This window comes from Euphorbia lathyris, chromosome 1, assembly GCF_963576675.1.
Source record: "Euphorbia lathyris chromosome 1, ddEupLath1.1, whole genome shotgun sequence".
Lineage (NCBI taxonomy): Eukaryota > Viridiplantae > Streptophyta > Magnoliopsida > Malpighiales > Euphorbiaceae > Euphorbia > Euphorbia lathyris.
Genome location: NC_088910.1, coordinates 62,171,039 through 62,243,127, shown reverse-complemented (window position 1 = coordinate 62,243,127; position 72,089 = coordinate 62,171,039). Strand labels below are relative to the sequence as shown.

Below are 72,089 nucleotides of genomic sequence, written 5' to 3'. Positions count from 1 at the left end.
GACAGCGGGTAAGAATATTTGGGACATGCTTTATTAACATCGATAAAGTCTACACACATGCGGTACTTTCTGCTGGCTTTATTTACAAGTACAACATTAGAAAGCCAATCCGGATAGTGAACTTCGCGAATAAATTTTACAGCCAAAAGCTTCTCGATCTCTGCCTTGACAGCTGCCTACTTGTCCCTTGCTTGTACCTGCTTCTTCTGTTTCAGAGGCACGACAGAAGGATCGATATTCAACTTGTGAGTTACCTGCTCAGGTGAAGTGCCAGTGATGTCTTCGGTGCACCAAGCGAACACGTCTGAGTGTTCAGTGAGGACGACCTTTATCTCATCGACCAGCTGGGGTTGCAGCTTAGTCCCGATCTTTAGTGTCTTGCTCTCCCCAATCGGGCAGTCTGCGACCGGCTCAATCGGAGTGGAATTGAACCCCTTTATGATACGGATTAATTTCGGACGTGTTAGTTTTAATCGTAAACTAACAAAGATGTTATTCTCTAGATAAACTAGAAGGAGTGAATCCCAAGTTTCATGGACTAAATCCATAGGAATATGAAATCCCCCATTGTTGAAGGTGACAACCTTAACAAGCTTCTTGAAGAAGTTTAATATTTGATTGATAAAAAGTTCAACAATTACAATGAAAGAGATGAATTTTATATCATCTAAAACCTAAATGCTAAATTACATAAAAGGGTAAAGAGCATAGCTAATCAAAATAATAATATAGGGGTAAATTGGGTTAAATAATAAGGGATGACATGGGTGTAAATATAGGAGTGCTAGAGTTGTAATTAGGGGGTGGCAAAAGTGTGAATAAGGAGTGGCAGGATTGTAAATAAGGAGGAACTGGAGTAAGGAACAAGTTCCTGAAAAGTGAAAGTACGCGGGACGTGCCCAAATCTACGCGGGGCGTGGATTGGCTGATGAGCCCCTCTCTGGATCAGTAGCCATTTTACGCAGGACGTGCCCAGATCTACGCGGGGCGTGGATTGGCTGTTGAGCTCTTCTCCGGATCAGTAGCCATTTTACGCGGGGCGTGCCCAGATCTACGCGGGGCGTGGATTGGCTGATGAACTCTCCTCCGGGTCACCTTCCTTCACACGGAGCGTACTTTTGTCCACGCGGAGCGTGTCTGATCTGCTGGTGTGTTGTGTGGCACTATTTTGGCCTCCTTACTCGCTTGTTGCTCGTGCTTGGGTCTTCCTCCAACTTCCCTCGTCCGGACCGATCCTAGGGAGAGATGCCCCCCATCATACACTCTCTGTTAAAAAAAGAACTTGACCCCAAGTTGCTTGCCACATATTGATGAGACGTGTTCGTTGTGAACGGACCCAAGCCCTCATATCAAACCAAGGTGTTGTTTGAGATGAATTCAAGGAGTCCACTCCAAATATTGCCGGACTCACCTTCTCCTCACGAGCTTTTCCCCATATCTCCACAAGTGCCTCACCCCGGACTTCATTTTACGTGGTACTTATCTCCCAATCTCCACCAACCTCGGATGCTCTACCAACATCGAATGGTATGTCTTGGCGAAGCTTATCAAACCACTTCCCCATAACTGCTTGGATGATCTTCCAACGTCCCTCATTTGGTTGCACGGACCACCCATGGATCCTCTTGATCTCCCCATCACGAGCTTGAGGAGTCAACACAATCTTCTTCCGCTCTTGGCCTACCTCAAATGGAAGGTCCCAGCGACATGTATCAACCCAATTAGGCTCAATCCCATACATGCGCTTCAAAACCCCAATATGGCTTTGAGCCGAATATGCCTGGACCTTTATATACCTCACGCCATCAACCAGGATTCTAGGCTCAACTCCCACTTGCTCATAGCCAAACTCAAATGACATGTCCCGGTGCCATATATCAACCCCAATTGGAGCGATCCTTTGAGTACTCTTCACAACCCAAACATGACTTTGAATTGAATATGCCCAGCCTTTGCTCTCACTCATTCCACTAACCCGGCTATCATGCTCACTCTTTCCTTGCCTATGGCCCACATCAAACGGAATATCCCGGCGACACTTGTCAACCCACTTCATAGTGAACTCAAGCCCACTTAGATTAGCTCCTTCCTCACCTTGGGTTAACAATCCCGGAACTTCAAGACTTTTCACGTTACTATCTTCACCGTTATTTCCCAAGTCTTGAATCCCTTCAATATTCTCAATATACCTCGGGCGGCTATCCCCATTCATCAAAGACTCCAATAAATTCACTCTCTTCACCACAAGATTAGTTCTCATTGACTCCTCATAAGGTGGATGCTTCCTCAACAAGCACAACATATACCCCCACACATACATGTCAATAAGGTATAAGGTAATGAGTTCCGAGTTTACCAAGTCTTCAGTTCCTTTCATCTTCTTTATACTCCCCGGGAAGCCATTCCCCTTCAATAAACAATCACCAAAGCCCACAACAAGATCACCCCTTAAGGGCCCATCATAGGGAGTATTCTCCCCCAACATAAAGCTCACACTCCTCATAACAAGATCCCCACTCATGGGTTCACCATAGGAAATGCTCTTCCTCAACATACACATCCAAGATTCCAACACAAATATCTCAACAAAGCACAAAAAAATAAGTTCAGATTTTACCCAATGAGTGACTCGATTCTTTTGCATGTGGCATGTGCTAGGCATCTCGGTGCTACCAATAGGCTTCCTAGAGCAACCTTCATCCTCCTTTCTAAAGCTCAACTCACCATACGTAGAGCTAGGTGCAATATCTCCCGGATCCCATGCTATGTTATGTGGTAGCTTCCTCAAAGGTGGAAGCCCTTTAGAAAGCTCTTTAGGTGGCTTGTTGAAAGACATGTGCTTGTCACCCTCGGACATCAGCTCAACTTCTTCACTTCCAACTTTGCTCTTTCCCTCCTCACTTGCATTCTCTCCCTTAGTTTTAGCTTTATTAAGAGAAAGGTTAGGTAAATCATCCACCAAACGCAAGTCATTGCGAACCGACATCTCTCCCGTGCTACCAAGGCATCCATTCTCACTCAACTTCCAAGTTGGATAAGCTCTCAAGGTGGTCTTCCTCCTCTCAACCTCATTCTTCTCTTTGGATTTGACTTCATTAGAGGAGTGGCTAGCTAATTCCTCCATGGAACCCAAGTCAAGATGGTTCAATGTCTCAACTATTCCACCAATGCACCCATTCACATTCAACTCCCGAGTTGGACAATCTTCCAAAACGGTCTCCATTCTCTTACTAGGAGAACTCTTCAAAGGTGTAAGGACATATCGGACTCCGCCTTTGTGTATGGTGTAGGTGTTGCTTCTTCCCGCATGTGAGGCATCACAATCAAATTGCCATGGCCTACCAAGTAGCACATCACAAGCACCCATCTCCACAACATCACACATAGCTTCGTCCCCATAAGCTCCAATAGTGAAAGGAACTTTACACTAATGAGTAACTTGAAGCTTCTCCACTTCGTTGACCCAACCAAGGCGGTAAGGTCTAGGATGTGGCTCGGGAACCAACCCAAACTTCCTCACGGCGGACCGACTAATGATATTTACTTGGCTTCCTCTGTCGATCACCATCTCACACTTCTTCCCAAGAACTAAGCATCGAGTTCTAAATAATTGATGACGTTGGCTAGGCTCCTCTTCACTGGGCATTGGCACCCTAGTCACCAAATACACATCATGCTCATTGCCATCATCATCAACTTCATAAGTGTCTTCACCTTGGCTCCACTCAACACCTCTCGCCTCATCCTCATTTTGGAACCGATTTTCTTCACCATCATAAGCATCTTCATTTCGGTCCCACTCTACATTTTCCGTCTCATAGTCATCTCGGAACCGACCTTTATCATACTCATAAGTGTCTTTGTTTCGGTTCCACCCAACATTGCCCGACTCATAGTCATCTCGGAACCGATCTTCATCATCATAAGCTTCTTCACTTCGGTTCCGCTCTACATTTCCCAACTCATCGTCATAATGGAATCTACCTCCATCATACTCATAGATATCTCCATGGTAGTTCCGTTCAACATCCTCCAACTCATCATCACAATAGAATCTACCTTCGTTATCTTTATAAGGAGCCCCGTGTCGATCCCACTCAACACGCCGATGCCCATTCTCATTATAGTAGACCCCATCTTCGTCTTCCTCATGAGTGGCCCCATATTGGTTCCACGCAATGCCTCGACGTTCATCCTCCCCATGGTAAACTCTACCATCTTCATCATAACCATATGCACTATGACAAAGTTCACCATCCTCACATATCTTATCTTCGGAAGCGTGCTCTCTCTCTTCAACCTCATCCTCGAATTCGCCTTCATAATAATCACATTCCTCATTTCTTACTAGCTCATTCTCGGATTGGTTCTCCTCTTCATCAATTTCCTCTTCTAACTCATCTTCTTCATGATCATGTTCAAATTCATTTCCCTCTTCATCCACGATCCGTCTCTTCCCACGACCTCTCGCTTCCTTCCACTTCTCTCTATAGTTCAAGTCGGCTAACCCATTTGAATAGCTACCCGACCCAAACGACATATTACACCTAACTATGGTTGAACCACCAACATCTCTCCCATCTCCATAGCCATCAATCTCCACACATAGGCTAACTTCATCATTCTCCTCAAAGAGATTAATAAGCCTAAAGTCACTCTCTCCTTCCTCAAGAATAATGCCTTCAATTTCCTCAAACTTACAAATAAGGTTATGCTTAAGAGGCATTTCATCAAACGCTTGGGGAGCATCACTTGCGACATGGGCTTTCCCAACATCCTCACCTACAAACACTCCTTCCTCCTCACCCATACATGAACTCGCATTCTCATTCACAATATCATTATCAAATAACACACAATGAGAATCTAAATCCATTTCAACACCACAAACATCCAATCTCTCCCTAGCAATAGGACTATCCATAACTTCAATGTGAGAATTTGAAAGTTTAGGATTTACCTCTGTTGAAACACCTTTCCACATAATTTTGATTTGACAAAATTGTTTAAGTATAAATTAGAATACATATTCTAATCACACTAAGTTTAAATGCGTTGATTTATTCTACTAATGTGTTTGTTCAATGTTGAGTATAAATGTTATAAGTCATAAGGATTCGAAGGCCCAAGCCCAATACGGAAGCCAAGGCCCAAGTCAAACAACTCAGTACACTCGGCCCGCGTATGTCAAGACGTTGTCGTTTTGGACAAAAACGCAACTCAGCAAACGGAAGGATCTAGAAGACCTTCAGGAACAACTTCACAATGAAGCTGCTGAGTAGTCTCGACAAAGCGTACAAGACAGCAGACCGGCAGAGGAAAACTTCCAGACAAAGTGTTTCTTCTTTTAGCAAAGTTCAGACGACACAGTATGCTGTCCAGTTGACTTTACCATAAAAGGAGAGACCATCTGCTGTGCTGACCGAGGACAGAAGATACACGATTGTGATTGGCCAAGAGCTCTGTGCAAGTCAGGATGACAACGACACATAGCCGTTTCCCTCCAACGGTTATTTCGAAATTCGAAATGACCGAATGGCCAGACATCTCTATAAATAGTGCCATCACAAGCTTCACTAAACACAGAACTTGATCAAGCCATTACGCTGTCCAAATCTCTACAAGTTCTGCAAACAAGAAGCAAAGCAAAATTCTTACACTACATTTTCATATCTGTGTAAAAGTCTAGAGTGGTTGTTTTTCAATCATCTAAGGTGTTCTAGCAATTGTTGTTTAGGACAAAAATCTTTATCATTTCTAGAAGTAGAAAGGAGAGGCTGAGTACTCGGTTTTAAGTACTCAGCGGAGAGATTAGGATTGAGTAGAAGTATAGAGGAAGGTACTCTTGTCATACTCAATTGCTGATATTGTAAAAGGTTTGAGGCTCTACATTTAAAGAGCTCAGTAGAGGATTTGAAATCTCGGAAGTGTTCCGGGGACAGGACGTAGGCTTAGAAGAAGCCGAACCTGGATAAATCTGCTGAGTGAAGTATTTCTAAACCTTAACTCCTTATTTACATTGCTTGCTTAAAACAAACTAAAACTGACCAAGTAAAAGAGGTCAAGCTGAGTTGTGCGCTACCAACGAGAAGGTTCAGGAATAGATTCTAAGTGCTATTTCCTGACTTAAGCAACGAAGCTGTCCTAGTCACTAGTTGACTAAGCCAGTGTCTTGCTGAGTGCTAAGCGCCGCTGTTAGATAAACTTTTCTTAAAGAAAAGAAACCTGCATAAATTATTTTAAAAAGGTAAAATAGTTCCTAACCCCCCCCCCCTTGGAACTATATTTGCAACCTTACAAGGGACCAACAAGTGGTATCAGAGCAGAAAAGCTCATTACTAAAGGTCTAACAACCTTGAGTTGATCCATACCATGGGCGAAAACAGCACTCGGTTTCTCCCTGGAAACCAGACAACTCAGATATTACCTGAGGGGCTGTCCATTACCAGGCCTCCCCTATTCTTCGGGTCAAACTATACCTTTTGGAAGAATAGGATGAAAAACTTCATTCAAGCTACAAACATGAGTGCCTAGCTATCTATAGTCCAAGGCCCGTTTGTACCTGTGAAAGTTGTTGCTGGCCAGTCAGTTGTTAAAGCTGAGGTTGAATGGACAGAGAATGATCTTAAGAAGCTTCAAAACCATGCTTCGGCTATCAATATGCTTCACTGTGCGCTCGATGCTGCAGAATATAACAAAATCTCAGGTTGTGAGTCGGCACAAGAGATTTGGAAAAAGCTGGAAGTCACCTACGAGGGAACAAACAAAGTAAAAGAATCCAAGGTGAATCAGCAGATGAGACTGTACGAGCTGTTCGAGATGAACAATGATGAGGGCATTTCAGACATGAACGCAAGGTTCACCAACATCATTAATGAGCTCAAGAGACTTGGGAAAATCTTCACTGAGGAAGAACAAGTCAAAAAGATACTCAGGAGTCTTCCAAAAGACTGGCAAGCAAAGAAGACAGCAGTTGAGGAAGCTCAGGATTTAACCACCTACAAATATGACGAACTCATCGGTTCATTGCTGACCCATGAGATATCAATGAAGAACTTTGAGGTGAAGGAAAAATCTGATGACAAGAAGCAGAAGTCACTTGTCATGAAGGCTGACTCCACTGACGGGAGTTCAACTGATGATGAGGAGATGGCTATGTTCACAAGAAAGATGAAGAGGCTGTTCAGGAAGAACGACAAATATTCCAAAAAGCCTTACAAAAAGTTTGATAAGTATAAGGCTGACTCAAGCGACAGCAAATACAGAAAGGACAGCTCAAAGCCCATTACATGCTTTGAGTGCCACCAAGATGGCCATATTAAGTCAAACTGCCCCACGCTGAGGAAAGACAAGAAAAGTGGGAAGAAGGCAATGGTGGCTACTTAGAGTGACAGTGATGAATCTTCATCAACAGAAACTGAGGCCACCGAGTCAGCGAAGATATGCTTTATGGCTGACGAACTTACTGAGCCATGCATTTCTGAGCATGCTGACCAATCTGATGAGTCAGATAATGAGGAGCAATCTAATGAGGTAATCTCACTCTCTCAACTCAGAAATGAAATGGGTAACACCCTGAGTGATCTCTATACACTTGTTAAAAAGTGTAATAGGAAGATTAAAGCACTCAGCCGGCGTTGTGATGAAGTAGAAGAGGTCAAACTGAGTGACCTCAGATACCTTCTTCAAGACAACTCAGTTTTGCATGAAAATATGAAAATCATTCATGAGTCTGTCTCTGAAGTCCAGTCAGTTTCAAAGAAACTGAGGAAGGATGTCACAACCATTCAGAACCAATTAAAGGTTCCAAACAAAAACAATTTTCCGCTGAGAACTCAGTATCAAGGTACACAGTACCAAGGTACTCAGCAGAGAAGAAATCCCCAGCGAAAAGTCCAATGTGATTTTTGTGGGAAGTTAGGACACACTACTAAAGTGTGCTGGCACGCTCAGCACTGGGGTGCTGACAAGTCAGTAAAAAATCCTAAACAGAAGGTCAGTTGTGACTTCTGTGGAAAGAATGGCCATACTGTCCATGTATGTTGCCATAAAATAAAATATGATGCTTTACCTGTTGAACCTAACAAGTCAGGACCCAAAAAGAATTGGGTACCTAAAGGAAACTGATTACAATGCAGGTAAGCCTGAGATGTGCCGAGAAGTCAAAAATGTGGTATATTGACAGTGCATGCTCAAGGCATATGACGGGTGATGAAACTCAATTCATCACGTTCGAACGTAAACGAGGAGGAAGCGTAAGTTTTGGAGACAACAAAAAGGGTAAAATAGTAGGATCAGGCACCGTTGGAGGTAATCCCACTATTGAATCTGTCTCCCTAGTCAGCGGACTCAAATATAACTTACTCAGCGTAGCTCAGCTATGTGATAATGGAAGAAAAGTTATATTTGACGAAACTGGATGTAAAATATATGAGGGAAAATCAAATGAGTTAATTTTAACTGCCCCTCGGATAGACAATGTCTTTATGCTAAACCTCGAAAAGAAGTTTTCAAAAACTGTATGCTTAGTCACAAAGGAAGAAAATTCCTGGCTATGGCACAGGAGACTTGGTCATGTAAGCATGGACCTCCTGGCCAAATTAGCAAGAAAGCAATTGGTTGAGGGACTGCCTGAACTTAAATTTCAAAGAGATCAATTATGCCATGCCTGCCAAGCTGGAAAACAAACCAAGCAATCTTTTCAAAGTAAAAACATTGTCTCAACTAAACGTCCGTTAGAAATGCTACACTTGGATCTCTTTGGTCCAGTCCAGCCACTGAGTCTGGGTGGAAGAAGGTTTTTCTTGGTTGTTGTAGATGATTTCTCTCGGTACACATGGGTTATCCTGCTGACCAGTAAGGATGAGACTTTTGAGACATTTTCAAACTTGGTTAGAAAAATTGAAAATGAGAAAGACCTAAAATTAGCTCATATCCGTAGTGATAATGGTGGAGAATTCAAGAAACAAAAGTTTGTTGAATTCTGTGAAGCCAGCGGCATTGACCACAATTTCTCTGCTCCTCGAACGCCTCAGCAAAATGGGGTTGTTGAAAGGAAGAACAGAACTCTGGTTGAGATTGCTAGGACAATGCTGGATGAGCATAGGCTTCCAAAGTATTTTTGGGGAGAAGCTGTCAACACAGCATGCTATATTCTGAATAGGGCTTTAGTTAGACCTATACTTAAGAAAACCCCATATGAACTTTGGAAAGGACGAAAGCCCAACATTGGATACTTTCGTGCCTTTGGCTGTAGGTGTTTTATTTTAAATACCAAAGATAGCTTAGCCAAATTTGATTCAAAAGCTGATGAGGCTATCTTTCTAGGCTACTCAACAAACAGCAAAGCATACAGAGTTTTTAATAAGAGAACTCAAGTATTAGAAGAATCTATACATGTGCAATTCGATGAAACTAACCCTGCAGGAAGATACCAGCCGCTGACAGAAGATGAACCAAACTCAGCACCTGCTGATCAAGAACCAGCCACTGAGTCCTTCATAAAACGGCTGACCAAAAGTAAGAGTGAACCTAAAATTACTTTCACTGACCCATCTACTTCTACAGAGAATGTTGAAACACAGATAGATCAAGACACAAGTCTACCAAAGGAGATAAGAGTCCCAAGAGGGCATTCAGAAAATGCAATTCTTGACTCAGCTGGAAATACGCTGATGACAAGAAATCAACTAAGGAAATATCTCGGCAATGTAGCTTTTGTCTCAGTACTTGAGCCGAAGAACTTTGCCGAAGCTGAGGATGACGAATACTGGATGAATGCCATGCAAGAGGAACTCAATCAGTTCAGGAGGAATAATGTATGGGAGCTAGTGCCACATCCTAGAAGCCAAAAGACCATTGGAACAAGATGGGTCTTCAGGAACAAGCTAGATGAGCAAGGAAACGTAGTCAGAAACAAGGCAAGACTTGTAGCTCAGGGCTACAGTCAGCAAGAAGGTATAGACTACGGTGAGACCTTTGCCCCAGTGGCAAGGCTAGAAGCTATTAGGATTTTATGTGCATATGCATCTTACATGAACTTTAAACTGTTTCAAATGGATGTCAAAAGTGCCTTTCTTAATGGAGTAATAGACGAGGACGTCTATGTAAATCAGCCTCCAGGGTTTGAGGACCCTAAGTTCCCAAATCATGTTTACAAACTCAAAAAGGCTCTGTACGGACTCAAGCAAGCACCACGTGCTTGGTATGAGAGGCTGACCAACTTCTTACTGACTAGAGGTTACGTCAGGGGTCAAGCTGATACAACCTTATTCATTAAGAGAAAGGGTAAAGATACCCTGCTGGCACAAATATATGTGGATGATATTATATTTGGTGCTACTAATGAATCTATGTGCAAGGAATTTAGCAAACAAATGCAGACTGAATTCGAAATGTCAATGATGGGAGAACTCAACTTCTTCCTCGGACTTCAAATTAAGCAAGGAAAGAATGGCATATTCATAAGTCAAGCTAAATATGCTAAGGAGATATTGAAGAAATATGAACTAGAACATTGTAAGCCAATATCCACTCCTATGGGCACTGACACTGTCCTTTGTGCCGATGAAAATGGTAAGTCAGTAGACAGCAAGTTATACCGAGGTATGATTGGCTCTTTACTTTACTTAACAGCAAGTAGACCGGACATTCAGTTCTCAGTATGTTATTGTGCTAGATATCAAGCTAACCCTAAGGAATCCCATTACATAGCTGTAAAAAGGATCCTTAGATATTTGCAAAGCTCAGTAAATGCAGGTCTGTGGTATCCAAATACTCATGACTTTACACTCATCGGATACACTGACGCTGACTATGGACGAGACAAGCTGGAAAGAAAAAGCACCTCTGGAGGATGCCAATTCCTAGGAAGCTGTCTTGTATCTTGGTTCAGCAAGAAGCAGGCGTCAGTAGCCCTGTCCACAACTGAAGCTGAGTACATTGCTGCTGGAAGCTGTGTTGCTCAAGTCCTTTGGATTAAGCAACAGCTTGAAGATTATGGTGTTCAAACAAAGACAATTGAAGTCAAATGCGACAACAAGAGTGCAATTGACCTCTCAAAGAACCCAATCCAGCACAGCAGGATGAAGCATGTCAGCATAAGACATCATTTCATCAGAGATCATGTACTTAAGAAAGAAATTAAGCTGACTTATGTCCCAACGGACGAACAGCTGGCGAATATCTTCACGAAGCCACTGGCTCATGAGCAGTTCAGCATACTGAGAGAAGCAATTGGTATGTTTAATCCTCTTCAGTAAATTCCTGTGCTAAATGAATATTGAATGCTGAGTGAATTACATGCTGAATGATTTATTGTTTGCTGAGTATCTCTTGAAACTGACTGAATATACAATACTGAGTAAACTTGCACACTGAGTAAATTAGTTTAGAACTTGAACTTAAAATCATCCTTAAATAATGCACTGACCTCTCAGAATATCAAACGCTTGACATTCTAAATACTGAGTGATTAATCCGTTAGCATAAATTCCAAGCACGCGTATAACCTAGGATGACGTATTCGCCGTAATGTGTCATAAATGCCAGGATCCCTGTCGGTACATGATCCCAAGGCAACTGACATATGGATTTGGTTAAGATCCACACCGTTCAACTCGTCTATAAATCATGGGCAATTCCCCATCTTTTACTCCTTACGCTCAACAAATCTTTAAGGCTACGAAATCACCCAAATTTCTCTCTCTCAAATACCTCTATTCTCTCCATCTTAGAAGCATGACTAAGCTATCCTTCAACGTCTCCGGTGCCGGCCAAAATAAGTCCAGCTCCGATGAACCTTCACGAAACCCTTCCACCTCTAGCAAGGGTAAAACTGATCAAAACTCTGAAAAAGAGAAAGTTGTGAAAATACGAACCTACTCCAAAGTCTTCGAAAGTGTTCTCGAATGGAAAGTTGAGCCCTCCAGATGGGTTTCTGAGCACTTCGTCCAACATGAACAACCGTTTGCCGAATGGATTGCAAAGAACGAATGGACTGGGCTGTTCTCCGTCAGAGATGAAACGTATCCTGACCTGGTAAGGGAGTTTTACCACAATCTCATGGTTGCCAATGACTCCCCTGACTATCTAAGCACTAAAGTAAAAGGAAAGACGATCTTCATCAACCCTCTGTACTTGGGAAATCTCCTCCAACTTAAAACTGAGGGAGTGAGGCTGAGGAAGTCTGGAGATCAGGACAAGACCGACTACGTCCATACTTTCTGCAAACCTGAGGGTCACTCAGGCGAGATCTCAGCATCTTCAATGGGACAGCACCAAAAGATGGCTCACTACCTGCTGAGCTACTTCATTTACCCTAAGATAAACTGCACGACCTCAGCAACGAACTTTGAACAGTGCTTCATATGGCACATGCTGACGTACACCCCCATCAACATGCCCGTCTTCCTAGTTGCTGGGTTCCTACGCAGCACGGGTACAATGAGGTTGGGATCAATCATTACCAGGATCCTCATCGACCACAAGATTGACCTTGAAGGTGAGGAATCTTTCAGAGGAACCGAAATCACAGCGGCCTCGCTGAGGGCACTGAAATATGGGCAGCCTTTGAAGAAAGGAAAAGCTGCTGCTGCTGCTGGCCAAGCTGATCAGACTAAGGAGACTATAGCTGAGCCTAAGAAAGGGCAAAGAACTAAGGCCCCAGCTTCTCGCAAGAGAAAATCTGCTGAGACACCTAATGTTGTGTCTCCAGTAAAGAGGTAGAGGTCAGCTGGAAAGTCAGCTGAGAAGAGAAGCAGGCAAGATGAGCCTAACACTGAGGCAGCTGCTGAGCTCCTTCAGAAGAATTAGAAGTCTTCAACACTGGCCCCTCTCGACGTCATACCGACGGTTTTTATTGTACCGGGTGATTCTCACTTCACTCAATGTCAAGGCACTGATGCTGAGGGAACTGAGGTCCAGTTAGATGACCACTTCATCTCCCAAGTTGAGGAAGAACTTGATGGAGATAATACTGAGGAAGAAGAAGAAGATGATGAAACCAGCGGTCAGAATGACGCTGAGGAGTCTGAAGAATATGCCAGCGAAATTGAAGCTGAGGACGCTGACGCTGGGTTAGCAGGTGGTGCTGTGCAGACTGACACTGAGTTGGCTGCGGGAGTTGAACAAGTTGAAGAGCAAGCTGACCAGATTCAGACTGAGCAAAAGGAACCTGCTCATCATACCACTCCACCACGTAGAAGGCGAAAACTTGTTAAGGCCAGTAAGGTAATAGTCAGTGACCCTCCTGTGCAACCACCATCCATTCCTCAACTTGTCCTCTCCAAGACAACAAAGGATCCTTCTACCGTCCAATTAAAAATTTTCAAACGGCCCTCAACTTCCTCTACTACAACGCCGTTGGAAAAACAAGCCTCTGTTTCTTCTCAACAGGAACATGCCGAGCATAACACTTCAACCACTTCTACAAGTCAGGTTGAACCAAGCACTGCCCATGCTGTTTCCTCAAGCATAATGCTGACTCCTCATCCCTCTGCCGTCAGCACAGACAGTGTTCGGGTTATGACTTCCATCATCAACAACCTCTCTGCTGATCAATCAAACTTACCTCCAACTCAAGTGCAGATTGAGCCAAGTCATCCAGTCACTGACCAGGGTATTCCTTTCACCCCACTTTCTTCTGGTCATACTGATGTACATCGGGATACCACTGAGTCCGGCAAAAAGCTCCTTGACTCAGTGCAAGCACTCATCCACGATCTTCAACATTCCGCTTCGCCTGCTGCTGGATCTCCAATTCCTACCGCAACTCAGCTCTCTCAAGTCACTCTACTTCTCAACGAAGTCAAGGGACTCAAGGATTTGCTGAATGTCGTCCTGTCATTACAAGCCCAGCAAGCTAAGCAGGATTCTATTGCTAAGTTGGCAGAGATACAGCTGTCAACAATTCAACATCTGAACTCACTCCATCAGCAAGTTCAGAAGTTATCTGCTGTGAACACTAACTATGCCACTTCCTCAGAACTCAAGATGCTCTTTGCTCAGCTTCATACTGAGCAACTTAAGACAAATGAGCAAATGGTATCCTATAGTCAGTGCTCAGTCGAGCAAATTGGTGAGGCCATTCGGCTCCTTAATCTCAACAAGCAAGAGATGGATACTAACTCGATGAAGCAAAATGAGTTGCTATCTCTTGCACGGCAATCCTTCACTCACATCCGTCATAACAATATCCAGCGTCATCATTATGACTCAGCACTCTTAAAAACCTTCCACCAAGTCTTTGCTGGTCTCACTGAAGCTCTCATTTGGCAAGCCAAAGCACAAGCCTTCAGTGTGAATATGCTCAGTGCTGCTGATCTTCATATACCAGTCGAAGTATCCGCTGATGGCGTTGGCATTTTTGATGGGGTAAATGAAAGTGCTGACAAACTCAAAGAGCTTTCACAAGAACTGACTCGCGCTGTCTTAACCGATGCGTTTAAGCTCCCTGAAGTTGACAAAACGGGGGAGAAAGCGCAAGCTGCTAGAGCTCAGCATGAGCAACGTCAGTACAAGAGAAGTCAGTCACAGGGCAAGAAAAAGAAATAGTTAGGCTAGGTCTTAATTTTTGCTAATTTATTTCTTTTGCTGTGCAACTGCTGACTTCTATCAATATATCATACTGAGTTATGATATATGCTATTAAGTACTGAGTTATTATGTATCTTCGTTTATATCAGCTATGCTTAACACTTATAATATTTATTGACTAAATGATATGCTGATAACATGTTTGACATCATACTATGATCTTATGATACATTCTGATAAAGAACTCATTGAACAATAATTTGCTCAGCGCGCTCTGTCACTATACATTACTTCCGCTGAATTCTGAGTAAAATAGAATATGACCCATAAGCTGACCTATACCTGAAATCTGATCTTAGACTTATTCAGTTAAACCTTAGAATGTTTAGAATAAAACTAAGTCAGTAGTTCAGTCCTTACGGGGGAGTTCACTTAATTAAAAAGGTCAACTATCATGGGGGAGCTCATAAGAAGCTGAGTCCTATTTCCTGAATAGACTCTAAGTGCTATTTCCTAACTTAAGCAACGAAGCTGTCCTAGTCACTAGTTGACTAAGCCAGTGTCTTGCTGAGTCCTAAGCGCCGCTGTTAGATAAACTTTTCTTAAAGAAAAGAAACCTGCCTAAATTATTTTAAAAAGGTAAAATAGTTCCTAACCCCCCCTTGGAATTATATTTGCAACCTTACAAGGGACCAACAACCTCTTCAATGTGTAAAGGAGAAAATATTGGTGATGAATCTTTAGGAGGGACCTCCAAGGTTGGTTGGGAGCTATTTTGACATTCTTGCTTGAGACTATTTACGGATGACGCGAGCTTCCTCGTTAGCTCATTTATCACCCGAAAGTCCTCCTTAAAACTCGCATGTTGCCTTGTCACCATGGCTTTGAGGTTTTCCAACCCCTTGTTGAAGGTTTCCAACCCCTTGTTGAGGGTTTCTTCATAGCTTGGAGATAAATTTGGTTGAACCATAGTCGAAAGAAGTCTCCGTTCAAGGAAAATGATCGGCTCTGATACCAACTGATACGGATTAATTTCGGACGTGCTAGTTTTAATCGTAAACTAACAAAGATGTTCTTCTCTAGCTAAACTAAAAGGAGTGAATCCCAAGTTTCATGGACTAAATCCATAGGAATATGAAATCCCTCATTGTTGAAGGTGACAACCTTAACAAGCTTCTTGAAGAAGTTTAATATTTGATTGATAAAAAGTTCAGAAATTACAATGAAAGAGATGAATTTTATATCATCTAAAACCTAAATGCTAAATTACATAAAAGGGTAAAGAGCATAACTAATCAAAATAATAATATAGGGGTAAATTGGGTTAAATAATAAGGGGTGGCATTGGTGTAAATATAGGAGTGGTAGAGTTGTAATTAGGGGGTGGCAAAGGTGTGAATAAGGAGTGGCAGGATTGTAAATAAGGAGGAGCTGAAGTAAGGAACAAGTTCCTGAAAAGTGAAAGTACGCGGGACGTGCCCAAATCTACGCGGGGCATGGATTGGCTGATGAGCCCCTCTCTGGATCAGTAGCCATTTTACGCGGGACGTGCCCAGATCTATGCGGGGCGTGGATTGGCTGTTGAGCTCTTCTCCGGATCAGTAGCCATTTTACGCGGGGCGTGCCTAGATCTACGCGGGGCGTGGATTGGCTGATGAACTCTCATCCAGGTCACCTTCCTTCACACGGAGCATACTTTTGTCCATGCGGAGCGTGTCTGATCTGCTGGTGTGTTGTGTGGCACTATTTTGTTCTCCTTACTCGCTTGTTGCTCGTGCTTGGGTCTTCCTCCAACTTCCCTCGTCCGGACCGATCCTAGGGAGAGATGCCCCGCATCACTTTATATCCATCAGATCGTCCTCAAGATAGAGTGCCATCCGAGGTTGAGTTGCCTGCCATTACAGTTTCTTAGCCAAGATTCGGTCTCCATGGACGGTGATCTCGCCGCTTTGATGTGGTAGAGTTAGGCACAAGTCGGATACGTTAATCATAGCCTTCAGGCTAGCCAGCAGGGGTCTTCCGATGATAGTGTTGTAGGCTAAGGGGATGTCCACCACTACCTATTCGGTGATGCTTTCTATCTCTTTACCGCCATCACCGAGGATCGTAGGGAGAGAGATGATCCCTTTGACGGGGACTTCTATCTCGAACAGCCCCATCAGGGGAAAAGTTCCTGCGCGGAGGGCAGTGTGGGTATTTTTCATGGCGCGCAACGCTATCCAGGTCAGCAAATTGACTGAGCTTCCCGTGTCAACTAGCACCCGGTGCACCTTAAAGCTGGCGATGTTGATAGTGACAACGAGGGCCTCCGAGTGGCTAGTTCGGAGTGGTGGCTGTAGTGTCAGGGTCTGATCGGCTGTCTTTCTCTTCCGGGAGGCCTCCAGATGGGGGTAGAGCGCCGGTGCCCCTTCTCGTATGACATGAATCTCCCCGTGGAACCTTGGTCTTTTGGGGTCCTCTGCTCGACCAGCGTCACGCTGCTTCGGGCTTTGCTCTCTTTGCCTAAGGGGTCTTGGCGGGGCACCCTACTGTGTGATGCATTCGACTTCCTTCTGCAGTTGATAATAGTTCTCCGTGGAGTGTCCGGAGGACTTATGGTATTTGCAGTATTCCTTTTCGATGCGGGTCTCTCCTTTGTCCGCTGGCGGGGTCTGGTGTGCGTATCTTCGAGCTGGGTTCTGAGTAACATAGTGCACCTCCTTTCCGCAGGACCGGTCACCCCTGCGATCTGAGTTCGTCGACTCTACTCGCGGAGGAAATGGAAAAGCGGCCTCCCTACGGCTCCGTCCTCCATCTCGGGCATCCCCGACCAGCTTGCCTTTCTCTTCTCTCCGGGAGTCTCCTCTGGCTTTGTCTTTTTCCGATTCCTCGTACCATGCAGGCCAATCACAGTCCATCATACCGGACGAAGGTCTGTGCCATGGCCATGAGCTCTTCGAAGGACCAGGGCATCTTCCTAAAACACTTCTGTTTAAGGGGCTCGCATGAGGTGCCCTTTGCGAGGGCATCGTGGGCCACTTCCAGATTGAGGCCTTTGACCTGAGAGGCCATGTGGTGGAACCTGGAGAGGAAATTACGCAGCGGCTCGATTGTCCGCTATTTGAGTCTGTTGAGGTCCGAGCTGATCTTTCTTACCTTCGCTGCCGCGGGGAACCTAGAGAGAAAAAGGTCCTTCAAGAGGTCGAAGGAGTCGATGGACTCAGGGGCCAATCCTCGATACCAGTCCTGCGCACTCGCGTAAAGTGTGGTGGGGAAAACCTTACACATGATGTCCTCGTCCTTGGAGTAGAGGTTGATGGTGCTCATAAAAGAGGCCACGTGATCATTTGGGTCTTCGGTTCCCGAATACTGGGACAAGCGCGGGGCCTTCCAGTCACGAGGGAACCTCGTTTCGATGATTCTCTGCACCAGCGGAGTTTTGCTGGAGGTGATGCTTCCCCCCATTACTCCCCCGAGCTCCCTTTTATCCAAAAAACGATGGATCTTCTGCTCTAGTAGGTCCTCGTCATCGGTCAGCCGCGGCGGGTTCGTGTCGTCTGTCGATGAGCGCCCCGGGGCCGCCGATCTGTCTGCAACCATGCCTGTTTGCTGTGGTGCCGCGGCCTCCTTGAGGTATTGCCAAATTTTAGCGTTCTCCTCCTGCAGGCTTTTTTGTTGCTCCATGACCTTCATCTGAGTCGCCGTGTGAACGGCCTGAGTTGTCTGAAATCCTCGTATGGCAGTGAGAAGTTGCGAGGTATTGTACGCTTCCTCCTCCTCGGGGTCTACTTCCTCCATTAGCGGAGCTAGGTTCCTGGGAGAGATTGGGGTGGACAGCATGGGACGTGCTTCGCTGGTCATGGAACTGGTAGTTGCGGCGTTCGGCACTTCGGTCGTAGTGGACTCAGTTGGTGTCTGCATCCTGCTGAAATTTTTGAAAATCACTTGTAGTCCACGTTCACCGCACCAAATAATTAGGGAATGAACTACAGTGATCCGGGCAGCCTTCGGGGGTTCTCGTGGCTTTCAGATATCGTCTCTGCGTGGGGAGCAGTCCCTGTGAACACTTTGATGATCAAGACAGTTAGATGTTCGAGATGATGATTAAAGGAAATAATCGAAAAGCTTAGAGGGTACCCGATTGTGTAGTGAGTGAGAATGTGTCTTTACCTTTCCTATGTTGGGGGTATTTATAGTGAGCCGAGATGGCTTAGTGGGCCTTGCTCCTTGGGCTTTTAGGCCCTGTTTGGCATTTGTGATATTCCGAATTAATTTCTAAATTAAATTTTATGAAAATTATAAAAAAAAATTATAGATAAAAATAAAAAAAAAAGTGTGAAAATGTTACAATTTTTAGCTAACATACCAAAACCATAAAGTTTAAGTGTGCTAAAAGTTTAAAAAAAATTTCCACCCCTAATAGACTGGACTTCGAAAAATTACTCCCAATAATCGGACTAAAATCAGCCCCCCCGGACGTCGATTCCTGGATCCGCCACTGCACAGAAGTTAGCATATGCGAAGCCTATGAAGCAAATGTTTGGTTTAGTTGATGATTTTAATTAGCATATGCGAAGTCTGCGAAGCTAATGTTTGGTTTAGTTGATGGTTTTAATTAGCATATGTGAAGCATGCGAAGCGAATGTTTGGTTTAGTTGATGATTTTAATTAGTATATGCGAAGCCTGCGAAGTGAATGTTTGGGTTAGTTGATGATTTTAATTAGCATATGCAAAGTCTGGATGTGTTTTTAACAAAATTTGCTAAGTGGTATATAACAAAAAATGGCAAACAACAACAGATTCTACCAATAAAATCATAACATTATCAAAATTTATAACAAGATTGCCACAATAACAACATTAAATATCACTCAAAGCCAAAATTAACATTAATCAGAAATGGATACTCTCTGTTTAAAAATAGGGATCCACGGTATTGCTCCACCGATCTCCGTCGGTGGATCTTTGGAGGCTCGTATAAACACATTGCATGTAAGTAAGTTGAATCGAGAGCAATCTACTGTGGCTGCCGCTCAGCCTCAGAAAACGGCGTCTAAATTCTCTTTTAGGTATTCTTTGCAATCTTTATGGTCCGACGGAGGTAAAAGTAATAGGTCTAATGGATTGGATGTAGACGACGTTGTCTTAGTCGAGAATGGAGAGAGAGGTGTGGAAAACGTGTTGAAGATTTTGCAGGTTAGATCCCTGTGGAAGGAGGAGGAGAAACCATTTTGGGGGAAGAGGAAACCGTAAGGAAGAGGAAGAGGAAGGGGAAGATGAAAGATTGAGGTATTATGGGAAAGTCACACAAAAACAGTCTAGATATGTAGTAGGTTGAGTAAATGAGTTAAATATGTAAATAGGCCTCCCATTTATTTGACATAGTTTTGTAATTTACCCTTATTAAGTTAGGTTAGGTTTTGAAGATTAGGCTACAGATTAGGTTTATGGTGTACCTCACCAACTTAAAATTAATGATTAATTAGCACAACTACCCGATAAAGAGAATGTTGATTATGACTTTATTAAAAGTTCGAAACTCTAATAATTGAATAAAAATATTAAGAAAATCCAAACCCATAAATTAATGAGTTGAAGCCAAAAAAAAAAAAATAATAATAAGGAAAGTAATTTCCTGCCAAATCATATACTACAGTATACTATATAAATTAATCTCCTCTACAAATTTCTTTAATTTTTATAGTTATGGAGTTGGTTGATTGCCCCCCACCACCGACAGTCCCTTACAACAATTATATATTGACCAAAAACTGTACTATTCATCGACGGTGTGTTCTCAAATGGGTTAGTCTTAATCCTCTTTTTCAAGATTGCGCATGCTATTGCACGTCAGGCCCGGTCCAATGCTAACGTTTTTACTCTTTTACCATCCCTAGTTGGTTAGGTGATGCGCTTTGTAATGATTCGGTTTCTCCTACTTAATATATTTGTTCGTTCATCTCAAAAAAATAATGATTCAGATTTATTATTATTATTATTATTATTATTTATTATTATTGTTTATAATAATGCTAATATTTCAATAAATAAGAAAATTGAGAGTACAACATGAAAGTAGTAAGGTATAAAACTTCACATAAGTACGGGTTATTCCTAACATGATCTACTAAGGTAATAAAATGACTACAAAAAGCAGAAAGAGCCATTAAAGGCAACTAACATAACAACAATAGATAAATCATATATTTCTCGAAACTCCAAGTTCGCAGAAAAGCAGTTGTAGTCCAACCTCCAACATTAGAACCATTCTGAACCTTCGGATTTGGGTCTTTTCTTTTGCAATCCCGTAAATCTACGGATAAAATCTATCTTTTCCGCTCTTGCTAAATCAGAAAAGATTACAAATGAAAGGATTAAGAACAACATATGCAGTTCAAACGGGTTAAGAGATCCGGTAAAATATATGAAATCCAACTAGACTAAAACTTAAGAAAAACAAAAACTAGAAAAATATAAATATGAGAGTTCTTCTTCCTCCTCATTCCTTCTTCCTCCTTAAAGGTTTAGGAACAAAAAGAATTTATAAAGTGTTGCCAATTTCACCAAACTCTATTGTGGATCTAAAACTTTGAGGAATAGATGAGCACCTCAGGATCTCTTACGCATAAAAGCAAAGAAGGAAAGGAAAGAGGGAAAGAAAAAGCAGAGTATAAAAGAAAGAAGGGAATGGTGTATTATTATTATTATTGATTTATTATAAAATCATATGTTTTTAGGTTTAAAACAATATTATTTATCGATTTATCCAAAATGTTGTAATTTGGGTTTGATTTATTTAAGTATTGGGTTGTTTTGAATTTACACCATAAGATTCTAATAAGCCTAAATCTAACGGTGAATAATCAAATACTATATGGTAAGGTCCATGTGATTAAAACTGAGTGACATATCTCAAATCCATATTTTTACTTTATAATGTATTATTTAATAATCTTTACTCATTAACCTATTAAATAGTAGTATTCACCTATACCTTAATAATTATATGAATTTGATTATTCATTGTTAGATTTAAGTTTATTAAATTTAAGTCTCAGGATGCTTTGAATCTCCACATTATAATTTTAAGGGTAAATTTCAAATAAAACCTCTGTGGTTTTACTAATTTTCAGATAAAGGACCGTGGTTTACTTTTTGTTAAAACGAGGATTGATGTTTCACACTTGGATTAATGCTATTAAAACCATCTTTAACGACCTAAAAATGAAAATTTTCAAGAATTAAAGTTGTTCAATGTCATATTTTTTATGGAACTACATTTTCGATTTTCGAAAATCATCTTTTTTAGAACTTTCTCTCTCTAAACATTAACTTTCTCTCTCTTTACCAAACATCATCTAAACAATCTCAAAATAAAAAAAGTTGAAGAATTAAAGTTGTTTAGAATATTAGTAGTTCTTAAAATATGTCATTTTTGAAGTCGTCAATGGTAATTTTAATAGTATCAATCGAAAAAGTCCTTATTTTGCTAAAGTTGAAAACCTGAATCCTCGTTTTGACAAAAAGTAAACCACAGTCCTTTATCTGAAAATTAGTGAAACCACAGGAGTTTTATTTGAAGTTTACCCTAATTCTAATAAGCTCAGATCTAACGGTGAATGCTCAAATATTACATAGTCATTAAAGTCCATATGATCAAAATTAACCCATTAAAATTGGTAAAAATTCAAGCAGCGTGACTGGTGAATTACTGGTTGAACCAATTTTAATAAGTTAAAGAACAAATAATACCAAATATTAAGTCAGGATTGAAAAAATAATATTTTAACTAATTATAAGGTAAATATTATCAAATAATAGGTCAGTGAACACAGACCAACATTTCAATTGATTAGGAGAAAATAATGCTCTAATCCTATACTTTAAAGAAAAAAATGCTTCCGAGAAAAAATTATTCCGGATCAATTGCAATTAATACAATTGTTCATCCAACTACATTTTTCATATGCCCTTTTGTCAATCTGATGCCAATTTATAGAGATAAACTTTGAGGGCGTCAAAGCTTAAATCTTAATCCTTATTAATTTTCGGATTATTGGAAAACTATAATTATTAATTGAAATTTCTTGAAAATGATAATTCGTTGGAATAAATTGTTCATCGGAAAGAACTGAATAATTTAATCTCATGCATTGAAACAGGCTAGTTAATCTTTAGATTATTGTTCAACGTTCACTATTCTTGCAAATAATAAAAAATTTATCAAAAGAAGGTTGCATTGTGCGATTTGTCATCAAACCATGCATTTTGATATGTTCATATTCAAAATGAATGAATTCAAATTTAAGCAGTATAGAAATGCTTTAGTGGAGCTATTAGCATGGACTTTTCTAATCCAAATAATGAAATCAGGTTGCATGTACTCGGTATATTGTATGTGGATCCTATGTCGTTTCATACGAGATCATAGACCAAAACCCAAACTCATTTCTATCAATCTATGAGTTTAAAGTCAACTATTTTCCATTCTACGCCTAGCGAACTTTTTCAGGCTCGATTCGAAGGTCAAACGAAGGAGTTATGACCATCCGAAAACTTGGGAGACTGTTATAGTGATAATCTTAATTCGAGTCATTTTTATCCGTATACCTTAAAATATAAAATTATGTCTCATCTAGGTGAATCCAACGGTATAAGATTTATCAAAATCGGAGATCGGGAAGGTCATTTTCAAAAGCCGGAATGATCAGGGTTGCATCCGCGTTAGGGGAAAATCTGCCCCTAACTGGGTGGTGGCCGATCGGCCACAATGGGTAGCTGATCGACCGCCCCTAGTGGTGGATCGCCCCCAGCAGCTTTACAGAAACTGTTGTAACTTGCCCACTAACTCCAATAACTGAAAACCACAAATCAAATATGGGTTAAAAGGTTAGAAAACTGTAATTAGAAAGGGGGAACCATATTTTGAAAGTTAAAAAAATTATAGAAAAGATACAGAAAGATACAAAGAGATAGAGCGAGAAAAATAAAGAGAATTCTTCTTCTTCATCTTCTTCAATCCAAATCATTCCAAAACACACTATACTAGAAATTCATGAATCTGTGACGAAATTTTGTGACGGAAATTTTTTCGTCATGCATGTGAGATAGAATTACATCACAGATGGTTCTGTTACACGTGTGAGATGGGATTTAAAATGGATTGAATTATTCCGTTGAAATGTAGTGGGAGGAGAAATCCAGTCGTCCTTTGAGACAGAAAAAGAGACGAAATTTTTTTCGTCTAAAATACGTGACGTTTTTAAAGACGTTTTATTCAGTTCCGTCAAAAGACAAATAAAATGTTATAATTTTATTTTATATTAAACCAAAAATATATATAGAATGTTTTATTGGCTCATTTGTCACGTGCCTCTTTTTTTCTTTCATTCCAGGTATTGACGAAGGAAAATCCTCGGGCATAGGGAATTATTTTGGTCTACGCCATTCGGTTCTATCCAAACCCACTTCGGCTTGAAGTCTTTGATACTCTGGACTTTATTTTTCAGAAAGGGGCGTCTTTTTTTTTTTACAAAGAGTCCAGTAAATCATATCCTCTTTGGGTTTCCTTGTGGGATGCCAAAAGTTTCGAAATAAGGCTCCGATCAGCTGAATGCCAATGTCCGAGCCAATTTTGTTAAAGCTAAGTAACTCTAACTAGGCGTTGGGGGTTATTTGGCAGGGTGAAATATTAAATTCGGCTAAAACGTCTTATATGCCTCGGGGAAGGGGAAACTTCATTTCCCACTCCAAAAATTGGGTAAACATACCTAATTTTGTGGAGGAGGGGGGAATATGAGCCTTTTCATCTTCTTTAGGGAAGAAAATAGTCATTTGTCGAAGCCATGGATAAACTTCTGGAAGGGCGTTCAGGCGATATTCAGACAAGGTAGATGGTTGGATGAAAACCTTGAGGTTAACTTTCAGAAGTTTTGCCACTTTTCTAGTAGTAGCATTTTCATTGGGACTTTCTAAGGTCTCAGCTATCATAACACTAGCATTTTCATGGGGGTTTTCTAAGGTCTCAACAATATCATTAGAGATTTTTGGGATTTCACTTAGGGTGTCAGAGGTATTTTGAAGTGATCTTCGAACTTTCTTAGTTCCGTGTTTCGAAGATGAAGCCATTTCAAATGCAATAAAAAAACAGAAAGCTTAAGAGGAAGAAAGGAAAAAAGCCGGAAACTTACAGTTCTCAGTAAAGGCAGAAGATATAGAAATTGGAGAAGACGAGCTTTGAAGTTGAATGGGTTAATGTATAGAGCTTTAGGGATGAGACAGACCAAATGTTTATCTTGGGATGAATAAAGCGTGTCTGTCATTATTAAGAGCTCTATGGAAAGACGGTTGATTAATAATTACGGTGACGTCATTAAGTCAGTTATGAGTTTTTGTGTTCTAATCAATGAAAACCTAGAATAAATTTCATAATTGCACTAGGGGGGAACATCTGATATGGTACTAGATCATTTGGGCTTTTGAAAGCCAGGCCCTGTCGTGATCTGAAGTCTTCAAATGGGCCTAATTCCACGAAAGCCCATTATAGCGTCATTCTTGGTCGAAACTTGGCCAAAGTCATAGCTTCGGTCACCTAACATTCGAAGGTTGTCTTTGTGAGCTGTATTTGGAAACATGTGAACCAATGAACATGCTGGATTCCAATACCCTCCCCATATTCAGAAATGTTGTGGCACATAAAGATAGGGTTTGAGGCCTATTAGGTGCTACTACATATCGAGTTACACTTTATTTTATCTATAGATAACAGATACATTTTACAAGTTCAAGTATCTTACTTTAACTAGTTTATATTTTATTCTTTGTTACTTGTTGGTTAGATATTATCTCTAATATCTTCTAACTTTAACATCGGAAAGGGTTCGCTGGAACTCCAGTCCTATTTTCTGACATTTTCTGTGATCTCAGGTCATCAGAGATGAAGTTTATAAGTTTCCACGTTAAAGCTTTAAAAAGTGAAATGTAATATTTTTTTTTTAATATCATGGGCAAATGGTATTCTTAATTATAAAGCTAGAATATTCCATAAGTTTCTGCTCCAACCAACAAAAAAAAAAAAAATGAAAAATAAAGCGTGAATTATATGAACTTTTTTTTGAATAGAATTATATGAACTTTTATTTATGATTTCCTTCTATTCTTCATTTAGACCACAACACAACACAACACAACGTTGGTATTTTGTGGCGAGAGTGGCAAATTAGGCCCACAAATACAGATAAGGAAAGAGAAGTAGCTGTCATTGGACGGCAGGGTGGAAACTTGAAACCGCCACCAAAGCTACCACAACCTTATATTCGGGATTGTTGGCTGGCTCAGTGGCCCCCACCACTGTAATCCCTAATATTTAAAACAAAAACTTTATAGATGAGATCATTTGTGCTGTGACTCATCAATCTTACCACGTGTTTTTAACAACACCGTATCATTTTTCGTGTAAATTACACCAATATTTTAATTAAAATATTAGCGTGTGGTTGACTCAGCTGTTTCTATCTTCTACTCTTTCAAAAAGCAGCCAACCTTTTTCCAACGTGGCTCTATAATCTCTAACAAATAACCAATAGTTTTCAGCCACATCACTTGCCAGACCTTTTCTTAACAATCACAAGCTGTGCCGTTTTTGCCTTTAAAAACACCCCTCTCCTTTCTTCAAAAAACCTCCTCGCCCTTTTCTTTTCCTTTCCTCTCCAACAAAAAAAAACTCTCTGTTCTTTGTTTCTTTAATTAATTACTTCTATTTTCAGATAGATCAGCTGTGTCTGTGTATTTAATAGATATCGACTGTATCTGCGCTCAGTAATTTTGTGTATATAATGGAAATGGAGATCCCAGTGATCAACAGAATCGGCGATTTTGAAGCCGGAATTGCCTCTCTGCAAAATCCATCTTTTGTTTCTCAGATTTTTTCATTATCTCCGGTTGGCAAATTTCATCAGCCTTTCAGTGTTTTCAAATGGGGAGCTTTAATTCTTGCTTTCGTTGCCTCTTTCGCCACAATCATCAAGAGAATCAAATTCCTCATCTTTCGATTACACAACCATTTTTTCCCACCTCCTTCTCCTAATACCATCCAACACGAATACAGCTACGACAGCGATACAGACTCCTCTTGTTCTTCTCTATCATCCGAAGACGATGAAGATGAGAATGAAGAAGAAGAAGAAGAAGCCGATTATGAGCCTACAGTATCGTTTTCTTCACAGAACTGGAGGTCAATTGACGAAGATTTTAGTGTCAAGGGCTCCGATCACCAGTGCCAAAATCGTAGTTTAAGGAAACGTAGAAATCACAGCATTGAAGATTTGTTTTCATCATTTTCTGAGCTTACAAATGGGAAGAGCGTAGTGAAGCTATGGGATAATCTAGGATTAGGATTAAGATTTAGTACCGGAAATGAGTGGAGAAATCACATTTCTGTGTATGACACGAATTCTGATCGAAACCTGTTATCAATTTTCGGCGAAGAGTCTCAGATTCCAGCCGTATCGGTATCGTCCTCGTCGCCGGCAGTGATTGTTTCTTCTGAGACCAATGTCTCCGGGAATTTACTGAAGGTATGGGACACGCGCGTAGGCGGTAGGCTGCCGGGGATACTGGCGGAGTGGAGACCTAAATTGGGAAAAATCGTAGGAATCGGCGGCGGTCTGGCGAAGGTATACGTCCGAAATGACGTCACCGGAAGATTAACGGTGGGTGACTTGAGAAAAGTCCGGTCCCCATTAGCGGTGACCGAGTCCGTTGACGAGGTGAGCGGTGGTGACTCGGTGTTTCGACGCGGTTAGCAAAACGTGCGGTCAATGAACTATGAAAGCTGTATATAATTGTTTTTTTTTTTAATATTGTATATAATTATTTATTAGGAAATAATAAAAGAAGAAAACATGGAAAAAATGTGCAAATGAATTGTTGGTTATATTTGGGTTTGTCATTCAGCAAAATCTGAAAATGATTATTGTTTACACTTGCATTGCATTGATTGGTACATAAGTACAAATTGCAGCAAGCCACCAATTACAAATCCTTCCTTATTTTATACTCTCTCCCAAACAGGGAAATAAACAAATTCTAAGGAAAACACGAAACGTTATTAGATTTTCCATCATTGAAATTCTTTTATATAATTTTGTTCACTTTAACTTCTTTTATCAAATTAGATTTTACAAAAACTTTAGATACCTTATTTATAAACCATTTATTAATTCATTAGAAATTAATTTGATAATAACTCTTTCAAACTTAAACAGACGGGAATATTAATTTCTATTTGCACTCGTTAGAATGTAGTTTTCTGCTATCTTACATCGGCTTGTGATGCAAACAAAAGCTATGCGCTCATCATCTATTTCAAGGCCGATTCAGAGTAGATATGCAACTCAGCATCCTTTCCAATGTGAGTATTGGGGAGGAAGGGGAAAGCTTATGACTTTCGATTCCAACTCTTAAGTTTGGCTCTGTTTCGAAAGATAAATCAACGAGTCATGTATGCAATGCAACTTGAAGATGTGATACAGAGTTCTAAATTAGTATACCTGTTTTGGAGCATAATTAGAAAATATGGATTAACTTGTTGGGTTCAAATCGTGTTCAAAATATGGATAACTCGTTAAAGTATATATCTTCGATGGTTTCTAATGGAGAACGTCCGGTTTCGTTTCATTTAAAGGAGCTTCAAGTTGAAGCTGATAAATGGAAATTTATAATCGTAGAATGTGCATTTAGTATGATCCTAAGATTTCACCAGAAAAGCTAAGCACTCAATTGTTGGAAGAGGTACATGTTTTTTTGCTATTTATTTAAATCTCTTCAAATTCTCTACTTGAACTTCTTCTCAACTTGGCAACTTGTGACTAGAGTTTCCGTGAACTTCTTCTCTACTTGGCATCTTTTGACATGTATGAAAGGTAATAAATTTTTCCTTGAATAAGATATAAAAAAACTCTACGGTATTGGAAACATCAAAAGTATAGTTAGTCAAAGTTCTTATTTGCTTTCGACTCTTTAGGTTGCTTGAGTAGCAATGGATATATATTCGCTCCTATTTTTATGATCTCTATCTCTTGACCATTGATGTATTGAAAGTAGGAAACCACAGTTTCCTTCTTCCTCTAGTCCTCTTCCTAAAGCAAGTCTTCATATTTTTACACCTTTGCTGCTAGCTCATAGAAGTCACAAAATTCCAAGCCTTGGAACTTCTTCATGAATTCAATGTCTACCCCTCTTTGTATCATACTCACAAATTCATTTTTCGGTAAGAAAACCTTGCATTTTCTCCTCATCCTTTTAAATTGAGCACTATAAGCGTCTACTGCTTCTCCATTTCTTTGTATGACTCGAGACAATCTGCCACGTACCCTCTTAGTTCCGCACAAAAGAACCGTGTGTGCGACTGTCTTTCCATATCCTTCTAGGAAAATATAGATTTTCTAGGCAAACCATAATAATAAGAGAAAGCCACATCACTGGGGGAATTTGGGAACATTTGTAACTTGAAGTAGTCCAAATTAGTCAAATTCCTAATTCTCTACACTTGATGGTGAAATAGGCCACTGCTCTGTGGTTGAGGGTCATCTTTTTTTTTTTAAAGAATAAGCCGAAATCAATAATTCGAGATCCACGGGGATATAGATTCTCTCGATCAATCTTAGCCATGCAACTTTCTTCAAGACTAGACCATAACATTCATCCACCATCTCTATAATTACTACCATGTTGACATGATTAGCATTTAAGGAAGGAGTTAGCAGTGGTGGCACAGATGGAATTGGCACGCATGCATAAGGGTTGGCCAAAATTTATGCCATAGGTATCCCTCCAACAGCATGACCTCCTTTGGCTATATCCCTATGCCTCCTAATGTTGAATTGGTACTAGTTCCTTCTTCGAGTTATAAGCAGTATGTTGAGTGTTTGCTCCTATATAGCCCTAGATGTGAACATCAAGTGTTGGAGACCTATTTATCACTTGGGGATGGCCAAAATCTCCACTGTTTTGTGGCTTTATAGTATCATTATCTCCTTTGGAGGAATTTGGTACCATTCAGCACTTGTCTCGCTCTTAGTCTCGTCAATTTTGGTTTCACCAGTATTTTTACGAATACAAAAACTAGTATTAATAAGTGAAACTTGTAGAACTAATAAATTATGTATTCAATAAAAAAAATAAAGAAAATATGTGTAAGTAATTTTAGATAATTTAAAATTTTAGTTTTAGAATTTATATGTATAAAAAAGATGTAGTTCAATAGCAATAAAAAAAAAGGGTAAAGTTCAAATAAAACCACTGTGGTTTCACTAATTTTCAGATAAAGGACTGTGGTTTACTTTTTGTCAAAACGAGGATTGATGTTTTTAACTTTAACAAAATAAGGATTTTTTCGATTGATACTATTAAAATCACCTTTGACGACTTCAAAAATGACATATTTTAAGAACTACTAATATTTTAAGCAACTTTAATTCTTCAACTTTTTTATTTTGAGATTGTTTAGATGATATTTGGTAAAGAGAGAGAAAGTTAATGTTTAGAGAGAGAAAGTTCCAAAAAAGATTATTTTCAAAAATCGAAAATGCAGTTCCATAGAAAATATGACATTGAACAACTTTAATTCTTGAAAATTTTCATTTTCAAATCGTTAACGATGGTTTTAATAGCATTAATCCAAGTTTGAAACCTCAATCCTTGTTTTGACAAAAAGTAAACCATAGTCCTTTATCTGAAAATTAGTGAAACCACAAGGGTTTTATTTGAACTTTACCCAAAAAAAGGTGATGTATATAATTTCATGGGAGATAATTAAAGTTAAAAAAATAAAAATAAATGTGTATAAGTGATGTTAATTGATTGATCAGATCTAAGGGAGTGTTTGGTTGGGTTAAAAGATACCATGGAATAGAAATATGAATAAAAATGAGACAATTTCATTTTTAATGTTTGATTTACTAATTTTAACTATCGAATGAAAATTGATTCCAGTAAATTATGGAATCAACTATTCCCTCTGTCACCCCATGATAATCAAGTTGAATCTAGTAGTTATTTTCCATTATATTAGTCTGGTTATTTTATTTATTTTTTAAGTTTGATCTTCCTACATTTTAGTGGAAGTTGATATTAATAATATGTTTTTAATTAAAAAAATTTCATTACGATTTTTCAATGTTCTTGATATTAAATTGATTTTTTCTTATTTTTTCAGTTTTTTTATTATTTCTTATTTTTTCAGTTCTTTATTATGAATGATATTTCTAATTTGATATTTGTTAAATATATTATTATCTAATGATATTTCAAATTTGTTATTTGAAATATATTATTATCTAATAAATTTTAATTTCGTCTCATTTCGATTCGGATATTAAAATTTGAACCAAACGCTTTTGGTTGTTGGATTCCGATTCCGGATTGAACCAAACAAAAAAAATAAATATACATTCTGATTTCGATTCCGTAATATTCCAATTCTAATTCCGATTTCGAACCAAATGAGCCCTAAAAGTGTTATAGAATTTCTCGAGAGTATAGTTGAGGGTATTGCACCGATTAAAAACTAGTTATTAAAGATAAAATTGTGATAAATGACGTGCAATAATTGAAACATGGAAGAATAAAAATAAATCGAAATAGAACAAATTTGAATGCAGTTGAAGTAATTAAAGTGAGAGATGTATATTCATATGGACATGGTTAACCCATTTAAAGAATAATAGTGAACATTGGATGGGATTGCGATCATCACCACCTAATTTCATAAAGAAAAATCATAATAATATTATGTATCTTTCATGAGCTCCGAATCACAATATCTATACAAATTCAAATTAGGTTTAGGTGAGCAAAATAAATCCATAGAAGTTGGGGTAAATAGTGGAAAATCTGCCAAACAAATAGGTTTTTGGTTAATGTCAAAATTCTCTAAATCCGAAGGTTTTTCATCATCTTTTCCCTTTTGAGTGCAGGAGCTGGAAATTCCGGTGAGTCTTTGAACCAAAGCCATGAAATCGGTGGCCGGAGTGTGAATAACCTTCGGCGATTGCGTGTATATTATAACTGGAGGATTTTTCTGCTTTGAAGATTTGTGAATGAGATGGGATTCTTTATTAAGCTTCAATGGCGAAGGACGTGGACCATTCATAGCCGTCTGTTGGAATTTGGGTGCTGGGCTCATGATCTTCAATCTTCAAACAAAGAAATTAAATACTATATGATATCAGAGAAATCTTTGGTGGTGGTGAGTGGAAATTAGTTATTAGTTAAGAGTATATATAGAAGAGATCATATTTTTTTATTTAATTAAGCCAGCGATTATGACCGTTGACATATTTTTAATATGTAAATTAAGTTCAAACCATTTGTTAGACGGAGTATTTTTCAATGGCTATGGTTTTTACCTTCCATCACCAGCTTTATCGGTTTCATCCAGCTTTCTTTATTCTGCTTTTTTATTTTTATTTATTTTGTTTGTTTTTTCAACTTTTTTTTATTTTAATTTGTGTTTTTCTTTTTTATATATAATCTATCTTTAGTATTCCATCGAGATTCGAATTTCTCTTAAATGCTTTATCTTTCGATTAAAATTATATGCGTATATTAAGATTCGAATTCAAATCTCTGATTTGAGAGCTTTAAAGGCCAAAATTAATTTTTTTAATTTATTATTGGTGAAATAAATAAATTTTAATATATGCAATTTTCAACTTAACGTGTCACCTTTATTTTCCTTACATCTCTCTTTCTTCAAATTCTAAATTAAACTAAACTCTGTTCATGCTATTCTTTTTTTTTTTTTGCACGAACTCTATTGATGCTATTCAGTTACAAACAAGGGTTAAAGTCATATTTGACTTATGTGGTATCTAAAACTTTATTATTCCCCACATGTGAAATCATTTGGTTACATTTGTCTTTGAGATATTCTTAGGGTTAAGGTGTAAAAATACCCCTAACGTTTTAGGTTAGGAGCAATTTTACCCCTAACGTCTAAAATGGTGCAATTTTACCCCTAACGTTGGAAGTCATGAGCAATTTTACCCCTAACGTTAATAAATTGGTTCATATATATTAATAATAGAATTGGAATTTAATATTTATAAATTCGGTGAATTTTTTGAATTTTTTTTGTCTAATTCGTATAAAAAGACAGTATATTTTTTTATATTTTTCTTTCACATCCCAATATATGCTTGAGATTTGTTACTGATAAAATGATGCAAATGTGAAGTATAAATGACAATTCATGATCGAGAAGACAGTTAGGGGTAAAATTGCTCATGGCTTCCAACGTTAGGGGTAAAATTGCACCATTTTAGACGTTAGGGGTAAAATTGCTCCTGACCCAAAACGTTAGGGGTATTTTTGCACCTTAACCCGATATTCTTATAGGTGATAATTAACCGATTTTGAATGAAAAATTATTTAATTTGTTAATTAATTCGCATGATACAAATTTTAACACGCGACATTTATATGAGACAATTATTTTAATTTTTTTTTAATATAGACTTAATATGTGGATATATTAGGAAATAATTTTTTCTTATTTATCGACATATATTAAGTCTATATGGAAAAAATAATAATTAAAACAATAGATATGTGTAGTCACGTGTCAAAAATTGTGTTATATGGTAAGAATTAACAAATAGGTTAGTTTATCATCCAAAATGAGTTAAATGTCACGTATGAATACCTTAGGAGCAAATGTTACCAAATGATATATTCGGAGGCAATTGACCAAATTTTGAATACCATAGGAGCCAAATAAACCTTTATGCCAATACAAAAATGATATGAATACGAGTCTAAAGCCCACCAAAAGCCCATACAAGGTTCAAATCAAGCAGAAACTCACATACGGCCTATATCAAGACTCACATATGGCCCATATCATGGCTCCACCCATATAAGGTCCATATTTAGGCCCCATTATCAGATATGTTTTGCACACCGATCCCTAGAGCCAACAGAGGTCTAATTAGAGTATGGACTTATCACCACTATCCAAAGTTTATAAAAGCCAACATGAAACTTCATTCTAAGGATCTGATCTCTCTATAACTCTTTCCATCTCTTTATTGTTTCATTACTTTTTCTCTCTCTAACTTGACCATCATATTGTATTCAAGGGACCGCTCATTTGGTGGAGTGAGCATGGACCAAAACCGATGCAAGTCCTTCATCAGCCAGTGAATAAGAAAATAATAGACCTACCTTTAGTTGGACCTAATCCCACCAAGTAGGTCATTGAGACTAGTGGCCAAGAAAAGGACAAGGAAAATGAGATCCCCTGCCACGAGAAGGAACCTCGACGAAGTCCTTATAGAAACAGACTCTAAAGATGAGTCTAAAGACCCCACCAAAAAGCTCATGGACACCCTCCTCGGTTTCTAAGCCACACAAGCATAGTACGTCAAGATCTAACAACAAATGATAGAGAAGAAGAAGGCTATCCAGGAGGATATAACCATATGATATGGGAATTCCTCAAAGCTTAGAACTCGAGCGAGCAAGAAAAGAGACTTGTAAAAACTACTCAAGCAACTTCGAATATTGACGAACTCCCGATTGGAGCCCAGCCCACAGACAAATCTATTATCCCAAACGTTCTATAAGTGCCCAAACACACAAAAAAGCATCCCACTACATAATTCAAAATAACAGAGTCAAAAGCACACCCTAATGGACCATGTTCGATAACAGAGTCAAATCATCCCACTACACAATTCAGAATAACCTTGATGATTATTTGAGTCTGAGGATTAGTTATACTTACTACCATAAATGAGATAAGACAGGTGACATCAGACAGATTCTTACATCCTATCATCTCATAGCGGATCACAATCCATATGAACCCGTCCATACACATCCACGTAACTGTCTAGATATCTCCATACTTATAGCTTGTGAGATTAGCTCCTTATTTAGGAACATGAGACATGATTACATGCAAGTCTCAACGGCACTATATCAATCCTTTTATACAATGCTTGAGTTGGGTTATTTAAGTTCAATGTCATTTAATTAGAAACATAAAGTATAGTCTCACTCCATCTTGTATGAACATTTTATGTTTATAAATACAAACTCAAGATTACTTTTATCTTGTTACTTACGTGATAAAAGATAAATTGCCTTTTTTAACAGTTAACAATTATATTGAAAGAATCAAATAACTCAAATGAATAATTTATTTATTTAAACAAAAGTATCCAAAACAATTGTCTTTAGGACACAACACTAACAACCCTCCTTTACGACTACAACCAGTGCAATATTTCAAACTCTAAAGTTGACTTCACCTTGTTCCGAAACTCTTCTATTCTTTAAGTCTTGCACACTTGAACAAATATGAGAGCCACATCTGACATCCAATACCCATGATGCGGGAACAAACATGTTTCGTTCTATCACATGACATTCCGATGTGAAATCTGAACTTTCACTATTCTCTAGCGTTTCTAAGCTTAGAGGGTTTTCCCTTTTACAATAGCCTAACTCATTGCCATGCAAACTATTTGTTATTTTAGTTTGTGAACCTTTCCCTTAGGCTCTAGGCCCTTGGTATCCTTCCAAAGGATAGATCGCTTATTACGTTAGTTATTATTTATAGTCATTTTATATCTACACATAAAAAATGGTTGATTAATTCAAAATGACTTTGTTTCTCCCAATAAATGAGTTAGAATCCCATGTTATATTTATTTAATGTTAATGTATGAAGTTTCTTAGTGCGCTGAGATCCCTATGTGGCCTCAACTTAGTCGAGCGTTGGCTTTTACACCTAAGTCTTGGTTGGTTGGGTAGGAAACTCACTTCCAAGTACAACATGTGCAATTCTCGGTTTGGAGGGATAAATCTTTAGTATTTTGGAACATCTCATCCTATGCTTAGAGCTAGGATTTTCCTGAGGTCAATGTTAAGTCAAACCACCAAGCAATTTTATGGTGTATCCAATACCATTAACCCTTGCCTCACAAAGATAACCTGAACGCACTCAGCTTTGGCATGACCCTTGTTCGGATAATCGACTCCTTGATATGGTTCGTTTGTGGGAAGCATTTACGCACTTACTATTTTAGGATTACTTTTAATTTTGTTGCTTTATCAATCGGCTTATATAGCCCACAGAATAAGTGTACAAATGATAAAACAATATTTTTTTAAAAAAAGTTGCGCAATGCGCTTACATTAAAGAAGAAAGAAAAATCCCCACCAGACCCGGATGTAATTCGAACCCATGACCTCCCAAGGTATAGGTAAGCTCTCAACCACTAGGCTAAAAGCTTCACCACAAATGATAAAACAATATATATAAACATATAATAAATTACAAGTGATAGTATGTTAGGCTTTCCTAGTACACCTTATTGTAAAAAGTTTTAACTTTTACAAAGGAAAAACTTCAAGCATCTAGGCTTCTTCTCCAATCTCCGGATGGGCTTGGGCCATTGAGAACTTCATCTTTTCTTAGATTACAAAACTGCATATTCTATGAAAAATAAAGTACAAAAATACAAATGACATGTATGCCGTATTTATAAACTTTCCAAACCAATAAGAATCTAGATACCAAAAACCCAACATAATCACAAAATACTAAACAGGTAGCATTAATATCACGTAAAAGGTAAGATCGTACCGATTACAGATTTCATGGCCAATTAAGGTTTGAAATTACACTTCATATTTTGATTTCTACTCGGTTAACCATTGGTCCCTCATTCAATGAGTTCACCAAAATGTGTCACTAGAATGTCTTGTGTCTTAAAAACGTTCCTAGTTCAATTTCCTTGAAAAAATGTTAGTGTATAAAAAAATTTAAATTATTTATCATTTTAAAATTGTAGTTAATCTAATTAATGAAAGAACCTAACCATTAGGAATTTCGAAATTTTATGTTTCACACGTGTTCCGGAGTTTGGATTTTAATTTCATGGACATGACATCTGGGGGATATTTTCCAAAAACAACCTAGTAGTGCACTCATCGGAAAAGCCCATGATCCTCAAGAAGTCCGACCAGCGGACAACACTTGGGTTAGGGTAGTCCACTTGGCGGACTACTTTGGGAATGTTGGCAGCTAGCCTGGTAGACTGGCCATCCCATAGGGCACTCCTCCATAGACTGCTCTTACCCTAGGGTATTGAGCAGTCCATCCCAAACTTCTTGTACGAGTAGTCCATGATGGACTACTTGATTTGGATAGAGCAGTCTGCCTAAAAGACATTTTTATCCTTGAGCAGTCCGCTTGAAGAAGACTGTTGCTAAATGTCCGGTGAATCTCCAACGACGCTCTCTTCAATCCAAAATCTAAATAAAACAACCCTTGACACATCCAAAACATAAATTCAATCAGGAAAAATGAGTTTAATCCAATTAAATAGAAGCATGTAGGCTCTGATTATTATCAAATAAAATATTTCTTAATATCTTTTGGATTTATTTTGATTTTAATTCTAAATTAAATCAAAACTAAATCACATTCCTATAACAATACACACACACAATATATATATATTATAAGATATTTACAACCTTAGGGCCAAATTCCACTGTGGTGGGCTTGGCTTAAGCTTAGGAGCTTGAATTTAATCCGATTAAAATCAACCTTTTAACCCGAGCCCAAGAGCATCAATTAATTTGGAATACATATAACTATTATGTTTATCTCCAAATAATCTTTGTATATTTATTCTAGCTAACCATTCTTTGTGTGTGATCCTGTAGGTCCATCTAGCTGCGATATTGGGCCTTTTGAAGCCATCTTAAGACCCATATATCATAGACAGGCTCTAGCAAGTCTCCATGACAATCTAAACTAGATGGGTATTTTATATTTAAGAACAAGAACCTAATGGCAACATTATATGATCCCGTGTTGTTGTTATATCAATACTTAACATGAGCCATTATTTTGTCACCATCATCTAATGTTAAGTCTTTCCTTGATCTCCTATTGAACTTATTAGTTTCAAATGATCAATAGTGTCTATTCCATCATCTAGGTATGGACACACACTTCTTAGTCAGGTGGCTGATGATATCCCTGCTCCTACAAGAGAGTATTAATCCCCTTGCTTCACTCATGGTTTCTAAGCATAATCTAGAGTACCGCCTAACTAAACCCATACTTGGCACCCAGACACGAGCTTATTAGGAGGATAATCAAAGTGCACCCTATCTCATCTATAACACATATAAATGCTACTGAAGTCACCCCTATGAAACATGAGAGTGAACTTGGTCTAAGGATTCTAATATAAATGTTACTGAGTCACACCTATGACATGTGAGACCATATGGTGCTCTCATAAGAGGATCGATTCAGTGGTTATTGTTTCATAAGCCCCTGTTACTCTAGTCTGACATCTAATAACTATGACTAGTGAAACCCTATCAGATTTTTTTTTGTATAAGATAAATAAACTGAAATAGATTAATGCATTTTCTTTATTAATTGAATCATCAAAGCTACATTATCATGGGACTAGGAATACACTAATAGATACACCAATGCGTACCTTCATGGTACAATTGAGGAAGAATCTTATATGCAACTGTTGGAGTTTAGTGTCCTAAAGACAATTGTTTTTAGGATATAAATATTAATGAATAAATTGTTTATTTAGTCATTTGTTTAATCAGATATATAGCATTAAAATGTAACTATATATAAAGGCACAAATCTTTCATAAAGAAAGTAATCCTAAGTTTGTTTAAGTAATTATAAAGTGTTCATACAAGCATGAAGTGACACTGTACTTTATAATAAGATCAATAAACTTAAAATCAACCCAAGTCAAGTAATATGTTATAGGGGTTGGCATATCACTGTTGAGATTTGCATGTAACAATGTTTTCTATCAAGACAGAAAGCTGATCTCACAAGCTTTAGATATTTAGATATCTAGACAGTTACATAGATCCGGTGAAGGAGTTCATTAGGATTGGGACCCGACTTAAGATAACAGTATGTATTGATTTATCTAATGTGTCAACTGTTCATCTCATTGGTATTAGTAGGTATAACTAATCCTCAGACTCAAACATCCGTTAATTAGTGATTCTGGATTATGGAGTCTAGTACTTTGATGCTGTGCGAGCACGATCCAACAGGTGAGAGCCTGGGGTGTGTGAGAGCAGGATTGGGTATCACACAAAGTAATTGCAGAATAGTTAATGTCAGATTGAGCATTCGTCACCCCCGATAAGTGGGAGATATATCCAAATGGCCGCTTGTGGTGAATTAACTGAAATCCGTGCAAGGTGATAGAGTTAAGAGTAGAAATGAATATTTCACTTAACTTATCTTTCAGATTGAATGCAACCTGTACAAGTAAAACCAGACTCTTTGTTATATGTAACCTTGACACGTTCCATGGTTATAAGGAATTGACCGACAGGATATAGTTGATGAACGATCGTATTATACTTGTCACGTCTGTGTCCAAAATTTTTATAAGTTGATATTGGATTATATAACATATCGAGTTCATTATTTGAATTTTAGATCCGAGATAACATCTTTGGTTATATACGATGAATTTTTATAGTCGGAATAATAAATAAAGGTTCAATTTGGATACCGAATTATAATGACGTTTAGACGAAGGAATAATAAATGATACACAAATATAAACAATGAAAAGTTAAATATCGAAATTGTTAACGGTTCGTTTAAATATCGTAATTAATTTACAACATCAGCAAAATTAACAATTAGAGGTATTAAAAATGTTAATTAGTTATGTAGACTTACAATTACTTAATGGTATACAACAATTCTAAAGTTTCATGGAATGTCAAAAAGAATAAAATAATAAAAGAATAAAATACATATTATCTCCATTCAAAACTTTGAGAATCTTCCGGATATATCTAAACTTTAATAATAATAAAAGTTCCAGGATATATCTACACTTTAATTCACCAGTTTAGGGGCATTTTGTTTTGGGGAAAAACTAAACCTTTTATCCGCCTCCTCTCTTCCTCACTTACTTTTCTCTCTCTCGGTTCGAAAGTAGCAAGGCTCAATGGGTTTACTTATTTCGTTCTTATCCTCGATCACCGGAGAGACAAGTGCACTATCTCTGTTTTCGGAAGACCGTGTGTCGATTCACGGAGGCCTCCTCCTAGTGGTTCGTATTCTCTCTTACAGTAAATCTTCTTGTCCGTACGTTTCTATGCACGATTTCCTCTTTTATGAATGTTTACTTACGGTTGCGTGTGGGTGTTGTTATTCTATGAATTGTTTTTTAACGGAGAACGCAGATCTGTGGCTGTCCGTTTGGGGTTCGGAATGACCTCCTATACGGGTTTGCTAAGTGTGGTTTTAAAAATATTATTTTCTCTAATTGGTTTTGTTCTGAAGGGGAGCGGGTTCTGAATCTAATTTGTTCGGTAAAACAAATAGTTCAGACATAGATTTTGAGCAGGTTATTAATCTGACTTTTCGGTAGAGATAGGCGTTTCAGACTCAGATTTAGAGTAAGTTTCAATAAAAGCCTTTGAGACTTGGATGCTTAAATTGGTTTCAATTTGATAAAATTGATAAATATGTGTTAGACGTTTAAATCGGTTCCTTTGGTAAAGGACTCGTGTTAGACCTTGGGTTAATTCATTGGTAAAAATGATCCGAGTGATAAAATAGTCGGGTTATACTTATAGTTTGATTCGTTTACCATTCGTTTTAAAATGTACGGTGATTTTGAATCGGGTTCGTCCGGTAGAACGAGCAGTTTAGACTTAAAATTTTGGTTTGTGTTAAAGAGATGTTTGGACTTGAAATGAATTCGTGTGGTAGAAGTTCGGTTAATCACGTGAAAAATAACAAGTACTATAACTAAATAAAAATAAATAGTACAAAATCATGTGTGTGTATATATATACACACACATATCCGTGAACATAAATATATGAGAATTTGTAGTTAAATGTATGCCGTGAATAACTTAACTCGAAAGATTAATTGTATTTATAATTATTTATGGAGATTTCTATTTATGGAGATTTCACTAGAAATATAAGAATAGCTTACTCTAAAACAGTTAGAACTACGTGGCTTTGATTCCCGATTTAAAGATTGCAAGATGTTCAGGATATGTAAGAAGCTTGATAGAATTATCAAGTCCAAGCCAAATAATTAAATAAATGTTAGGCAGTCCGAATAAATTTTTATCTATTAGAAAATACGTCCGGCTTTTAGACTGTTAGAAGTTTATTATCCTGTTTCAGTTCATACCCGATGCCGTTTGGGGTCGGGTCTGATAATACTGTACCTAATGCAGAGAGGTTAACGTCAGTTATCAACCTGACTTCTTAATTGCTCTGGGGGAATATCATAGGTTCTGCTAGTAACAGCTCGCGACGGTATTCCGTTATATATATGTTGGAATTAATCGTGATGAATTAATCTCAAAGGATATATACAGCTAGTGGCAATAAAGGACCTAATGGGTCGCATATGGGACTTGGAACCAGAGGATGAAAATGTAATTACAGGACACACTGCATGGGCCGAAATTTATTAGTTAATTAGGGATAATTAATTTGATTTAATAATTATAATTAAATTATGATTATAAATTAAATTAAAGGATTATCTGATAATATTAATTAGAGGTTTTGATGTGATTCAAACTCTAATTAATTATCTCTAATAATAATTAAATTATTAATTTGATTAGTAATATTATCTAGATATAATTAGTTATTATTTAGATAATAATAACGTGTTTATTTAATTATCTAATTAGTAATCCTATTCCGAATAAGACTCTAATTATTTAATTACCTAACACAATTGGGATTAGGTTTTGAGAAGTCTATAAATAGACTCCCTAACCCCTAAATTTTGACACACACATACAAGGGGGCAAGAGGAATCGTTCCGAAACCGTCTCGGCTAATTATAATCTTTCTTACTCTCTTTGATCTCGTACCGATTCTGTTAGAGGCAGTCATTGCGGTTGCTATTTATTAAGGTTGATTATACGTCTATCTATGCTCGATATAACTAGAGTAAGTATAGTGTTGGGTTGTGGACTCTTGATTTTTAAACGCTTCATATTTATAATGTGGGTGGGTAAGTGATGGGTCTCAGAATGGAGAAGGGGTAAAACGAGATTAATTAGGTCTAGCTGTATACGGTACGTAATTAATGAGCATCAATTGGTTTTGCAGATATCAAGACTTTGGGGATTCTAGGCAATGATGACTTAGATATGCATGCAGATCAAGTTGGATTTGACTTTCAATCAACACCACCACGCCTCTTGAAAGATTGACGTATTGACAGATTTAGAGATGTACATTGCTTATTGTTTTTACCTTATTACATTCAGAAGTTTGTCTAGTTCAAATGTAAATAGATTATGAGCATTAGTCTCCAATAAATTTAAAATCATTGATATACAAAAATTCTTGTTCATTTGATTATTGTTCATTACCAGATTCATTCGAAGAAGGCAAAAAGTGACATTTACGGTTAAAAAAATATCATCTAAACAATAATAAAAAAGACATTAAAATAAAAGAATCTGTCATCTAAAATAAATCTATTGACATGATTGATTAAGACCTATGTCATCTGATACAAGTTACTACGACAGAAATTATTATAAAAACTTTCACCGCGAATATCAATATGCCAATTTTCCATATAGCTACTTGACATTTTTAATTATTAGTATGTCATGTGATGACATTAAAGGTGACGTTAATAAATAAAAAGATGTATCGTAACAATATTCATATGACAGTACACAACTAGGCTGATGTCATGTATAGTATCTTCAAATGACAGAACCTAACTGTCGTCTGAAGGTGCAACAGACGGCAGCGAGCCCTGTGATAGATTTATATCTCGCGGGATGACGGTTTTTAACCGTTGTCTGAAGGGGGTTTTAACGTAGTGATGTGTGGTTCGTACGAGATATTCGGGTATGTTCCTGGGATCTTGTTTTTCAGCCGTTTGATGAAGGTCATGATATTCAGAAAGCTTCCTACCAGCTCAAGGATCGGGTTTCAAACGTGATTTGTCTCCTCACAGATTTTATGCGGGATGTTTTTGATCTTAGTGTAAAATCTGTTGTCGGAATTTTGTTTGCGGTATTTAGATCCTTGTTACCTTTGATTCGATACTTTGTATCTGGTTTATTTCCATCAGCGAACCGGGTTGTCCTTTTTGTGGTCCGGACACCGGCTCTCAGTCTGACTGTATATTGTATGTTGATGATTGATAATTTAATGAATTGCTTCTTTGTGTCAAAAACAAACCAAAAAAAACTTCAATTCAACTTGTACTTGCTGAGGTGAAATCAAAAGAAGGAACCTTCACTTGACATCAAATATATTTTCATTGTATTTTTTTTTTTTTTCAATTGACATTTTATACTAAGTTTGTGTTTTGACTCTGATTTTTTTTTTTTTTTTTTTGGATTTACTATTCAAACATTAATAATAATAAACAACAGCTTTGAAATTTGAATATGACTTCCAAGAATTTCAAAAGATTCAACCAAGCGGATCGAGCTTTGCTCGCAACTACAAGTCCACGATAACCCAAAATTAAATTTTCATCTTGCAACTTGATGGCAAGTTGCTACGGCATTAATTTTCAAATTTAATGCATTATCATTTTTTCTTAAAATAAGGGTTTTAATAAAGTTTTCAAGGAAGTGAAAATTTAATAGTATAAATTTAATTCTAATATTTTTATGTAACATCAATTTATATATATTGCTGAAAATTTGAAATGATGGATTTGATTATTATTTAACTGTTATATCAGACATTTAAAATAAGTTTTCGATAAATTGAAGCGGTTATATATATTTTTTATTGGTTATTTATAACTATATTAGTATAGTAAATATTTTAGATACTTTTGACTAAAATTTTTGTGATTAAAGTGTAGTATATAATAGTCTTAATTGTTAACATTTTAACCGGTTTTTTTTATAATTATATTAGTAAAACCTAAATATTTTCGACATAACTAATGTTTGGGAAATCTGAAGTGACATTTTTTTTAATATATATATATATATAAAAGAGAATATTTACAAAAAAAAAAAAAAACTATAGTTTTATAATTATTGAAAATAATTAGTCATCTATTTGAGACTAGAAGGAAGGAGTCAAAATGTTAATTTTTTGAAGAGAAAAATCATTTCATTATCAAATCATTAAAGCATCATTACAAAGCATTGGCCAAACAATATTTGGACTATCATCGTGTAATATTATCGGTGCCTGAAAATTCCGCGCCCATCTTGCAAGCTGGTGTGCTACCTTATTTCCCTGTCTCCCAATATATTTGAATGTACAGCAATTGAAGGTCTGGGCTAGCTGCAGTACATCCAAATACAGGAAGTGAAGGGATGAGTCAGGAATAGGACCACATGTGAGGGCTTCAACCACTATTTTTGCGTCAGACTCGACCCAAATGTTTTCTAATTCGTGATCCCGTGCTAGCTTAAGGGCTTCCTGTATGGCGTGCAACTCTGCAGCTTCCACCGAAATACACGGCAATAAAGGGATCCCCGCTGAAATTACCACATGAGCGTGGAGGTCACGAGCAATTACCCCGATGCTTGCGGAGAGGCCATTATCCTCCCATGCGGCATCACAATTGAATTTTGTAACGCCATCGGGAGGAGGATACCAAACCTTGTAAGCATCAAGAGGCATATCACCCGGACCAGCTTGTTCGATCCCCGTATTCCGCGTTTGCCATTCCATGTGGAAACTTCTTGCTTTATCAATTAATGTAGTCACTTCCAAGCCTTGCCCTTCGTGTAATAGCAGGTTTCTGCTATACCAAATCCACCACAAAAGAATTAAACCATACTCGCTGTCCTCGGTAGACGACTTCGCCCAACATTCGTGCAACCAGCGCATCATTACAAAGCATTGGCCAAACAATATCTGGACTATCATCGTGCAATATTATCGGTGCCTGAAAATTCCGCGCCCATCTTGCAAGCTGGTGTGCTACCTTATTTCCCTGTCTCCCAATATATTTGAATGTACATCAGTTGAAGGTCTGGGCTAGCTGCAGTACATCCAAATACAGGAAGTGAAGGGATGAGTCAGGAATAGGACCACATGTGAGGGCTTCAACCACTATTTTTGCGTCAGACTCGACCCAAATGTTTTCTAATTCGTGATCCCGTGCTAGCTTAAGGGCTTCCTGTATGGCGTGCAACTCTGCAGCTTCCACCGAAATACACGGCAATAAAGGGATCCCCGTTGAAATTACCACATGAGCGTGGAGGTCACGATCAATTACCTCGATGCTTGTGGAGAGGCCATTATCCTCCCATGCGGCATCACAATTGAATTTTGTAACGCCATCGGGAGGAGGATACCAAACCTTGTAAGCATCAAGAGGCGTATCACCCGAACCAGCTTGTTCGATCTCCGTATTCCGCGTTTGCCATTCCATGTGGAAACTTCTTGCTTTATCAATCAATGTAGTCACTTCCAAGCCTTGCCCTTCGTGTAATAGCAGGTTTCTGCTATACCAAATCCACCACAAAAGAATTAAACCATACTCGCTGTCCTCGGTAGACGACTTCGCCCAACATTCGTGCAACCAGCCTCTGAAGTTCCCTGTTGTAACTCGATCCCACCGTATCGATAATCCTGCAGCTCTCCAAACTTTGCCTACAACTGGGCAGTCGATAAACACATGCTTCAACGTCTCTCCCACGGCGTGACACGTCTTGCAACCTGCATTAGTATTAATACCTCGCTGCTGCAGAACGGCGGAACACGGCAGGAGATTGTTCAGGAGTCGCTAGGCGAAGTGTTTTACTTTAGGTGGAACTTTAATCTGCCAGAACCTTTTCCAGTGTGAGGTGCATCTAACGGATGATGAAGGGGTGCCTATTTGGGCTCGACGTCGCTGTTCAATGAGGTAGTAACAAGATTTGACAGTGAATCTCCCATGCGTCGTGCCTCGCCAGAAGAAACCATCGCTATAGCGTGATTCACTGATACAGATTTTACGGATCTTTGTAAATTCAGAAGGGACAAAACAAGAGTTAAGCACATTAAGATCCCAACCATTACCTGTATCATTTATCAGCTCCTGCACTAGGTTCGGTCGTGGTATAATCAGTGAAATTAGTGGTTTCCTAGCATTGAGGGTGGGCACCTAGTTATCATCCCATATGTTGATCTTTGATCCGTCCCCAACCCTCCACATAATACCATCATGTAATGTATCACGAGCTGCCTAGAAGCTTCTCCATAGATAACTCGGGTTGCTACTTAATCTGGCCTCAAGTAGGTTCGTGTTTGGGAAGTATTTCGCCTTCAGGATCTGTGAGCACAAGGAATTAGGATATTTCATCAACCTCCACATCTGTTTAGCTAGTAAAGTCATATTGAACGAGCGGAGCCACCTGAACCCTACTCCTCCCTCTTCTTTAGCCAGGCACATCGCTTCCCATGCCATCCAGTAAATCGGTCTGTGTGTATCAGAGCCTCCCCACCAGAATTTACTAATTAAACCTTGGATTTCGGAATAAAGGGTATCAGGAAGGAGGAAACATGACATTACATAAGTCGGAATTGACTAGATAACAGACTTTATCAACACTTCCTTACCCCTTGATGATAAAAACCGCTCTTCAAAACCTTTAAGATGTCTGTGAATTCGGTCCTTCAGCATTGAGAACACAATTCTCTTATTTTGTCCGATGAGGGTTGGTAACCCGAGATAACGTGGAAGTGCCCCCGTTTCTCGGACCGCCAATATCTGCGCTATCAAATCCCGTCTAACCACTGGAACCCCTGAACTGAAAAAGATTTCTGATTTATCGAAGTTGATAGCCTACCCAGAACACCTTTCATATTCATGCAAAATATGTCGAAGCCCTGCAATTTCAGACAAAGTAGCCCACCCAAAGATAAGCGAATCATCAGCGAAAAACAGGTGGGTTATACTCGGGCTTCCTCTTGCCACTTTCAGACTATGCAATTCTCCCATCCGTTCAGCTTTACTGATATTTGCCGATAGAGCTTCAGCACAGACCACAAACAGATAGGGTGACAATGGGTCACCTTGTCTGAGCCCTCTAGACGGTTTCAGCCATCCTTTTGCCTGTCCATTGATAAGAAAAGACATAGATACTGAGGTAACACACATCATTAGCAATTTGATAAAATGATCAGGGAAGTTCATCTTGGAAAGCACCCTTTCAAGGAATTTCCATTCTATTCGGTCATAAGCTTTGCTCATGTCGAGTTTAAGCGCAAAATTCCCTCTGTTTCCTTTTATCCTAGTCTTCATACTGTGAAATGCCTCGAAAGCAAGGATAGCATTGTTTGTTATCAATATCCCCGGAACAAAAGCAGCTTGTGTGTCAGATATAACACTGGGAAGCACTAGTTTCATTCTATTTGCAAGAACTTTTGATATAAGTTTATAAAGGATGTTACAAAGTGCTATAGGTCTGAGGTCTTTCATTGTGGTCGGGTTTTTAATCTTTGGTATAAGTGTAATGAAAGTATGGTTTAGCTGATCAGGAGGGTTCCTGACTGTAAGCAATTTAACACAAGGTTCACTACATCATCACCAATAATGGACCAGTATTGTTGATAAAAGATCGGGGACATACCATCAGGGCCTGGGGCCTTTGTCGGGTGCATTTGTTTCAATGTGTGTACAACCTCCTCCCTCGTAAAGTTGGCTGATAGTTGCGTTTTCTGTACAGCTTGCAGGTTTGTCTCAATTACATCAATGAATTCCTCACAGGAGCCTCTATCAGTACTGTCAAAAAGCTCAGTAAAATAGTCTAACACTACATCAGATAAGGCCTCCGCTCCTTCCCTCCACACGCCATTCTTATCCTATAGTCATTGTAGTCTATTATTCCTGCGCCTAGCTGTGCATCTCGAGTCAAAATATCCTGTATTGTTGTCACCCGATTTTAACCACTCAACCTTTGCTCGCTTTTTCCACTTTAACTCCTCCCTCGCCTGTAATTCGATAATGTGAGTAACTAACCTGCTTTCTTGTTCCTTTGCAGTGGGATCTGCACGTTGCTGAATAGCAAGTAAATCTGCCCCCAACCTCTTTAGTTCCGCGCGGTAATTTCCAAAGGTTCTGGAGCTCCAGTGGGTTAATTTTTGAGACACAGTAGCAAGTTTCTCCTATACCGTCTGACCCGACCTCATATGCTGCCACCAGGTTTCAATCATGTTTCTGCATGATCTGTCCCATGTCCACATCGATTCAAACCGAAATAGTTTTCTCCTTGGGTGCGATAGGCTTTCCTCCTCTCCACAAATTAGAATTGGGTTATGATCTGAAGAAACCCTTACCAGTGTATGGCCGAAAAGAGACCGATCCAATTTGGATCCGCTACGGCTCTATCGAGTCTCTCCCATATGGCCCCTTCGCTTTACCGTCGATTGTGCCAAGTGAATTCTGAACCGATATACCCCAAGTCGACTAGGTTACAGCTGTCCAGACAATTGTGGAATTCCGCCATTAACGGACTCTCTCTAGCTCGCCCTCCTTTCTTCTCTGATAACCATAGGATTTCGTTAAAATCTCCAAAGCCAATAAGTGGCAAGTTGTCAAGTCCGCTGATATATGTAATTAGCTCCCATGTGAGTTTCTTGTTTGCACGTTCAGGCCATCCATATACTCCTACCCCTCTCCAAAGTGACACATTGTTTATTCGAACAATAAACTAAACACAGTGCGCCGAGTATCGGGTTATTAAAACATCAATATCTTTCTTCCATCCATAAATTAGGCCCCCACTTAAACCAACAACATCAATAATAAAGAAATTGTATTCTTTAAAAGTTTGGTAAAAGTGAGAACAATCGCTTTTCTTTAATCTGGTCTCCATCAAGAAAAGCATGTCTGGGTAATTTTCCCTCATTAACCGTTTGAGGGTACCGAATGTCTATGAGTTACCTAGCCCCTGGACATTCTAGCTAAGTACTTTCATAATGTAGGGTGGGGCCCAATGATGGCCTCCACCCTCTGGTCAGTACTAGTGCTAGCTCTCTTTCTTCCTGTCTCCAGTCCCTCCCTTATATCCTCGAGTGATCTTGAGTCCTCTCTTGCCCTTTTTGATCCCACTGAGATTGGAGCACTAATCCGAGGAGCTACGTGTGACTGCTGTCCTCGTGCAAGCCTTTTCATTTTTGTCCTTTTTAGGCCCTTTCCCGTGCTGGCATGCCCCACTGCAGCAAATACAAGACCTGTGTCTTTTTCGGTTCCTGCTTCCCCATGTGCGATTGCCTTCAATTTATCTGCACAACTGGTACCTTGCCCATGCCGGTGTTGCACTATCACCGTGGTAGAGCCTGACCCATCTGCTTCCATATCGTCGGCTGGTTCTATGTCTTCCTCCATGTCCGTGGGAGTGCAATCAAACTTATTCAGATTGCCCAAGTCGTCCAGATGGTTCTCCAGACGTGTCGCCTGCCCAGCATCATTCCCTGGGATTAAGCGTCGCCTAGCCCCTTTAGAGCCCTCAACTTCTACTTTTTTGCTCATCTGTTCTGTCCCCTTTTTTTCACTGTATCCACAGCTCACTTTCCACAGCCTGGTTAGGGAAGCTCGTAGGGTGGGATCGTATGGCCATTCTGTATCCAACTGATGTTCCATTTGTTCTTCACAGTCCTCATGGACATGCCCTATCACACCACAGAGGTAACAGAAGTTTGGGAGCTTTTCATATCGCACCGCCACCCATGTGGACTTACCTTTCCCGATGTTCAGTTTAATCCCGCGCTGAATCTTCTTTGAGACGTCCAGCCGCACTCTCACCCGAATGTTGGTAGCCTAGTTCTCCATACTTTCCTCATCCACCTGTAGCACCTCCCCTATTCTGCCTGTGATTTTCTCAATCAAGTGGGGTTGTCGATACTGGAGAGGCATGTCTACAAGTCATACCCAGAAATCGCACAGGGCCATGTTGAGTTCAGATAGCTGTGATACCCCTTCCAGATTAGCGAGAATGACCAAGTGGCGATCATAATGCCATGGGGAATCACGGAGAACCCTTTCCTTATCCTTCATGGATTGAAACTCAATTATAAAGAGCCCGTCGCCACATTCATTGACCTTGAACCCCTTATACGTGCGCCAGATCGTGTTGAACGCGTTTGACATCGAACGGATGTTCAGTGGTTTCGACGAGAGGAGTCGTCCCACTACCTTGCGTGTTGCATCAGTAACCACCGACATCTCGTCTTGTTCGAGTACCACAACAGTGTCCTCCTCATCTCGTCTTGTTCGAGTACCACAACAGTGTCCTCCTCGTCAGTTAACTTCAATCGTTGCCATTGTTTTTCAATTCCTTCCATCGTTTTTCGCAGGTTTAATCAGTAAGGAAGATTGTTTCAGTGAGTAAACATTTGATCGTAAAAGAATGATGCACCAAAAATGGCAGCAAAACCTAGCCGCACGTGAAGACGTCGCAGGTTAGAGAGAACCTCATATTAGGGCTCGGGATATGTTGAGTCAAAATGTTAATGTTCGACTCTTATTAACTTATTATTTGGTAACGTTTAGTTTTCACCTATTAAAATTAGTGAAATCTCAACCAATGTAGATCGTAAAGTAATCATTTTGTTAAAAGTGCAACTTATCTAATATAAAATCGATATGTAAAAACTTAATAAAACTCTTATCAGAATTGTTAAAATTTTAACGAACTGTTAACTTTCTATTCATATTAGTTGGAATTTTACCAATTTTAATAGGTTAGTGTGGAGAAATGTTACCAAATAATAGACGGGGGGAATTTTTTAACATTGTGGATAAATCAAAAAATTAAATGTTAATAAATAATCATAGTTGTTAGACCCTAATTGGACCGACCGGGTCAATTCTATTCAATTGGAACTAGTCATATTTCCGGACCGGAGGTGGTTCAATATTTTTTAATCTTTGAAAACCAGTCAGAACCATTCGAACCGGTTAGGTTAAACGTAAACAATTTACACAGTCTCAGTTGAGCGGCTAGCTTACTATTCATATTGATATTTCGCCAATTTTAATAGAACAGTGACAAATCTTACCAATCAATGGACGAGGGAGAAATATTAACATGTCAAAAGAATCAAATGTTAACAAATATTAACCTGGTTCATTCGAAACTAGTCACACTTTTAGGATCGGAGGTGGTTTGATTTTTTCACATTTAAAAACCAGTTGGAATCGTTTGAATCGGTTGGGTTAACTATGAACCGATTGATCCACTTCTGATTAAGTGGTTTGGTCCGGTTAGATTTCATTAATATTTAGTTCAAAAAAAAAAGGCTTAATACATCATTTGCCCCTGAACTTGTCCAAAAAGATTGATTGGCCCCCTGAACTTTCAAAGTGTCTTGACAGCTCCCTGAACTTGCATAAAATATTCAGTTAGCCCCATGAACTTGCGTAAAATGTAATCAATTGATCACTCGGTCGCAAAAAAGTAAGTTAAATGCGGAAGATGTATTCTACGCATCTTAGAATGTTATTACATAATTCAAAAATAGATTAAAAATGAAGTTATTGCTTGCTCAACTATACAACTTGTCTTCTCTATTCTAAGCACCGTATACTCTGATTTCGGTCGTTTTACTTTTTTTAAGACTCGTGCAATATATCTTCCGTATTTAACTTACTTTTTTGCAACCGAGTGATCAATTGATTACATTTAATGCAAGTTCAGGGGGCTAACTGAACATTTTATGCAAGTTCAGGGGGTTATCGGGATACTTTGAAAGTTCAGGGGGCCAATCAAGCTTTTTGGACAAGTTCAGGGTGCAAATGATGTATTAAGCCAAAAAAAAAAAAAAAGAGTTTTGAAACTGATGAAATTTAAACCTTAAACTTTAAGGTAAAAATATATGTACTTATCACTAAACTATCATTTAATTAGTGATTATATTCAACAACGTGTGTATATATAATATTTAAACTATTAATTATTATTATTTTTTATTTTATATTTTGATAAATATCATAAAAATGATTTAATCTTCTTAATATTTATAAATTGATATTTAAACTTTGAACATACACAAATAAAATTTAAAAGTCTAATAATTTATAATTTAAGTTGAATTATCAAACATATATTATATTATTATATTTACATATTAATAATATTAATAACAATAATAACTATTTATATATAAAAAAAGTATATATCCTTTTCAATTTTTATAAATATTAATTTTTAATTTTATCTTATTAAATTTATTAATTTAATATTACAAAACATCAATATGTATTGGTATTAAGAAAATACTTTCAATTTTTTTTATTAATAATGTTAATATTTTATTATATTATAAAATTAATTGAGAATAGAAATATAATGTTTTATATATTTAATTCCGATTGAATCTCAGTTGAACTTTGAACTCTTAAAGCGTTTTTTTCTATTTTTTGATCGGGCCAATTTTGACAATTATAAAAATAATAGATATGTGAAAAAAACCAACAGGTGAGAATATACTAATGCTTTAAATGTATTTATTACTAGATCAAGTCGCCTTTTGAAACTTTCTAATTAACTTACCTATGTAAGTATTTTTGTGCATAGAATATGAATTTAGACTATGAAAATCTTTTATTTAGAAAGAACAAACTTGATAATATAAGGTTTTTCTTTTATTTGTTAGTAATTTTGAAGGCCATACATCAGTTTATTCCAATACCTAGCCATTTACCATCAATAAGGAAGTATTTTTCTGCCTGCAATATGACCCTAGAGTATAAAAAAAACCTTATTTGTATAGTGAAGCTAAGGAAATCTTCTAAAATTTGATTTTTTTTAAATCTTTTTTACTGATTTTTGAAGGAAATATATCAATTGAATTGATTCTCATATATGCATATGCATGTAATTGACTAATTGAAATTGGTTGTTGAAAAGTCAATGAAAGAAAATTATAATCAAATTAGAGCTTGAATTAGTGGCTTAAATTGGGCTTTTCAAATAATTAAAGGGATGTGACTACTAATTTCAATTTCATGGCAGTTGGAATAATTCACAAGTTGCCCAACTAGCACAACATGCTCAACAATTCATTACAAATCATCAATATGAAGTTAACAATTTATGCTAGTTTTTTTTTATTAGGTAAAAGCTAACGGACACCCGGGGATGTTTGATAAGAAATATTTTTATTATTTTTTATATAATATGCATTAAGTAGTTTGATACAAATTAATTAATTAAAGACAAAAGGTTAAATAATTGTGCTAGATATATATTGTATTTATATTTTTTTTTATTAAAAATTTGCGCAATGCGCTTACATTAAAGAAGAAAGAAAAATCCCCACCAAACCCGGATGTGATTCGAACCCATGACCTCCCAAGGCATAGGTAAGCTCTCAAATTATCCTATATTTATGTTAATTAGCATAAATATAGGAGAATTACCATAAATACAATAGATATCTAATAAATTGAGCCAATTAATTAAATTAATAAAGCGAGCCAATAGAAATTCTTTGTTGAAGAATGGTTATGGAGAAGAAAATGTCAGATATTAATATGGAGTGGACCTTTAACTATCAGCTCAAGCTAAAATTCTTGATAGAATTTCGGATTAAGCCCATCCTGTCCCGGTGACTTATCCGGATGCATGGTCATTAACGCAACCGTGAACTCTTCCAATATAAACGGTGCAACCAACTTGTTGTTCATGTCCGTATCAACAAATCCCGGGAGAACTTCCAAAGTATTTGATAACACAGAAAAAGATGGAGAATAAACAGAGCTGAAATAATCCTTTACAAGGATTAGTATGGAATTTAAGTTATCAACGAACTGACCTGTGTCTGGCTGGAATATGATTCTGCTTCCTCCGATTTTTGACGCAGGCGTGGAAATTTTTTGTGTTGCGATCCCCGTCTTGAGCCCAGAATATTTTGGCTCTTTGCCTCAAGAAACTATCTTCATGCTCCAGCACCTCATTCAGTTTTTGTTTTGCATAAAAATACTGAACTAATAATTGTCGATCAGTTCTATCCCGCGCCTTCTCCATTACCCTTCGCCACTTTGCAATTTGTGCTTGAAATAAGACATTAAAGTCCCTTCCCCAATTATTCAACATCGCAGTACATGTCTCCAGCTTCCCAATCAGTGACCTCAATTTACTATTTATCCAGTTGGTTGTAATCGATTCAACAAACCCTGGCTACTTAGTCCATGTAGCTTCAAATAGAAATTTACTGCGTCTTTGTATTTGCGGAAGTCGAGCGAGCTGCAATCGAACGGGTGAATGATTCGAATAGCCTGCCGTTTTTGTTTGTAGTTGATAACCTACAAACAAATCCAGCCATCCCATCGAGGTGAAGACTCAATCCCATTTCTCCCGTACCCACCCTCAGTACCTATTCCCCTTTTCCAGGTAAATTGACTTCATTCCAATTTTAATTTTGCCAGACCATAATCTAATATCGCCTGAGCAAACTCTCTTATCAAACCTCTCGGATATGTACTCCTCCAATTTTTTCATCACTGTTTAAGATGCAGTTGAAATCACCCATGACCATCCATGGAATCGAATCTCCATCAGCTAAACCTTACAAGAGCTCCCACGATTCTTTGTGTTTAGCACAATCCGCAAAACCGTAGAAACCTACCAATCTCCATCTGACCACATCCTAGTTAGTAATCATGATGTCAACAGGGTAGTAGGAGAAGGGTGTACAAGGAGCTTTCCCGCACAGGCCCCAAATTTAAGGCGGCCCAATTTTTATTATTATACAAATTTAAATAAATTATTGTTATTAATTATTATGTGAAAAATTAAGTAAAAGTCAACTTATCCAAAAAATTAACAATCTAAGAGTCTTAGGAGGCCCAATTTTTATTATTATTATTATACAATATCTAATTTAATTATTTTTATTATATTTATTATATTAAAAATCAAGTTAAAAGTATTTTGGTATTTCATTTTGTAGAAACATTATTATTATATGAACGTATTAATTTTTTTAATGAATAGGGTCTAATTTTTTTTTTATTTAGCACAGGGCCTCAAAAATGTTTAATACGACCCTAGATGTCAATATGGTGATCGGAGTAGCCTCTCAGCTCCACATCAGTCCCAGTCTTCCAGAGAAGTGCCAGCCCCCAACTGTTGCCACATTTATTTACTACCACACTATTGTCAAATTGTAACTGTTGTCGAATGCTTGTGATTCTACTTTCCTCAACTAAAGTCTCGATTAGAAACACCACTTCGGGTTTTTGGGACTTAATTACATCTTTCAATGCACGAACTGCCGGGTGGCTTCCCAAATCACGATAGTTCCAACTTAGTAGTATCATAATTCCTAGCGGTCCTGATTCACAGGACTCGCCGATACATTGTTTCCTGAACTCTCCTCATTCCTCAAAGAACCGAAGTTGTTCATTACTTACTGTTGCCCCTTTCATTTCCCCCCACCTTTCGCCTCTCTACAGCACTTTCATGATTCTATGAGTTCTATTTTGATATCCTTGTCATTCCCCATCACCTCATTATTATCCAATTTTTTTGTACCACTGTCACTACTAACATTCTCCATTGTCTGAATATTCATTCTCGATCCAGACAATGCCGAGATTACCACATCAGGTTACCTACTACCTCGACCTCCATCTTGCACTCCTCCCTTATTCACAATGTTCGATATGTCTTGAAGAGCCCCCGAGCTAGACTCCCCTTTTCTCGTGTTCTCAGACGTATATTATCCCCCCCCCCCCATCTACCCACATTCCCTTCTCTCAACCATCAGGCACCACTCATATCCCCCCTCTCCGAATTGGAGCCTTTATCGAATCACCTCACTCCCTTGGCATTTCTATCCCATTACATTCAAATAGCTTTTCACAAAATTTATCTGAGTGCCCCATTAAGCCAGACAAATAGTAGAATACTCTGAGTACAAAACCTTCTTTAAGCACACAACTAAAGCTTTGAGGTGAGGTATAGTATAGATGGGCTAAATAGCATGAACTCAGGCCTATAACAACTTTTCCTTTTTATACAACTATTTCTTTCTACTGTATAAAATAGTGCCTTATTTTTAAGTTTACGACCATTAAATACCCCAACCCAACATCTCTCTTCTCAAATTTCATCTTCTTTTTTTCACTTTAGTTTATTTTTTTACATTTTCATTCCGAATCTTATGTTTCTATCCTTGAAGTTTTGGGAATTATCCAAGTAAAAGAAAAATCCAGCATATAGAAAGTCATTTTTAGTTTGAAATAGACTACATTTTAAATTCAGGCTGTGTTGTTGGTTGTTCTATATATTTGGTGTGTGTTTTTTTTTTTTTTTTTTTTAATCTGGATTTTATTGCCTTCTATGTTTCAGATCTCATTTTTATAGTTTTTTTTTATGATTTGAAATAAATAAGGAAAATTTACACATAAATTCATATTTAAAAAATTATATACAACTATGTAGTAATTTGAATAATATCAAACTAAATAAATCATTGTTTTTTTTATATATATTTTAAGAACTAGATTTTATGAATTAGAGGCCTAAGATATATATTTTTTAGGACTTATAATTTATGAATTGAGGTCTAGAATTTATAAATTACGCATAAATTCACATTTTATTTGTGATATATAGAAAATAGTGACATATTGAAAATTAAGTTTTGTAATATGATTTAATTATAATTTTATAATTAGATATCATTTTCATGTAAAAAAACCCAATAAATAATGTAGGAATAAATGGAGTAAACAGGTCTAGCCCATTAATCGATCCATTTATGGCCTGTCCGTAACCTAATCTGTTAGGGTTAGGTGTTAGGGTTAGGGTTAGGCTTAGCTATAAATAGATAGCTATGTAGGCTAAACCTAAGGATCACAATACACAAGTTTACCATAGTGATAACATAATATATAGAAAATACTGCACAAGGCAATTCTTTCTCCCTACACCCACACAGCCACCTCCCCCTTCTGTTCCTTGGTGTACGTTCTTAGTTCGTGGAACAATGGTGGTGACTGCTCATATGGTCAAGGTTGTAAAAAACATTAGACGCTAGCCGAGTGGACATGACCCTCGAAGATTAATCGAATTTATATTTTTATATTTTTTATTGATTAATAACCAAATTGTCATATAAATCTGAGAAACTAGACCCATATTTCACTACAAAAAAAACGATTATTGGGGACAATTAAAATTGTCCCTAAAAATAAGAAAAATTGTCCCCTTTGCTTTTGGAGACAATTTTAATTGTCCCTTGGTTTCGTCCCCTATGCGAGCGTACCCTATTCTATAGGAGACAAAAATATGATATCGTCCTCATTTTTTGGGACGATTGTCGTCCCTAAGAATAAGGACAAATGTCGTCCTCATTTTGAGGGACGGTTATCGTCCCTCTTTCTAGGCACGATTATCGTCCCCATACAAAGGACACAAATTTTGTCTCTATCTTTAGAGGACTATTTTTTATCGTCAAAGAAAAGGACAATTATCGTCTTCATATAAAGGAGACAACTTTTGTCCCTATTCTTATAGGATGATTTTTTGTCTACAAATTAAAGGACAATTGTCGTCCCCATGCAAAGGAGACAATATTGGTCCTTAAATATTCTGTCCAAAATTGTCAAACCATAAAATGAAATAAATATGCAATTTTGGATTGAAGAGAGCTACTATAAAATGTCGCAGAAACTTATGTTGAAATTATAGCATTCATCCTTAATTAGGAAATACAAATGTTTTAGAAAGAGACAAAACTGTCTTAAAGTATCTACGTCCTGAAATTCCATACTGCAGCCTTTAATTGCAACAGATTTGCTAATGCCTATAATGGTAGGATCAACACTCGCAGAGAAAGTTATGCATGACTAAAACAAGTGTTCTATTGAAAATAAAAGCAGAAAAAAAACATAAAACTTAAAAGCATGAATATCAGGGATGCACAACAGAATAAATGAATATCAGGGATGCACAACAGAATAAACAAAAGAGAAACAAACAACACATGAGTTTACATACCTATGAAAGAACTTTGAACGGCTGCTGCTGCAAAAAAAGGAGCCAACTGCAAAACAACCTGCTACAACAACCACGTTAGCATACAACAATTAAACATCAAATTAACAAAGGAATCACAATTCCAATGTACGCATAATGTGTATATAAAATTGGAGGTTAAGGTCTGGTCAAACTTTCAAGACAGGTGACAAAATTGAAGTTTAAAACAAGCACTGACAATTGTAACAATTGTAACTTAAGGCAGTATCAGGACACAAAATTGGAAGAGAAGATGAATGGCATTTTAATTTCGATTCAAGCATATATTTCAGAATTATAGAAAAAATAACCAACCTTGAATCTTGTGAAAGTTTAGCTGGTAGATATAATTTACAGCTCAAAACCTGCAATTGCACATTTTTATAATCGTTTCTGTTATCAAATAGCCAAGTACTATATAATGCAATACAAGAGCATCATCGAAACCGAGTATACCTGACTCCAGCTACCAGGAGTTGTACATAAATCAACAACATGCTTTGCCACTGAAAATCAAGTCACGATTAAACAACAAAGGTGAAAAAAGCACTATGTGAACATTTTCAATTCATCACCATGTTAGACAAAAATGAATTGAGTTTCAGACAGAGAATGCACCTTCAAATATGTTGAATTCTTCATGGATGAATCTAGAAAAACCCCAAATGCTATTGCAGCAACCAAAATCCCCAAGTTGTTGAGACCTACCCTAGTACCAGCAGCTCAATCAAAATACAGACACAAACAAACACCACTAGAACAATCAAACCAAAAAATAATCAAATTCGAAAGATGAGAACATCATCGACCATTGAAAAATCAGAAAAATTGGCCTATAGGTAATAACTATCCAAGTTGGCCTTATAAAAGGTTTGTAACATAAAGCATGATTTGATTAGTTAAGTCTCTCAAATTGAGAGAAAGAAAAGAAAAACAATGAATAAGAGATTTGGAGCAGCCTACCGGCACCGTTGCAGGGATGGTGTTGTGTTGTTGTCATTCTCGCGGGTGCCTCCGTTGTTCACAACCTTGTAATGAAATTCAGTTGTTATTTTCGTCTGTAGTTTTCATGCCTATGAAATGTTTGATAAATTGTATAAATGACATGAATTTTGGAGATGCTACCTCAAGACAAGCAAACTGAATCTTCTCTGCAATCTCACAATTCATATTATTAATATAAGCAACATGCACAACGGATAAAATTAAGTGTCTTCATTCTAATACAAAATGTGAGATTGATCACGCGGATCTCCTCATGAGCATGGATGAACAGAGATATGGTGCAAAACGTTCCTGAATAATAGTCAACAAGATCACATGTAAGATGTTAATGGTCCATGTTAGAGAAATACTACTTGGCTTTGCAAATAACAAATGTGTCCAGCCATGGTTCTAGGACTGCAGTTAATGCAAAGAGAAACTATAAACATAAAAGCTTCTACTGAAGAATGTGATTTGAACATCATATTTCACGTGATTATATATTGAATAGGACCAAATCAATATTGCTGCTCTAGCATATTTAATAGGACCAAATCAATGACAAAACTTCAATTACAGTGTGATAAACAGTAAAGAAACATCAGCATCCATAAATTTCTGCAGTGGAGAAACAAGCATACCTTAATAGAGACTAATACGAAGTAGAAAGTAATGAAGCTAAGACATTTTCCAGAACACGAGTCATTACAAAGACCTGCACACATATAGCATGGAAATTGACAAACTTTAGAATAACTAACTTATGTAATTAAAAACCTGAAAAAATAAGAGGTGAGGCTGTTAATGTGGCCAATAAGTTGGTACAGATCTAGCTACTTACGGGTTTTAAGCATGACCAGAAGATCTCGAAGTAACATGATTACAATAACATGTCTGAACCAGTAGAGGAACATGTTGTACTTGCCCTTTCATATGGGAAAAAAGAATATGTTTTAATGATGTACAATAATATGAAAAAAGAAAGAAACCCCATTTCAGATCTTATAAGGAAAAAACCTAAGAAGAATAAAATTAGAGAGTACTATGAATCAGTCGAGTATTCAAAGAGCTTCCCTTTATGGGAGAAGACAATCAGAGCAACTTCAGCATCACAAAGAACAGAGATCTCATGAGCTTTCTTCAATAAACCAACTCTTCTTTTTGAAAATGTTACTTAAGCATCACAAAGAACAAACTAAATCCAAGAAAGAACTAAAAAGGATAAATCCCTAACCTGAAAAAGAGAGAGAGAGAGAGAGAGAGTTTATAAATGGGATTATTTTCTTTCTCCTTCTTCCTATATGTGAAGCATTTCCTAACAAGGCATGCACACGTATAGAATGGTTAATGGTGAAATAATGGTGGTTTATATGGGATGTATGGCGGTTTTCCCCAAACCACTCTGGTCTTTGTTAGTACATCACTACAAAATTCCTACACCATACGCAGAAACACAAGTGAATGCCAAACGTTTTTCAATGATATATACTTTAGTACATCGCTGCACAATTCCTACATCGTCATGTTTTAATACCCTAATAACGAAATGCAATTAAAAAGAATCAAGATATATTATTTTAGATGCCAAATGAAGACACTTACATCAGCATTCAACTTCTCAAGCTCTTTCTCACTCTTATTCTTCTTATCAAACAACGCTTTTGAGGTTACATTGATAATTTGTTCATAAAAGTTAAATTAGAGATATAGGCAAATAGTCTAGAAACCTCAAGCATACGAACTATAACACAACTGAGAATGAAAAGGCGTGAAACAGAGAAAAAACAAAAAGGATAAATGTAGAGACCCAAACCTGAAATCTTTAGCAATCAAACTGCAAATAGCTTGCCCAAATTGCAAATTAGTGTAAACCAAAGTTTGAAATCTAAAGTAGCAACTTCTAGAGCCTCCGTAAGAGCATTTTGAAGATCAAATTGCATCAAGGATGTCGCCATTTTCGCAGTACTCTTTATGGACGTGAGGCAAAGAGCCATGAAGGTACATTTTATGTTTCATTATAACCTCTTGGAGACTACGCGCTTTTTCCGTGAACTTCACCTGTCAGTCGAAGCATTCCAAAATCAGTACATTTTATGTTTAATCATATACAAGTTTTACCGGTTTCCACTTTTGCATATAAGACTTCATATTTAGCAGACAATAGTTCAGGAAAATGTCTATAAGCAGAAACATGACTTGGCAGGAAAAAAAAGAACTAGGATAAAATTGGCCAACATAGTTCATGAAAATTTTCAAACTGTCAAGTGTACACTTTAAGTTACCAAATAGGTTAATTTTAGAGAAACTTACAACAGAGAGCCTTCGTAACCGGCCATCTTTCACCCTTTGCCGCAAATCCTCACATTCTTCTTGCAAAATAAGACTAAATAAGTTAACTATGTATGGAATGCAACCTACGCAACGACATACTCAACTAAAATCTACTGTAACCTTCACTATTACATGTGGATTTAGTTTAATGTTCATTGAATTAATCACTAAAAACAATCTTCCAAGGTGTTGATAAATACTTCAGCTATTAAATGGTAAAAGATTGTAAAAACAGGTAATTGCTTAGAATGAAACATCCTAAATACTTCAGCGTCAATAGCGTCTAGCTTTATCCATCATATTTTTCACCAAAAGAATTATGATAATATCAAGTTGCATTGCTAGATGGAGCATTGTGATCCCTTTTGGACTTGTGTTATTTCCTAGCATGATTAACATCTACACTGTAAGAGCCACAGTTGAAACAGCAAGCAGGCTCGCCCACTATTTCCAAGCCTCTATAAAAGGAAAAGGAAAGATAAGATGTAAGAGATCTGAGGTCCTCCAACATTATAAACACACAAGGAAATAAAATAGGGATATAACTATGTTATAAGAGTCGTAATGATCCAGGCAACTATAATAAATTAAATCGAAATCAAATCAAATAAAAAAAAATCAAAACTGTAGAAATCAGAAAAGAATTAGTAAAAGAATTACAATTCATGCACACACTAGCAAACTAAGATTGGGGTAAAAAGACTGCCCTCAAATTAAATACCTCTATCTCATTTTCAACAACCAAAAATAGAAAGTTTGTTCAAGCACCTGAATAGATGTAATCTCAAGGTTACACGGATCCTTCATAGTAGCAAAAGACAATGTGTTCAATCTACCATGGTACAATTTCTCCTTGACCGTATCAAGCTACTATCTCGAAGTGCCAGTCGAAGAGGAGCATGTCGAGTGAAGAAGGAGCCGTTGAGAGGAATAACTCGAACTGTTGAAGGGCTACACAAACAGGGGTGGCTATTAGCAAAATTATTTAAACTATACTGAATTAAATTTTATGCAAAGGAATAGCCATAATTTGGCCGGCTTCACTGGAACTATAGGTTTATAAGTGGCAAAAATCAAATTCATATATGCTTAAGGAGGAAATAATGAATAAAAGAAAATATTAGAATGTGGCCAATGAATCTGCCAGGTATAAAGTTTATTTTACATTTATAATCTAGATCTCATAATTCTAATCTAGATCCTCTACATCTTATGAAGAGGTAGGTAGTGATCACAAAGAAAGAATCTATGTATAGGAATGTATAGTTATGTTAAGCATACAACTGTGTAAAAAATAAGAAATTAAGAAATTAACCATACCATTTAGAATTCTGAAAATTCAAGAAGTTTCCACACTCAAACAAGACCTTAGTTGTCATCTCCTTTTCCAACCTCCAAATATAATTCAAAACCACCAAATGTTCAGTAATGGCAACTTCAATATTCTGTTTAGTGGAAAAAAAAATAATGTTTCTAATAAGGCTCTTTCTGTGATTCTGTTAAATCTTTGCTAATAACATCACGAAATCAATTCTTCAAATTAAAACAAAAACCCTAACATGCGATTGACCCAAAATTGTTTAAAACCCTAAAAAAATCAATTCATAAAATTAAAAAACAAAAACCTGTTGTGCCACATGCAGCTTCTGTCGTTAGACTAGAGAAGAAGGGAAGAAGGGGAGAAGGTAGATGGGTCAGGGAAAGGGAAACAGCGAGAGAGCGAGCTTAGATTGAGGGAGCGAGAGAGTTTGATCGCACGAGAGAGAGAGAAAGAGGCGGTAGAGAACTTGAGGGATTTTCAATTTCAGAATTTTTATTTTACTGAATTTCTTTGATTTTGTTTTTGGGGGACTTGTTCCCGCTGATTATTTTGGGACAATTAATGGAGAGATATTTTTATATAAACACTCCGTCTATTTAAATTTGTCCTCTATTCTCACCTTAAAAAGAATTGGGCACTGTATCATCATTTGTCTTCCTTACAAATTTAACAATATACTTTGAGGACAATATAATTTAATTGTCTCTAACTATTTGTACCCAAAACTCCATTTTCTTGTAGTGTTTGTCATTTTTATTCCGTTGTCACGTATTTTATATTTTCTAAATTAGTCATTTTTAATTTAAAACCTAAACTTCGTTGTTTGAATCCCGTAATAAATTTATGACTCAATTTGGATAATTTGGGATTAAAATGAAGTTTTATATTAGATCTACGTGTTTTTAAGGTATTGGGAAATTTAGGGGACTGTTTTGGATATTTGAAAGTTTCTGTCACAAATAACGGTTTAGCGACACAATGACTGTCAGTAAATCTGCTTGAAAAAAAGGGGGTTTTAGGAATTTTTGGCATTTTTGATAAGTTGTTTGTATTATATTTGTAATTCATGTTATTTATGTAATTATTTTGTATTTATTTCATTTAATTATATAGTTTATATTTATATTTATTTCTTATATATATATATCATATAGTTTTATGTTTTATATTTACATTCATTATATCTATATATATATATATATATATTATATTTCTTTGTTATACTTATATATCATATAGTTTTATACTCATATTTATTATATATATATATATATATATATATATATTATAATTTTTACATTTATATTTATCATGTAGGTGCCTTCTATATTTATTATGTATATATTTTATAGTCTTTGTTTATTTGTTATATATAGTTTTACATTTATTTTATACATATATACGTATATAGTTTTATTTAATATATAGTTATATTCATTTTTTATTTTATATATCATATAGTTTTCCCAAATATTATATATATGTATTATATAAAATATTTATTATTGGTATGTTTATTATTTTCATAATTACATATTCAATATACATATTACTACTACTTATTATTTATTTCAATATGCATATGTATTTTTACTATTGTCTTTTTTATATATATATATATATATATATAGGATTAGGTTATGCTTACTTTGTTTTTACCAAGTAAACATTACTTTATATATATTATCATTTATTATGTATATAGTATATCCATATCGACGGTCGTCTCTTCCTCTTAGTTAGTACCGAAAACATCGTCCATCTTTTCAGCCGTTATGCCTTCTCTAAGGAATCAAGACATCCATATGGCCTCCTCTCGGACTCTGCATTCTCCAATCTCTAGGGAGGATATGAACACAGTGCATCTGTTTTCTAGGGATTCGTTCGCTAAACAAAAAACGCCAGAGGTCATTAATCCACCTGAGAAATCAAAGTCTCACACGCCAATAAAAACATTGTCGGACATCGTCGCCAATATCTCATCAGATTCAATTGACACTAATTCGGTGCAACAGCCAATGGTGATGGATATCAGCGGAACTACTGTGGTTAAGATTCTGCAACGCTACTATACTGAACGACTATAGACGTGCAAATTTTCAGTATTTGGTCGCATTACCTTGAATAAAGGCGAGTCCCTATGGAATCACAGTGACCTAAAATCCAAGTTGAATAAAATTTGGTCGAGAACCATGGATTGGAAACTAACTTCATTAGGGAAGGGCTTCTATCAAATTGTTTTACCTTCACATAAAGCTCTGCAACAGGTCTCGGCGAGTGGGGCTCTATTCCTCAAACCTGGGATTATGAGATTCTCCCCTTGGTCTCTCGGTTTTGATCTGGCAAACCACAAATCAACATTAGAATAGGTCTAGGTGAAGATTTATAATCTGCCCTAGGATATGTGGGATAAGAGAATTATTACAAGCATCACCAAATTTATTGGGATTCCGATTCGATTTGACAGAAATACAATTGATGGGGAATTGGGTCATTATACTCGGGTTTCGATTGGCATTGACTTGGAAAAACCTCTCCACCACACCATCCAAGTTGGCGTGGATCATTTCAAAGTCTAGGTCAAACTGGAGTATGAAAACTTACCTGCACTCTATTCAAAGCGTCAGGTTGGGGGACACGTTGTGCCTAATTGTAGAAGAGGAAGACAAGACTCACACCCTCCTAAAACTACAGTAATGGAGTCGAAGGAAAATAATGATTTGTCTTCCCGAAACCAAACACATAATCATACTGATATATCCGTTACATCGTTAAGGGAAAGGAAGCGTAGTGCCTCCAAGGGTCGACATCCACAAAAATGCATATGGCGGAGGGTATTAAACAAACCTTCACATGCAGACATCCTAGTAAGCTCGACGATTGACAGAATCATAACAACTAATTTTCAAAATTCGCATCGGCTCCAGTCCCGGCAATCAATAGTGAGTGACAACTTATGATCTACAAATCACCGGCTGATGAGCAACCGGAACTAGTTCTCCCTTCGTCTTAACCTATACAATAGTATCAGGGTTTAGAAGAGAGGGCAAACGACCACACTTGTGGGGGAATGCGTGAGATTCTTTTGAATTAGGATAATTCTGTTTCTGTGTTTAATAGTAACGAATAGGTGCAATCATGGGCGGACGAGTGTGATAATAATGCTCCCAAGCAAGGAGAATGGATGACTCAATTTGGGAAGAAAAGGCAGATTCACCAGGAGAATATGAAGGAGCCCCGTGTTAGGCGCAAGGGCAGACCTCCCAAGCGTTATCAATTATTGTACTATATTGGAACTGCCGGGGTGTGAGCAATCACAGAATGCAACGCACGATCTCTCAATTTTGCTTTCAGTTCAAACCTCATTTTCTTTGTCTCGTTGAGCCAATGGTGGAACTGGATAGAATCCCACTCAGGTACTGTCAGAGTTTGGGTATGAAGTTTATCTCTGGGAACCTCTGGCTGGTCCCGTAAATGTGGCTTTTTGCAAAAAAAATTGACTTGACTCGATAAACTTGTTTAACAGTGCTGAGTAGCACATTACTATTGACTACAACTCTTATGGCTCCGATTATAGACTACCTTTTGTCTACGGACATGTTTTGGCATCAGGGAGATTACATGTTTGGAGCGATATTCTCAACATCATATGTACTTCTCCAACTAACTAGATGATTTTGGGTGATTTTAATGCTGTTTTGGGGGCACATTAAAAAACCGGTGTTGCACCGTCTGTGGGTTTTTGCTCGAATTTCAAAGGTTTTATTGATGCATGTGGACTATCTTATTTTCCTTCTACTCTGTTCGTCTCTGCCTAATAATCCTTGCGTATTCTCCCCTGACCTCTTGTATTAAGGGCCTCCTCGCACCCTTCACCCTAGTTCCTTTGGATCGGTCCCTAGTCTGGACCATATTGACATTTTTATTTATTGCAACTGATTACACTATAGGATCTAAATCTATTACACTTGTCTATGGAGGTTCGATATTCACTGATCATTGCCCCCTCACTCTTATCGAAGGTTAGGGAAGACACGTTTGTGATTCCATCCAAGGCATAATTAAACAAAAAAGAACAAATTGAAATCTGAATCTAAAGGCACAACCTTCTTTATCACATAAGCCTCTTCGAGCGAAGAAAGATCAAAGTCAAATTCAAGTTGGTTCAAGTCTAGGGAGAAATGCTGATATGACAAGGATCCATAGTACTTGAAACTGCACACAAGACGTAATGTCAACATAAAAAACCCAATATTCCCTTAATAAAAAAAGAGAGAATAATGAAAGATAGGTATGACATATGAAACCATAAGTACACTCTAAATACGATACATTTGGTCAGGGGCTGAACCACCATCATTATAATTGACTCTAACTCTAGGCATGTGCCTCTCTTCATACTCATTCTTCCATCCCTCTAAGTAAGCGATCCGCCATTTCAAAAATATGTAACTCCCATTATCCAGAAAGATCTTAGTTAATGTCCCCCCATCTCTCTTCGGACTATCATTTTGGATTCACATTCAGTTTACTTCCTCCACCTCTTTAGGTGTCCACTATCTTAAGACCAACCAAATACTAGGAGATGTCGGGTCCCGATTCCAATTCATAGGGTAAGGAAACACTTGGTGTTCAGTTGATGATAGCATTTTATTCTTATATTTTTACTTCTTTTTCATATGGGTTTTAATGTGTTTTAATCTTTTTTTTGGGCTTATTAGAAGTAATTTTACAAGTTAGATACATTTTGGAGGCTAAGGAATTAGTTTGCTAGAAATTGGGTTAAATTATGACACTTTTGGTTATTGATCTTTGTTACTTATTTCAGGTTTTCACCCGCGTCGAGTTTTAAATCTAAAGAAGGTCTTAATCAAAGTTGAAGTATACATTTCAAGCTTTCCGAAAAGCTATTACGGGATGAAATCCAAGTTCGTTTTAGTCCCCAAATAAAGCTGTAAAGTTAGTCAAGTGGAGATGTTATTTGAAGAATTTTCAATTCAAGACCTGTTGACAAAATAGATATTATCTCGGGCCTCTGTTATCCAAATTGAGTGATTCAAAAGCCCAAATTCAAGTACATTTCAAGGGCTATGTTTTCTCTGAAGAGCCCAGCTTGAGATACAAATGTTTTGGGTATGAAAAATGCAGTACAAGATTTCTGGCGAATTTGTTGGAAGAAAAATCTGATATTATTCAAATTTTATTATTTGAAATAAGAGGATTATGTGGGATTCAATTAGTTGATTACCTAATTTGTTGGAGAAAATCTCTCCATTATTTTGACCCTTTGATCCTATAAAAAGGGGAGAGAAATGTACAATAGAGCATCCTTTTTTTTCATTCTTTTGAGATTTAGTTTTCAATCATTTGTTTGTGTTGCAAAGTCATGAGTTGCTAAAAACATCTGTTTGGATCTTTAAATTCATTTATATTTAATCGATCCAATAAAGTGGAAAACCGATGCATTCGATGAAATTAAATCGTTTGAATTGCATTTGTGAAAAATATTCAATCCATCTTAAATAATCCAATTCGAGTATTATTGGGTGGAAATAGGTAGCTTTTCTAATTTCTAAGGCTGTTTACATTCTAAATTCTAAAAGCTTATTTAGAATTGATTGATAAACAAGGTTTATTGGTGGATCAATTCCCTTTTAAATTACAATTAAGGAAAAGTAGAGTATTAGAACTTGTTAGTATTCATAACCATTTCATTTGAGAGAGAAATTTATATTTCTATTCGATGATCAATTAAATGGGATCAATACTGAAATAGATCTTGACTGGAAATTTTCTTATCATTCTTAAAGTCTTAATTTAATTATTTACTTTCAATTGATCAACAACAATTTAAACCCCCCCCCCCTCTTTTATTTATTGTTTATTAAAAATTCAGATTATAATATCAGTCTTTGTGGATTCGACCCTGCTTACTGTTTCTACAAAATTTACAGAGTAGGAAATAATATTTGTTGGTTTCGACACCTAACAAATTTTGGTACCGTTGCCGGGGACTGTTATCATTATTTTCTGAATTTTTATAACCCATACTTCTCGTGGAAGTGATTTTCAATTTGATCCTGAAATCGAGAGGACTACTCGTCATTTGAGAAAACGTGCTAAACTTCAAAAAATTTCCTCTAATTCTTCTTTTGTGACTTCTGGGACAGAATTTAGTTTGTCAAATTTTTTTGAAGAATCTGAAATCATGGCTGAACAACCTTTGCGTAGGGCCAGTAATCCAGATGTCAATCAACAACCATTGTGCATAGAGTTAGCACAAACTGATGCGAATTTTGAATTAAAATCTGGGTTGATTCACCTGCTTCCTAGTTTTCGTGGACTTTCAGGTGAAGATCCCCATAAACATCTCAAAGAATTTCATGTTGTTTGTTCTGGCATGAAACCACAAGATGTGAATATTGACCATATTAAAATGTGAGCTTTTCCGTTCTCTTTAACGGATAAGGCAAAAGATTGGTTATATTACTTACCTTCGGGAACTATCACAACTTGGAATGAATTAAAGAAACAATTTCTTGAAAAATATTTTCCTGCTTCGAGAGCTACAAATATTAGAAAAGAAATTTGTGGGATTCGCCAAGGTAGTGGAGAAACTCTCTACGAATATTGGGAGCGATTCAATCAGTTGTGTGCAAGCTGTCCCCATCATCAAATTTCTGACACCCTTTTAATCCAGTATTTCTATGAAGGTTTGTTGTTGTCAGATCGAAACATTATTGATGCATCAAGTGGTGGTGCTTTGGTGGATAAAACGCTTACTCAAGCAAAGGAATTAATCTCAACAGTGGCTGCCAACATGCAACAATTTGGTGTTCGAAATGATGCTGCAGCCAAGCATGTTAATGAGGTGAGTATTAATGCAATTGAAAAATCTTTGAATAATCTGACCTCTCTTGTGCAAAAGATTGTTGGAGGAAATCATCAACAGGTCAAGTCTTATGGAGTTTGTTCAAACCCTGACCATACATCGGATATGTGTCCGAGTATTCAAGACGAAGAGCAAGTCAATGCCATAGGAGGTTTCCAAGGGCAGCAACAACAAAGGAGATATGATCTGTATTCTTCAACTTATAATTCCGGATGGAGAGATCATCCAAATCTTAGTTACGGACCAAAACCAAATAATTATCAGCAGCCCATATCTCAGCCTAGACCACATGTGTCTCAAATGCAAATTCAGGTAATTCTCTTGAACAAATTGTCACTTCTCTTGCTACTAATGTTCAACAAATGCAGCAAAATACTTTAGCATTTCAGCGGGATGTGAGCACATTTCAACAGAATACTTTAGCTTTTCAAACTGATGCGAAGGCTAGTATTCAAAATCTGGAGAATCAAATGAGTCAAATTGCCATAACTGTGGGAAAGTTAGAGAACCAGAATTCTGGAAGGCTTCCGTCTCAACCTGAAGTGAACCCACATCAAAATGCAAGTGCCATTACACTAAGGAGTGGGAAAGAATTGGAAGAACCAATGAAAAAGTCTTCAAACTATGCGTTGGAGGAGGAAATTGAGAAAGAAATAGAGCTATCCAGCAGTGAAATTTCAAAGCCAAAACAACCTTATGTTGTTCCACCTCCATTTCCAAATAGATTGGCAAAATCTAAAAAGGAGCAGTAAGACAAAGAGATTCTAGAAGTGTTTCGAAAGATGGAAGTAAATATTCCCCTTCTTGATGCCATTAAGCAAGTGCCAAGGTATGCAAAATTCCTTAAAGATTTATGCACTAACAAAAGAAAATTGAAGGGAGATGAGAAAATTCACATGGGAGAAAATGTTTCAGCTATGTTCCAAAAGAAATTACCATCGAAATGTAAGGACCCAGGTATGTTCACCATTCCTTGTAAAATTGGTAATTTGAAAGTGGAAAGAGCAATGATAGACTTAGGAGCATCGATAAATGTCATGCCTAGCTCAATTTATCATTCTTTGAACATGGGACCTTTAAAAGAAACAGGAGTAATCATTCAATTAGCTGATAGGTCCAATGCATATCCTGAAGGAGTTTTAGAGGATGTCTTAGTGCAAGTTAATGAGTTAGTGTTTCCTACAGATTTTTATGTATTAGATATGGAGGAAGATCATTCTTCCAAATCTGTACCGATTTTGTTAGGAAGGCCATTCTTGAAAACGTCAAGAACAAGGATAGATGTTGCTGAGGGTATTTTAACTATGGAATTTGATGGAGAACTGATTAGATTTAATATTTATGAAGCCATGTGTTTTCCTAGTGATGTTAATTCTATTTTTGTTATTGATATAATTGATAATCTAACTCAGCCAATTTTTGAGTTAACTGATGGAGATAACTTGAAGTTAGTTATTAATGGAGGAGTTAATTATAAAGAGCTGAAAAATCTTGAAGTAAAATATGACATTTGTGAAGAGATGAAAAATTCAGTTTCTGAATTGGAAAGTTTGAAACATATCAGGTATAAAGTGTCTGACATTAATCTTCCAATAGCTAACAATAAGCTTCTTCCATCTATTTTACAGGCACCCAATTTGGAGTTGAAAATTTTACCTGAACATCTGAAATACACCTATTTTGGTGATAATCAGACTCTTCCTGTGATCATTTCGAATAAATTGACCTCTTTGGAAGAAGAGAAGCTTGTGAGAGTCCTCAGAGAATACAAGGAAGCCATTGGATGGACAATTGCTGACTTAAAAGGCATCAGTCCTTCTATTTGTATGCACAGGATTTTGCTAGAAGATGGCTACAAGCCGACACGAGAAGCTCAGCGTAGGCTTAATCCACCAATGATGGAGGTAGTAAAAAAAGAAGTTATGAAACTTCTAGATGCAGGTATGATCTTCCCAATTTCTGATAGCAAATGGATTAGTCCAGTTTAGGTAGTACCGAAAAGAACTGGTTTTACTGTGGTAAAAAACGATAATGGTGAATTGATTCCAACCCGTGTGCAAAATGGGTGGAGAGTCTGTATAGACTATAGAAAACTGAACTCTTCCACAAGGAAGGACCATTTTCCCCTACCCTTTATTGATCAAATGTTAGAAAGGTTGGCGGGTCGTTCTCATTATTGTTGTCTTGATGGCCATTCTAGTTTTATGCAGGTACCCGTAGCACCCGAAGACCAGGAAAAAACAACGTTTACATGCCCTTTTGGTACATTCGCCTACCGTCGTATGCCGTTTGGATTATGTAACGCACCTGCAACGTTTCAAAGATGCATGTTAGTATTTTCTCAGATTATGTAGAGAATATCATAGAGGTATTTATGGATGACTTTACTATCTATGGTAATTCATTTGATGATTGTCTAGAAAATCTGATTAAAGTGTTAAAAAGATGCATTGAAACAAATTTGGTGTTGAATTATGAAAAATGTCACTTCATGGTTGATCAAGGTCTAATATTAGGTCATATAGTATCATCAAAAGGGATTGAGGTTGATAAATCTAAAATTGACTTGATTAGAACTTTACCTTACCCCACCTCCGTGCGGGAATACGTTCTTTTCTTGGTCACGCAAGATTTTATAGAAGGTTTATTAGAGACTTTTCTAAAATCACCCAGCCTCTAACTAAGTTGTTGCAGCTAGATGTTCCTTTTGATTTTAGTGCAGAATGCAAGACGTCATTTGATCAGCTGAAGGAATTGTTGACGTCAGCTCCAATTATCCAGCCTCCAAATTGGGAGTATCCTTATGAGATAATGTGTGACGCTAGTAACTATGCAGTAGGTGCTGTGTTGGGACAAAATATTGGCAAGCTTACTAATGCTATTTACTATGCCTCAAGAACTCTTGATAGTGCTCAAAGAAATTATTCCACCACAGTGAAGGAGCTTTTTGCAGTAGTATTTGCATTAGAGAAATTTCGGTCTTATTTATTGTGTACT

General features: G+C 37.4%; 2 protein-coding genes, 2 long non-coding RNA genes and 1 other non-coding gene across 5 annotated transcripts; 2 read left to right on the top strand and 3 right to left on the bottom strand.

The window, feature by feature from the left end:
* The first annotated feature begins 26,173 nt into the window (after positions 1 to 26,173).
* Positions 26,174 to 27,449, top strand: LOC136235157 (uncharacterized). The gene has a single exon (XM_066024703.1). The coding sequence runs from the start codon at positions 26,350 to 26,352 to the stop codon at positions 27,316 to 27,318; it is 969 nt and encodes a 322-aa protein (XP_065880775.1). The 5' UTR covers positions 26,174 to 26,349; the 3' UTR covers positions 27,319 to 27,449.
* A 3,634-nt stretch (positions 27,450 to 31,083) lies between these two features.
* On the bottom strand, positions 31,084 to 31,775 carry LOC136207572 (VQ motif-containing protein 8, chloroplastic). The gene has a single exon (XM_065998755.1). It carries the CDS (start codon positions 31,698 to 31,700, stop codon positions 31,305 to 31,307), a length of 396 nt encoding a protein of 131 aa, XP_065854827.1. The 5' UTR covers positions 31,701 to 31,775; the 3' UTR covers positions 31,084 to 31,304.
* Positions 31,776 to 39,277: 7,502 nt separating this feature from the next.
* LOC136207483 (uncharacterized) lies at positions 39,278 to 41,965 on the top strand. The gene is made up of 2 exons (XR_010676663.1): positions 39,278 to 39,672; positions 41,717 to 41,965. It is a non-coding gene; the product is annotated as an uncharacterized lncRNA (long non-coding RNA).
* Positions 41,966 to 58,777: 16,812 nt separating this feature from the next.
* Positions 58,778 to 60,473, bottom strand: LOC136207423 (uncharacterized). The gene is made up of 4 exons (XR_010676619.1): positions 60,362 to 60,473; positions 59,390 to 59,474; positions 59,190 to 59,263; positions 58,778 to 58,860 (listed from the first exon to the last, which is right to left on the bottom strand). It is a non-coding gene; the product is annotated as an uncharacterized lncRNA (long non-coding RNA).
* Positions 60,474 to 68,771: 8,298 nt separating this feature from the next.
* LOC136216217 (small nucleolar RNA R71) lies at positions 68,772 to 68,878 on the bottom strand. The gene has a single exon (XR_010683208.1). It is a non-coding gene; the product is annotated as a small nucleolar RNA R71 (small nucleolar RNA).
* Between the last annotated feature and the right edge of the window lie 3,211 nt (positions 68,879 to 72,089).

Bases quoted from the DNA above. Each gene is read 5' to 3' on its own strand.
- LOC136207572 (XM_065998755.1), bottom strand. From the start codon at position 31,700: ATGAGCCCAGCACCCAAATTCCAACAGACGGCTATGAATGGTCCACGT.
- LOC136235157 (XM_066024703.1), top strand. From the start codon at position 26,350: ATGGAAATGGAGATCCCAGTGATCAACAGAATCGGCGATTTTGAAGCC.